Below are 72,089 nucleotides of genomic sequence, written 5' to 3'. Positions count from 1 at the left end.
CTTTGTTTTCCTGAATTTGTCTAGAGCGATTATTGAGAAGCGATTTTCGTTTCTAACAAACTTGGGGGCTCGTCCGATCAACACTCCGGCCGCGAGGGGGGGCTGAGGAAGGACATCGGAGAAGGTGCACCCTGCCGAGTTCAGCAGTCCCTGATTCCTTGCTTGTCGCCCCGCGCGGCTTGAGCGAGTGATATCCGGAAGGCTCAGGAGAACAAAGGAGGGGTGTGGCCGAGGCAGTGGGGACGGTTAACGATCGAGTAATTTCGGTGCACCGAACCCAGGTAAGAACGGGAACCGTCTTTCCGGAGGACTGGGGACCTGCGGAGTGCCTGTAGATTTTTCTACAGAGACGTGGGACTCAGGAATCTAGAGACCGGGGCTCGTCTGTGCGGGATTTTGCAGAGACCGTGTTTGCGGAGGAACGTGGACCTACGGGGTGCCTGTGATCTGTTTCACAGAGACGTAGGACACAGGAATCCAAAGACCGTGGGTGCCTGCAAAGGGACCTGGGCAATCACGGGACTGAAGGTCCGGGAATTGGCTAAATAGTGATAGATTATCACGGGATAATACAGGAATCTCCGATTTTACAAAGTCCTCGGCAATGGGAAGTAAGGGATCCAAGACGAATAAGGGAAAGGTAGGCTTGAGCGTAGACAATGAAAAATACCCCGGGGTACCTGACGATAGTCCGTTAGGAATAATGTTAAATAATTGGGAGAAAAGGAAAATCTAGAAAGAAGATGGTGAGATACTGTCAAACGTGGTCCCAAACACCTATTCAGGGAGACTCAGTGTGGTGGCCTAAATTCGGCACTGATGAAGACTGGGTCCGGCAAGCTCTAATTTTATATGTCAATTCGAAACCTAATGTTACTCGGGGGGAAAGTGATTACGCCCTTTGTTGGCTGCCAGTCACACTATCTTGCAAAATGAAGGTAACCAATGAAGACTCGAAAGGGCAGAAAGAATGGGAACCTTTAGATCACTTACCGCCGCCCTACGTGACCCCGTCGGCCCCGCAAAATGGTCCTTCGGGTGGCGACGATTCAGGGGAAGGGGAAGAAAGCGGGGAGGAACCACCAGGTGCCTCAGGAGTACAGACTAGATCTCAAGCTGAAAAGAGTCACAGATGGAACTCTGTCCCGATTGCAAGAATGAATCCACTCCGGGAAGTGCCCATGGGAGGCGCGGAAGGAGGGACGGGATATGTGAATGTCCCCTTAACGAGCACTGAAGTACGGAATTACAAGAGGGAGATGAAGGGCCTACTGGAGGACCCCATGGGCCTGGCTGAACAATTAGATCAGTTCCTGGGGCCAAATACTTATACGTGGGATGAGATGTATTCCATCATGGGAACATTGTTCTCTAGCCAGGAGCGACAGATGATACGACAAACTGCGCTGTTGGTCTGGGAGAGAGAGGGAGGAGCAGGAGCAGGAGAAATTTCCCCTCACCGACCCCGAGTGGGATAAGCAAACGGAAGAAGGAAGACGCAACATGAGGGATATGCGGGAATATTGGATAAAAGGAATAAGGCAGGCAGCCCCGAAGGGGCACAATTTTACCAAGGCCTTTGGGAATCATCAAAACCCGGAAGAAACCCCTACAGACTTCCTAGACAGGATTAGGAAGAACTTGCAGCAGTTCGCTGGGGTGGACCCTGAGACGGAAGTGGGACAGCAACTCATACGGGTAGAGTTTGTGTCAAAAGCCTGGCCGGACATACGAAAGAAGTTAGAGAAAATGGATGATTGGGATAGTAAACCTCTGAGTGAACTACTACGGGAGGCGCAAAAGGTGTTTGTGAGAAGGGACGATGAGAAGCAAAAGAAGGCGACAAAGATAATGATGCAGACAGTGCAACAAGTGACAGCTGGAAGGAGGGAAAAGGGGGAGCCGTGGCAGGAACCGGAAAGGGGAGAGTCGCGGCAAGAGCAGAGGAAAAGAGGACCGGGGCCGGAACAAAGGAAGGGTGGAGGAACTCGAGGCCGCGACAGGGAAACGAGGAGGATACTCAGATGTTACTACTATAATGAAGAGGGACATTTTAAGCGAGAGTGCCCCCGCTACAAGCGGGAAGTGCGGTCGTACGCCCTGATGGAGGAAGATTAGGGAGGTCGGGGGTTCCTACCCTTGGGGCAAAAGGACTATCGACAGGAACCCCTGGTAAACTTGAAAGTAGGGCCCCAAGGGTCGGAGATCACATTTATGGTGGACTCGGGAGCCGAAAGATCAAGTATAATCCAAATACCCCCTGGCGCCCGAGCAGGAAGAACAGTTATGGGGGTATCTGGCATTGGAGGAAAGACATTGCAAGTCCCAGTAGTGGAGGACGTGGAAATTGGGTATGAAATCAGAACTACTAAACGAGACCTCCTTCTACTGCCATCGGCGGGGTTTAATTTGTTAGGAAGAGACTTGCAGGTCAAACTAGGGATCGGAACGGTACCAAGTAACGGGGAAATGGTGGTACGGTTGTTCGCCCTCACCGAAGAAGATGATCAACAAATAGACCCGGGAGTTTGGTACCGGGAGGGGAACAGAGGGGGTCTAAACATCAAACCTCTCCAAATCACCATGTCACCAGGAAAAGGCCCGGTAAGAAGGAAACAGTATCCGATTGCTTTGGAAGGACGGGAAGGGTTACAACCTGTGATAGAAAGATTAATCACAGATGGACTACTGGAGGAATATATGTCCCCTTTCAATACTCCAATACTCCCTGTGAGAAAGCCGGATGGGACATATAGCCTGGTGCAAGACTTGCGGGGGTTGAATGAAGTAGTCCAGGCTAGATACCCGGTGGTACCCAATCCCTACACGTTAATGAGTAAAATTCCCCCCGAACATGAATGGTTCAGCGTAATAGATCTGAAGGATGCCTTCTGGAGTTGCCCCCTTGACGAAGAAAGTCGGAACCTTTTTGCATTTGAATGGGAGAATCCCTTCACAGGACGAAAGCGACAGGAAAGATGGACAGTCTTGCCGCAGGGATTCACGGAGTCACCCAACTTGTTTGGACAAATACTAGAGCAGATCTTAGGAGGATTTCGGTGTAACGCGGAGAATCAATTGCTCCAATATGTCGATGATCTCTTACTCTCAGGACCGAGAGAAGAGGAGGTACGAGCAGACACCGTTGCCCTGCTGAACTTCCTGGGGAAACAGGGCCTACGCGTCTCCAGGACAAAACTCCAGTTTGTGGAGCAAGAAGTAAGATATCTGGGCCATCAGGTTAGATTAGATTAGATTAGATTAGATTACTTACAGTGTGGAAACAGGCCCTTCGGCCCAACAAGTCCACACCGACCCGCCGAAGCGTAACCCACCCATTCCCGTACATTTACCCCTTTACCTAACACTACAGGCAATTTAGCATGGCCAATTCACCTGACCTGCACATCTTTGGACTGTGGGAGGAAACCGGAGCACCCGGAGGAAACCCACGCGGACACGGGGAGAATGTGCAAACTCCACACAGTCAGTCGCCTGAGTCGGGAATTGAACCCGGGTCTCTGGCGCTGTGAGGCAGCAGTGCTAACCACTGTGCCACCGTGCTGCCCATAAGGTTAGTAAGGGGCATCGCCGTATCACGCCAGAACGAATATCGGGGATTACGGGTATGCCAATACCCAGGACGAAGAAGGAAATCAGACAGTTCCTGGGGCTAGTAGGGTATTGCCGGATATGGATTGAAAGTTACACCACTCTAGTAAAGTTTTTGTACGACAAACTGGGACAAGAAGAACAAAAACTGGACTGGTCAGATGAGGAGGAGCAGCGATTTAATATTCTTAAAAATAAACTGATCCGAGCTCCGGTATTGGCTTTACCCACCCTGAAGGAACCGTTCCAGTTATATGTTAATAGCGCCGGCGGAATTGCCCAGGGTGTGCTTACCCAGCTGCGGGCAGGGAAACGTCAGCCGGTTGCATTTTTGTCAAAAATGTTAGACCCTGTGTCACGTGGATGGCCGACCTGTATCCAGGCAGCGGCAGCTACGGCAATGTTATTAGAAGAGGTCCGGAAACTTACCTTTGGAGGAAGAATCACAGTATACTCCCCACATTCAGTTAGTACCATACTGGCTCAAAAGGCTCACCGCTGGTTAACAGACTCTCGCATCCTGAAGTATGAGACGATTTTGATGACCGGAGACGATCTCAATTTTGCAAAAGATCTCAGTTGCAACCCTGTCCAGTTTCTATACGGACGTCCTGCAGATGGGGAACAGGAGCATGATTGTGTGGAATTTGTAGACTTACAGACCAAAAGCCGAGAGGACCTGCAAGAGGCCCCGCTGGGTGAAGGACAGGAACTGTACATCGACGGGTCCTCCCGGTGCATAAATGGGGTACGGTACAGTGGCTATGCGGTCGTAGATGGCGCAACGAAACGGACGATCGAGTCCGGACGATTGCCCGGGAAGTGGTCAGCCCAATCCTGTGAGTTGTACGCCCTCCAGAGGGCCCTGAAGTTGTTGGAGGGGAAAGTGGGGACCATATATACTGACTCAAAGTATGTATACGGAATTGTTCATACTTTCGAGAAAATCTGGAAAGAGCGAGGATTGATAACTTCCCGGGGAAAAGAATTAGCTCACGAACAAATGATCAGCCTAACGTTGGAAGCCCTGGCGTTGCCTACAGAACTCGCAGTAGTCCATGTACCCGGTCACCAGAAGGGGTCGACACCGGAAGCGGTGGGAAACCGGCTGGCAGATGAGGAAGCCAAGCGGGCAGCGGTCGAAAAATCCGTCCAATTATTAACATTAATACCGTTGAGGGAAGGGCTCGCTAAACAACCCGTCTTCACCCAGGGGGAGATTGATAAAATGGATCAATTGGGTGCCCGGCTAGAAACTAACGGGAAGTGGACGGTTCCTGATGGGAGACAAGTACTGAACAAACAGATCACCCGGAGTATTCTGCACCAATTACACCATCAGACCCACTGGGGGGTGCAAGCCATGTGTGACACGATCCTGAGAGACTATGTATGTAGGGGGATATACACGTTAGCCCAACAAGAAATAGTCGGATGCCCCACTTGCCAGCGAATTAACAAGAAAGCCATGCATTCTATGCCAGCTGGTGGTCAGCCCCTCGCAATTAGGCCATTCCAGAGGATCCAAATTGACTTTACCGACTTACCCCCAGTACAGAGATGGAAGTATCTGCTAGTAATAGTAGACCATTTCACTCACTGGGTAGAGGCTTTCCCAACCGCCAAAGCCGATGCGCCAACCGTGGCCCGTCTATTGTTAGAGAACATAATCCCGAGATATGGCATAATGGAATCTATCGACTCAGACTGCGGGACACATTTTGTTTCTAGGCTACACCATTTGATCTGTACTGCCCTGGGTATCCAATGGAAATTCCATGCACCCTGGCATCCTCAGAGCTCGGGTCGAGTTGAGAGAATGAATGGCACGCTCAAGACCCAATTGACTAAGCTGATGTTAGAAACTAAGTTACCATGGCCAAAGTGCCTTCCCATTGCCCTATTGAGGATACGTACAGCACCTCGCCGGGATATCGGGGTCTCCCCCTATGAGATGCTGTTCGGATTACCATATTGGAGTAAGGTTGATGGGTGTCCCACTCTACAAGGGGGAGATGTATTTGTCAGAGACTATTTACTGGCCTTATCCCGTTCTTTTGCAGAACTCTGGAGGAAGGGTCTCCTGGCTCAGACTCCGCCGCTCAACTTCCTCTTGCATAAGGTGGAGCCCGGAGATTGGGTACTTGTAAAGACCTGGAGGGCCGAAAAGCTCCAGCCGCAGTGGGAAGGACCGTTCCTGGTCCTGTTAACAACTGAAGCCGCTGTTCGGACGAAAGAAAAAGGGTGGGCCCACGCATCGAGGATAAAGGGGCCTGTTCCGCCAGAAGGAGAGAGCACTTGGACATGCGGGCCAGGGGACAAGCCATTGGTGGTAAAGCTGAAAAGACAGCGACAATGAACTCTACCTGGACTGTATTGGTGGGGATATTGATCGGTTTACTCCTGTATGTGGGGGAGGGCGAGGGGAGATGTGACAAATGTCGGACTACGGTGAGACTTGGGAGTCAGATCTACTCGGGATCATTTGTGTCTCACTCCCATGTGAACGATCGGTGTTACGATGTGAATGCACGGCAAGAATGTTGGGAGGATGGAAAACCCTATTATCAAGTGTATAATAAAGGGTACGGTGGCAAAGTCTGTGGGTGCCCTAAAAATGACCGCTGGGTGTGTGTTAACAAAGATGGGCAGTGGGGCCTACCCTCCGTGTTGCTCAGAGAGCAGGTTGACAGAGTCAAGGAGACCAGAGTTCAGAACACTGAACGGGAGTTAGAGAAAGAGAACGACCGTCAGAGAACGGTCGTTGTCTCTAAAGTGCCATCTATATACAAAGAGGTAGAAGAGCAGATTGAGCTCCCTGATGTAACACAAAACCTGTTTATTGATCTCACCTCTAGGATTGCCACTGTTTTAAATGTTAGCAATTGCTGGGTTTGTGGGGGGCCACATATGTCAGAACAATGGCCGTGGACTGGGCAAAGCTTAGACATATGGGAATTGCTTCAATACAATTGGACACATGTCAACGAAAGGAAAAGCCAGGGGTGGAGACTGACAAATAGCCCTGAGGGCCAGTTATGTATTGAAGGCAAGGGGACCGTGGAGGTAGGAATTAGTCCCTGTCAGAGTGTATTGAATGCCACCACACAAGTATGGTGGCCTGAGAATATTGCTTGGTACATTGCAAACCGAGATCATCAAAATTGCATTCGATTACGTTCTGATTCCTCCTCTTACGAGCTAAGTGCTGACCCTTCCGATGGCATGAAAAGAGTGTGGAGCGGTGGTTGTCAGGGGAATCAATGCTGGAATAATCCTGTCCAGACTCTGCCACGGGGCCAACAATCCGAATACTGGAATTGCAGTGGTCCTGGTCCTTATGAGGGCGTCCCTGGGGTAAAGGAGTTGTGGGATGACGTTGTGAGGCAGGGAGGGCCTGCTCCAGATGGCCTATTTTGGATATGCGGTAATCAGGCATATTCCAAACTGCCCATGGGATGGGCTGGAGTATGCTTCCTGGGTCTAATAAGACCTGAATTCTTCCTATTACCCCGGGAGGAAGGCGATGATTTGGGAGTTAAACTCTTTGACTCCCTGCGTAGGTCGCCAAGGGATATCCAAGTCGGTGATTGGGGGGATGAGTGGCCACCGGCCCATGATCCGTCCTGTGGGCACAGGACGGATCATGGGGATACTGTACTCCTATCTATATGTTAAACCGAATTATCAGGCTCCAAGCAGTCGTAGAGGTCATTACTAATCAGACCGCCCTGGCCCTGGAGCTGCTGGCTATGCAGCAGGATCAGATGAGGGCTGCTATATATCAAAACCGGCTTGCCTTGGATTATCTGTTGTCCTCGGAAGGGGGCGTGTGCGGGAAGTTTAACCTGACTAACTGCTGTCTGAAAATTGACGATAATGGTAAAGCGGTTTTGAAGATTTCCGATAAAATTCGGAAACTGGCACATGTGCCGGTTCAATCCTGGCACCCTCTTGGTGGCATCGGATGGTGGGATGGTCTCCTAGGTGGTAGTTGGTGGCGCACGGCGTTACTGGTGGCTGGGGGGGGCGTAATGCTTCTACTCATCTTACCCTGCCTGATCCCCTGTGTTCAATCTTTAATCCAGAAAAATATTTCCCAACTCCAGGCAGTGGCGGTACCCCAACATGGAACGCAGGAACTTAAGGTGCTGTTGCTGCGAAAGACCAAGGATTTCCCGGGCCCCTGATGGGAGGACGCTTGTCTTTGTCATGCACATCTTAAAAACAGAAAGGGTGGAATTGTGAGAGACGATTTCGGTACAAATAGTTAAGATGTGCATGACCTCGGAGTCTAAGGGGAATAGAGCCGTGGGGGTAGGGTAAAACATGCTTCTCTATAATAAAGGACGAGACAGAGTAGAAAAACAAGTCCTTGATTGATAAGACCACTAACTCTGACAGAGAAGAATAAGTCCTTGACTGATAAGACTGCAGGCTAGAAAAACAACTAGGGAGACATATACTGCAGACTTTGTGATAAGGGTCCAGAATGGAAAAATAATGAATGTTCAGAATGTGAACCTCGTGACTCTTTAGAGCTATAGAAGGGAGGAGCTTGAACTGTATTTAATCGAAAACTTTGTAAGCCTGGCGCGCTTTTCTCAGAAGAGTGCCCAACTCTGCAGACTTGCTAATAAAACTTTGTTTTCCTGAATTTGTCTAGAGCGATTATTGAGAAGCGATTTTCGTTTCTAACACAAGGTAAATGAACTCACACCAATGTATAATTGTTTCAACCAAGAGCTGAGTTAACAAGAATGAAAACTATGTGAAGGATATATATTAATGTTTTTGTATTAGCTAAAATGTGCATACAAGAATGAAATGCGCCTGCAAACAATGGTAGATGTTACAGACAAGGTGCTGTGAGGGGAGGGGATGTAGGTTAAGCTAGATATGCCTGTACAAGCAGTTACAAGCATCTGTTTCCCGCTTCTGCAAAAACAAAAAAAAGACAACAAGACATCATAAGGCTCAGTATGGGCAAAGAATGGAAGGAAATATTGCTTTAGCAGGCAAGGAAGCAGATGGCAGTGGAGGAAGATATATAACAATGGACCACGGAGTGATGTGGTGAAATGGCCAAACAGGACATACATTTTGTTATGCACAAGGCCGGATGAGACCAGAGATAAACAGCCGGGTTTAGAGTAGTGGGAGATGTAAACAGTGGAGGAGGGAAAGAGAAATGAATTGTATATAAGATATGTACTTGCTAAACTCTGTGTGTCTATTTTAGACACCACGCTTGCAAGCGTATAATGAACGATACGAGCTTGTCTCGGACTGAAATTATTGAGGTGAGTGGGTTCTACTTCCCACACAAGTGTATGCTGACAAATTTCTACACCTTGATTAGTCAACATATTTATCAATGACTTAGATACTGCAATGGTCATTTATCCAAGTCTACTAATGGCATATTGAATGGTGGTCCGACCAGTAATTTGAAGTGAGCATAAAGAAATATTGATAAAGTGAGTGGGGCAACCTGAAACAGGTGGTAAGTGTGAGATCATCCTTTTTCGATCAAAAAACGATAGATGCAAGAAATATTTAAATGGGAAAAGTTGAGAGTAGTAAAGCCCAGAACGATTTTAGGTCGATGTACATATACTACTAAAATCTAGTAATCAGATACAAATTATAATTGAAATGGTTAATGGGAAAATCATCTTTGAACAACTTTTCACAGCTAATGGAGTACAAGGCAAAACACATGCTTGTGTCTGTTTATGGCTAGTCTCTCCTCGAACAGAGAGCTAACCTGTGGCCGGTGGCTATAGCTTAAGGGATGTCACTGTCATCAAACTAATTGACCAAGAAATTTTTCCCCTCTTACTGTCTGTCAAAGTGCAATTGAAGAATTACATATTGATAATCAACCTGCCTCTCTGGCCACGTACTGTGTATAAACACATTTTCCTTTGCCAAAAAGTCCTGTAGTGGGACTCAAATCCAGAGCTTCTGGTTCAGAGGCAGGGACACTGCTCACTGCAAGACAACATAATCACAAGGACTGTGAGCAGCATATTACAAGATGTTTTTTTACAAGTGATGAAAAACTCCCAGGCTGACCCTGGCACATGACCATCCATGTTCTGGAGATCCTTTGGTCTGGCAAAGGCCTGAATAATGGGATACAACCTATACCTTATTCCTCCTGTTCACATTCTCAATTAGAATCTTCACTGCACTGTTTGAGAGATGGAGTTGGTGTGTTTACTGCAGATATTGCCATATTATCCTATTCTCGTAAACATAGCTAGTATCACATTTGGCCATTTTGAGGTCAGGAAACACTGAGAACACTGATTTTTGAAAAATTACATCAACAGTGCATTGAAACACATGACACACAATGTTTTATGTTCTAGATTCTAATTAGCTCAAGAATTGTCAGTTTGATATATATGACCTGATTACTTAAAATCCATGTGAACTCATTGAAAAGAACTATCCAGCAGCTCTTGCAGCATCTGTGGACAGAGAAACTGAATTAATGTTTTAGATTGAACAGCTTTCACCAGAACTGATGTGACAAAATCTTGTGTTGGAGGTGTTTTGCTGCAAAATTTGGGGTTGGATTTTCTGAGGATTGGCAATCTCATCAACTGGGCACTCCAGCCCTTTCTACTTTTACAAAGAAAGAGAAATCCTCAATTCTGCGAGGAGATTCTGCTCAAGATTACCTCAGAAATGCAGAAGCATAATTCCGTTCTGACCATTCTCCCATAGCCTAGGACTGTCAGAGGAAGGCAAACACCATCCCTTTTTCACAGCAGTCATTTGCCACATTCTGACGTTAGAAGGCCCTGACAGCCACTTTGACTGCTGCTGTTAGTGGGTACCAGCTGGGTCAAATACCATGGCAAGGAGCTGGGGTGTCAGGGTGCAAGGTTAATGAAGCAGTGCTTGTATGTGGAGGTGGTAAGAGAAATTGGGTCTGGCAGGAGAGGGACGGTCAGGATGAGTGGTGTTCAGTAGATCGGTGTGGGGTGGTATGTGTTAGACTGTGTCCTATAAGGGGGAAGGTGGCGGGTTCAGCATTGGCTCAACATGGATGGGGTGTATGTGGTCTGTGGCAGATAAAGTTGGAGGAATGTGCTGGATTTTCTTTGGTTGGCTTAATAGTTGGGAGTTAGAATGTGTATTTAATAGATCATTTCCTAACTTTTCACTTACTTCACAAGATTCCGATGAAATTCAGTGATTTAAGTGGAGACTTTGGAAGGGTTGCATGTGTAGAAGAATGGGCCAGCAGATTCTTCAATTTCCCAGGCAGTTCCTTTGGATTGTGCTATGACAGGGAATCCACAGCATGCCCTGTGTGCAAACCCCAGCTATATTATCTAGATTGTCTGGACCAACTATTTTAAAATGCAAAGGTCATAAAAGTTACAGTAATAATAAAAAAAGGAAATTAAATAAAACATAAAAGTGCTTGTCATATGACAGGATATAGGATGGTACTTTGTTTACTCAACTTAGATAAACAGCAGTGAGAAGGTTTTGCAACTCGTGGGAAATGTGGTAAGATTCTCGGTCAAAGATTAACAGAGTTTAGAAAAAGCTGACAGGATGAAACTTCTGTCTTCATAATGCTGCTGGAGTCAGTACAACAGATACTGCACTGACTCTAGGTCAGGTGGCAGCATCTCTGACCTGTACGGGCATTGCCCATGCACTCATACTGGGAAGGACAATTCTGATGAGGAAAGACAAAGATGGATGAACCATGGTTGTTATGTCAATAGTTACAATAAGCTTTGGGTTATGCCAGTAGACGGACATGTCTGCCCAATTCACCTCTGCCTATTCAAGTTTAATTATGTTCATACACATACACATGTAGGTAAGGAGGGAATGGTGGGCAGAATTCTCCAAACTTGGTGGAATCCCCACCTGCAATAAAAAGCAAAACGAGCAGCTGCAAAATGCCTAATTTGTCAACATCATAATCCCAGGAATAGAGTAAAGTGTCCACCAGGTGAAACGCCCTTGCCAGGTGCACCGTTTGATACCATCCAGTTAGATTTTATAGAGTTACCTAGATGTCATTGTTAAAAGTATTGCTTAGTGATAATCGATGTATTTAGGAATCGATTGAAGCTTATCCCTGTACTGACTGCACAGCAACAGCTACTTGTAAAATTCTGTAAAGGGAAATCATACCCAGATTTGGACCAGGAACGGTCTCTTCCGATAATGGCCCCCACTTCTGTGCAGAGCGAAACAAGGCACTACGTAATTGTTTGATTACGAATCAAAAATTCCATTGTGCCAATCATCCCTAAGCAGAGGGAATTGTAGAACAAACCAATGGTACCTTAAAGGTCAGCTCAGCAAATTGGCAGAAGTAACGGGCCTTAAATAGCTGCAAGTGCTCCCAATTGCCCTTTTTAATATGAGAACCATGACACAGAAAAAGACGGGATTCTCGGCAGCTGTACTGATATATGGAAAGCCCCTGAGGACTCTCTGGTCTGCACCATTAACTGCCCAACACTCTGTTGATGTGCATGTCATGGCAGAAGAGATGCACAGATACCTGATTAAACTAACCAAAGCATTCCAGTCAAAGAAGCCTATCAAATACCAGAGAAGGAAGAAGAAAGAGCTCCAACGTTTAAAAATATTAATCCTGGTGACTATGTACTATTGAAAATTGGGCCCTCTGCTGGAAGGGTCTATATCAAGTTCTTTTGACAACTGAAACCTCAGTAAAGGTAGAAGGACATTGAACACGGGTCTATAAAGGACATTGCAAGCATGTATCCCCCCCTCACAGTCTTGGTGTAAGTACCAATACAAGCATCCAATGAAAATCCAATCCAATTACGTGCGCCCGAATGTAACCAACCCATCTGTGATATCCCAGATCGGCTAAACTCCAATGTGACTGTATAATTGAAAACAGTATGAATACCTTGGAAGTTATGAATAAAGCTGCCCAGCTGAACCTCATTTAAACTACTCGCATTGTGTATCCAAACATCATTCTCAACCTTATTGTCATTCTTGCAACACTTCTATGCCAGTCATCATGAGATGGCACAATTCCATAACTTCATCCACTCCACCAACAGAAAACGGTTACTTTGAAATGTTTGTCTGATCCCCTCTCAAAATGAACTGCACAGATTGCAGTATTGAGCACATGGTACCGAAATCACCAAACCCTAAGGCACTTATTGCCATGAGACTGACCACTTATACTTTCTCGACGGAATCGTCTCTTATCCGATCTACTGACACTGACAGAAATACTTTTACACATTTCCTGTATTCAGTAACTACTGTATTTAACAGGACAAGCTGGAAAGATGAAGAAAGACCAAAAATCCGAAGCACTCCCAATTTTTTCTATTCAAGCTAAACCATCCCCACCCCAATCCATGTGTTATCTGTTCACTCTTCCATCATTCTGATGTACAGTGTATGAATAGGACTCACCCAGTTATGCAGTCCCTCAATTGTGATGGAAAAACCCATTCGGCCGAAGAAGCGCGTCGCTGTATGAAGTGCACTAACAAACCTGAAGGATTCAACGTTAATGTTGTTCTGCTGTTAGAATGGTGTTTTGAAAGACCTTCCGGTACCCACGACATGGGTCAGGTGAAACAAAAGCTATGCAAAAATATTATCAAAGACACTGGTCATACTCCTGCTCTCCACTGTTAATACACTTAGGCAACCAAACGTTTGATAGCACCCACTGTTCACAAGATTCAGCTCTCGCTCTGAGTGGGCTCGTCATTCGTTAACAGAAGTGCACCCTTGGAACTCCTTTTAGCCTTAATTGGCTATGCGAAAACAAGCCTACTCATATTTACCCAATGACTGGAATGGACGTTGTGGCCTAGTACACACCTTACCACTTTTTACCATCTACCATGAAGTACCTGAAGTAGATCTTGAATGGAACGCCCACCAACATATGAATCAGTACGGAACAAAACGTAGAGGAAAACCAAAACGGGACTGACACAACTTCTTCCATCAATAAACTTGGTGATCCAGCTTGCTGGCTGGGGTGTTGAGATGGCCGTAGATCAGATAAATGACATTGCGTATGACATCAATAAAATTGCCAACCCAACTGCCCACGCTTTGAAGCTGGTGAGCAAAGAGTTACAGGAGCCCCGGGTGATGACACTTCAGAATCGGCTAGTGCTCGACTTCCTCCTTGCTAAAGAAGGAGGCGCTTGTCAGTCATTGGCCCACAATATTGCACCTACATCGATGATTCCTCAAAAGACATTTCGGAGACACAAAACGGGTCAAGCCGCAGGGAAGATACCTGGCCCACCGTCGTCCAATTCATGTGGATGGAGTGTTATTTGCTGGCTAAGGTCACTGTGCGGATGGATCGTGTGGGATGTACTGATTAGTCCTTGGTCTCATCCTAGGAATATACATTGTCGTCAGCTTATTCATGAAATGGACCGTACATGGCTTTTCAGCTAAGCCAAAGAGGAATCTGATTAATCGACCCTTCTCTACCCCCGTACCTCCATGCCCGAGTTTCCATGTTGAAATTCAGTATCTTTTCAAGAAAGCCTGTTTGCGACAGTACAGCTTTTGTAAACCTGAAGCCAATTTGTGATAGTACATCAGAGTAGCCTGCCAGGGTTCTTGAAGAGCTGATATCCTACTCTCCTGGGTTATTAGAACCCAGTTAATTTAGCTTCTAGGTATCAGTGTTATGTTGTAACAGTGATGCTATTAGTAAATAAAGGGGATGACTCAAATTAAACGAAACTGTCTGCAAGAGGTTTGTTTTATTCCAGACTACCAAAGAGTATGATTTCTGGGATGAACCAAGGGAGGCTTACAGGTTGAGTCCACAAGGGATTCTGTGGGCCATCTCAAATCTGTACTTTATCACAACTAGGTGGGCAGACTATGCACCTTTTTGCAAGCTTCCCACTGGACAGATTATAATTCAGATTCATTGGAGGAGGGAGATCCATAAACATCTTTAGCCTTAGCAATGGGGAAGCCCCACAATTCTGTGCAAAAGACTAGCTGAAGTATTTGCATCCATCTTCGGCCAAAACTGCCAAGCAGATGATCCATCCCAAACTCTTCCTGAGATCCCCAACACCATAAATGCCAATTTTCAGTCAATTTGATTCACTTCATATGATATCAAGGAAATGCTGAATGCATGAATAGAGAAAGAGATATTTTCCTTAACATTCAAGCTGTCAGAATGGAGACACATACTCCAGTGAGATATTCCTCTAAGCCACTTGAGTATAGCTACAACACTGGCATGTGCCCAACAATATGTCCAGGTTATCTGTCCCACAGCCCTACTTCCTCCCCCAATCTGGCCAATTCTACTCTCACTAATCTATTTTTCAATAATCAGAAAATTGATAAACAATGTTATCAAATGGCACATACTTAACAATAACCTGCTTAGCAATGTTCAATTTGGGTTCCACCAGCGTCACACAATTCCCGAGTCTTTGTTGCAACCCTGAATAAAATAACTGAGCTTCAGAAATGAGGTTGTGTTTGTTTGGTTGTTGTTAGCTGCAATGTGTTTCTGAGGGTCACTTCCTAAACATGACCATCTCCAGCTGCTTCAAAGACCTCCTCTCTAATATGAGGTCAGAAGTGAAGGTATTAGCTGATGATTGTACAATGTTCAGTGCCATTTGTGATATCCCAGATGCTGAAACAGTCAGTGTCCATTGTGATGTAAAGTGTGTAATAAATGTAATTTACTTTAGCGTTTCTTTTAACTTGTGGTATGTGGGCTTTTTTTTCTGATTATCTCTCCATGTCCTTCCTACTAAATCAATCAGTTCTCATTTCTCCATATTGAACTTCATCTGCCACTTGTTTATCTATTCCACTAACTAGTTTGACCTTAAGAACATCTAAACTGACCTCCAGTTCATCTGCATACATTGAAATTGCACCTTGTACAGGAAGGGCTAGGTCATTAATAGATATTAGGAAAAGCAAGGAAAAGCAAATGCTGTCATCTTTTAACTCATCGCAAGTTTTTTTTTTAAAGTGCTATCCAGAACTGATAGCAACTATTCAGGTTGTTTTGACAGCTCTTTGAAAGTTATATTCACTCTGAGTTTTGGTATATTTAGTCATCACTGCCTTAATTGCTCATGGATTATTTTGGACTGTAATGGTTTGTAAAGATGCTTTCAGTTCTTTCTGACTTTTCTCTGTTTTTAATTTACTATTAGTAAAAGAATCTCTTCTGTCTGTGAGTTCTTCTTCAAGTTGGACTTAATAGAAGCACGAATTTCTATGTCTGTTTAACCCTCATAGTGGTTAGATTTATATAGACTGTGCTCTTCAAAATTTGAACAACATTACTGTGATCTGATTTTTGCTGTGTGGAGTGCGTTGAGATGCATGGACAAGGATGTCGTCTTTGGACTTGACTGGAGCTGCAGAATTCTCTTAGTCATAGAGATGTGCGGCACAGAAACAAACCCTTCAGTCCAAATCATCCGTGCCGACCAGATATCCTAACCTAATCTAGTCCCATTTGCCTGCATTTCACCCTTATCCCACTAACCCTTCCTATTCATATACCCATCCAGATGCCATTTAAATGCTGTAATTGTACCAGCCTCCATCACTTCCTCTGGCAGCTCATTCCAGTCACGCACCACCCTCTGCATGATAATGTTGCCCCTTAAGTGCCTTTTAAATTTTTCCCCTCCCATCCTGAACCTACGCCCTTTAGTTTGAGACATCCCTAACCCAGGGAAAAGATCTTATCTGTTTACCCTAACCATGCCCCTCATAATTTTATAAATCTCTATAAGGTCAACCCCCAGCCTCCAGGGAAAACAGCCCCAGCTTATTCAGTCTCTTCCTATCGCTCAAATCCTCCAACCCTGGCAACATCTTTGTAAGTCTTTTCTGAACCCTTTCAAGTTTCACAACATCCTTCTGACAGGAGGGAGACCAGAATTGCACACAATTTCCAGAAGTGGCCTAACCAATGTACTGTACAGCTACAACATGACCTCCCAACTCCTATACTCAATGCTCTGTCCAATAAAGGAAAGCATACCAAACATCATCTTCACTATCTTATATACCTGCAACTCCACTTATAAGAAATTCTGAACCTGCACTCCAAGGTCTCTTTGTTCAGCAACACTCCCCCCGACCATACCATGAAGTGTATATGTCCTTCTCTGATTTGCCTTTCCGAAATGCAGCACCTTACCTTTATCTAATTTAAACTCCATCTAAGTTATTTGCAGTTATTTCACTTCTGGGAAGATTGTTGCTCTGCTGGATAGCAAGGAGTTAGTTAAAGTTTCACTTTTGCTTGGTCAAATCTTCAAAGCTATGGTGCCACTATGTCTCTTTAACAGAACTGTATCAATCATGAGGATTGATGAAGCAATAATGTGGGATCTTTAGTTGAAGATAAGACTATATACAAATAGAGTTACCTGGAAGTCTACGGATAGTAAATGTAATTGCTACATCCACTACTTGTAGACTGAAATAATACATCATGTCCTGGTAAGGTGACTACAGCAGTTTAAGATGCACCTCTTAAAGGTGCATATACACAATAGGACAATATCTACTGCCACTTCTGAAAATTAGGACACTGTGCTACTTGTATAGCTCCTTGTCCTTGAAGGTGGAACATTTCTATAATTCTGTTGTTATCGGTGAATAGACATTTTTCAAATACCAATGACAATTGAATGTTCCATATCTTTTTTAAAAAATATGGTATATGGGCTCTTCTTGCAAAACCAGCAGTTACTTGGGGAAGGTAATAAAGTTTTTTAACTTAAGAGTCATTGAGCATGGAAACAAACACTTTGGCCCAACTCTCCAGGCCGACCAAGTTTTCTAAACTGAACTAATCCCATTTGCTTGCATTTGGCCCATATCCCTCAAAACCTTTCCTATCCATGTTCTTGTCTAAATGTCTATTGAATGTCATACTTACAATATACTTTCCTATCTTTGTGATATCTCTAAATTTAGTTAACATGTCTTTTATCTCCTCATCTACATCCATACTATAAATTTTAAACCCAGTTGAGGGTTCAAGTGCTGACACCTGTGGGACTCACTTGTCACATCTTGCCAATCTGAAAAAGATACTCTATGTTTTCTGTCAGCCAGCCAACCTTCTCTCCATGCTGTCATGCTACCCTTTACACTATGACCTCTTACTTTGTGCATCTATATGGATCCTTGTCAAATGCTTTCTGAAAGTCCAAGCACTGTACATCAAAGGGCTCCTCTTTGTTCACAGCATATGTTACTCTTTCAAAGAATTATAACAAATTTATTAAATGCAATTTCCATTTTGTAAATCCATGCTAAATCTTACCTGAGCCACTACATGCTCCAATGCTCTGCACACTGCAAACAGTACGCTAATTATGACATTAACGTCTGGCTCTGGAAATGACTGCTATGCACCAGCTTTGGAGGCCTACACAGCCAATAAGCAAATTCAAGGGAACACAAGATCTAACCAGAGTGCAATCATTATTAATGTAAATCACCGAATATTGTGTGATTGATAAATATAATGGTGAGAGTTAGGTGATAGGCACTGGAGGCTTTGCTGACCTCAAGTTTGCAAAGTGTATAACGTGGAAGGCTAGTCAGGCGTGCATTGGAATATTTAACTCTAGACAAGTAACAAAGTCATAGTTAAGGGTTTGCATGAACTGAGCCAGAAAAATCATTTCCAAGAATGTTACCAAGATTTGAATTATAAGGAGAGGCTGGATAAGGTGGGACGTTTCTCCCTGGAGCATTGGAGGCTGAGAGGTGACATTATTGAGGTGAATGAAAAGATGAGGGGCACGGATAGGGTGAAAAGCCACAGTGTTTTCTCCCCAAAGTAAAGTGGTCTGAAACTTGAGCACACTAGGTGAGATGAGAAAGATTTAAAAGGAACCTAACAGGCATCTTTTTCGTGCAGAGAATGGTGTATATATGGAGTGAGCTGCCAGAGGTTGTGGAATAGGTGATACAATGATACCATTCAATAGAATTTTGACAAGAACATGGATAGGAAAGGTTTTGAGGGATATGGGCCAAATGCAAGCAAATGGGATTAGTTCAGTTTAGAAAACTTGGTCGGCCTGGATGTTGGACCAAAGTGTTTGTTTCCATGCTCAATGACTCTTAAGTTAAAAAACTTTATTACCTTTCCCAAGTAACTGCTGGTTTTGCAAGAAGTGCCCATATACCATATTTTTTAAAAAAGATATGGAACATTCAATTGTCATTGGTATTTGAAAAATGTCTATTCACCGATAACAACAGAATTATAGAAATGTTCCACCTTCAAGGACAAGGAGCTATGCAAGTAGCACAGTGTCCTAATTTTCAGAAGTGGCAGTAGATATTGTCCTATTGTGTATATGCACCTTTAAGAGGTGCATCTTAAACTGCTGTAGTCACCTTACCAGGACATGATGTATTATTTCAGTCTACAAGTAGTGGATGTAGCAATTACATTTACTATCCGTAGACTTCCAGGTAACTCTATTTGTATATAGTCTTATCTTCAACTAAAGATCCCACATTATTGCTTCATCAATCCTCATGATTGATACAGTTCTGTTAAAGAGACATAGTGGCACCATAGCTTTGAAGATTTGACCAAGCAAAAGTGAAACTTTAACTAACTCCTTGCTATCCAGCAGAGCAACAATCTTCCCAGAAGTGAAATAACTGCAAATAACTTAGATGGAGTTTAAATTAGATAAAGGTAAGGTGCTGCATTTCGGAAAGGCAAATTAGAGAAGGACATATACACTTCATGGTATGGTCGGGGGGAGTGTTGCTGAACAAAGAGACCTTGGAGTGCAGGTTCAGAATTTCTTATAAGTGGAGTTGCAGGTATATAAGATAGTGAAGATGATGTTTGGTATGCTTTCCTTTATTGGACAGAGCATTGAGTATAGGAGTTGGGAGGTCATGTTGTAGCTGTACAGTACATTGGTTAGGCCACTTCTGGAAATTGTGTGCAATTCTGGTCTCCCTCCTGTCAGAAGGATGTTGTGAAACTTGAAAGGGTTCAGAAAAGACTTACAAAGATGTTGCCAGGGTTGGAGGATTTGAGCGATAGGAAGAGACTGAATAAGCTGGGGCTGTTTTCCCTGGAGGCTGGGGGTTGACCTTATAGAGATTTATAAAATTATGAGGGGCATGGTTAGGGTAAACAGATAAGATCTTTTCCCTGGGTTGGGGATGTCTCAAACTAAAGGGCGTAGGTTCAGGATGGGAGGGGAAAAATTTAAAAGGCACTTAAGGGGCAACATTATCATGCAGAGGGTGGTGCGTGACTGGAATGAGCTGCCAGAGGAAGTGATGGAGGCTGGTACAATTACAGCATTTAAATGGCATCTGGATGGGTATATGAATAGGAAGGGTTAGTGGGATAAGGGTGAAATGCAGGCAAATGGGACTAGATTAGGTTAGGATATCTGGTCGGCACGGATGATTTGGACTGAAGGGTTTGTTTCTGTGCCGCACATCTCTATGACTAAGAGAATTCTGCAGCTCCAGTCAAGTCCAAAGACGACATCCTTGTCCATGCATCTCAACGCACTCCACACAGCAAAAATCAGATCACAGTAATGTTGTTCAAATTTTGAAGAGCACAGTCTATATAAATCTAACCACTATGAGGGTTAAACAGACATAGAAATTCGTGCTTCTATTAAGTCCAACTTGAAGAAGAACTCACAGACAGAAGAGATTCTTTTACTAATAGTAAATTAAAAACAGAGAAAAGTCAGAAAGAACTGAAAGCATCTTTACAAACCATTACAGTCCAAAATAATCCATGAGCAATTAAGGCAGTGATGACTAAATATACCAAAACTCAGAGTGAATATAACTTTCAAAGAGCTGTCAAAACAACCTGAATAGTTGCTATCAGTTCTGGATAGCACTTTAAAAAAAAAACTTGCGATGAGTTAAAAGATGACAGCATTTGCTTTTCCTTGCTTTTCCTAATATCTATTAATGACCTAGCCCTTCCTGTTCAAGAAGCAATTTCAATGTATGCAGATGAAGCATTCTGAATTGCGTGGAGGTCAGTTTAGATGTTCTAAAGGTCAAACTAGTTAGTGGAATAGATAAACAAGTGGCAGATGAAGTTCAATATGGAGAAATGAGAACTGATTGATTTAGTAGGAAGGACATGGAGAGATAATCAGAAAAAAAAGCCCACATACCACAAGTTAAAAGAAACGCTAAAGTAAATTACATTTATTACACACTTTACATCACAATGGACACTGACTGTTTCAGCATCTGGGATATCACAAATGGCACTGAACATTGTACAATCATCAGCTAATACCTTCACTTCTGACCTCATGTTAGAGAGGAGGTCTTTGAAGCAGCTGGAGATGGTCATGTTTAGGAAGTGACCCTCAGAAACACATTGCAGCTAACAACAACCAAACAAACACAAAACCTCATTTCTGAAGCTCAGTTATTTTATTCAGGGTTGCAACAAAGACTCGGGAATTGTGTGACGCTGGTGGAACCCAAATTGAACATTGCTAAGTAGGTTATTGTTAAGTATGTGCCATTTGATAACATTGTTTATCAATTTTCTGATTATTGAAAAATAGATTAGTGAGAATAGAATTGGCCAGATTGGGGGGGGGGGGGGACGTGGGGCTGTGGGACAGATAACCTGGACACATTGTTGGGCACATGCCAGTGTTGTAGCTATACTCAAGTGGCTTAGAGGAATATCTCACTGGAGTATGTGTCTCCATTCTGACAGCTTGAATGTTAAGGAAAATATCTCTTTCTCTATTCATGCATTCAGCATTTCCTTGATATCATATGAAGTGAATCAAATTGACTGAAAATTGGCATTTATGGTGTTGGGGATCTCAGGAAGAGTTTGGGATGGATCATCTGCTTGGCAGTTTTGGCCGAAGATGGATGCAAATACTTCAGCTAGTCTTTTGCACAGAATTGTGGGGCTTCCCCATTGCTAAGGCTAAAGATGTTTGTGGATCTCCCTCCTCCAATGAGTCTGAATTATAATCTGCCCAGTGGGAAGCTTGCAAAAAGGTGCATAGTCTGCCCACCTAGTTGTGATAAAGTACAGATTTGAGATGGCCCACAGAATCCCTTGTGGACTCAACCTGTAAGCCTCCCTTGGTTCATCCCAGAAATCATACTCTTTGGTAGTCTGGAATAAAACAAACCTCTTGCAGACAGTTTCGTTTAATTTGAGTCATCCCCTTTATTTACTAATAGCATCACTGTTACAACATAACACTGATACCTAGAAGCTAAATTAACTGGGTTCTAATAACCCAGGAGAGTAGGATATCAGCTCTTCAAGAACCCTGGCAGGCTACTCTGATGTACTATCACAAATTGGCTTCAGGTTTACAAAAGCTGTACTGTCGCAAACAGGCTTTCTTGAAAAGATACTGAATTTCAACATGGAAACTCGGGCATGGAGGTACGGGGGTAGAGAAGGGTCGATTAATCAGATTCCTCTTTGGCTTAGCTGAAAAGCCATGTACGGTCCATTTCATGAATAAGCTGACGACAATGTATATTCCTAGGATGAGACCAAGGACTAATCAGTACATCCCACACGATCCATCCGCACAGTGACCTTAGCCAGCAAATAACACTCCATCCACATGAATTGGACGACGGTGGGCCAGGTATTTTCCCTGCGGCTTGACCCGTTTTGTGTCTCCGAAATGTCTTTTGAGGAATCATCGATGTAGGTGCAATATTGTGGGCCAATGACTGACAAGCGCCTCCTTCTTTAGCAAGGAGGAAGTCGAGCACTAGCCGATTCTGAAGTGTCATCACCCGGGGCTCCTGTAACTCTTTGCTCACCAGCTTCAAAGCGTGGGCAGTTGGGTTGGCAAGTTTATTGATGTCATACGCAAGGTCATTTATCTGATCTACGGCCATCTCAACACCCCAGCCAGCAAGCTGGATCACCAAGTTTATTGATGGAAGAAGTTGTGTCAGTCCCGTTTTGGTTTTCCTCTACGTTTTGTTCCGTACTGATTCAAATGTTGGTGGGCGTTCCATTCAAGATCTACTTCAGGTACTTCATGGTAGATGGTAAAAAGTGGTAAGGTGTGTACTAGGCCACAACGTCCATTCCAGTCATTGGGTAAATATGAGTAGGCTTGTTTTCGCATAGCCAATTAAGGCTAAAAGGAATTCCAAGGGTGCACTTCTGTTAACGAATGACGAGCCCACTCAGAGCGAGAGCTGAATCTTGTGAACAGTGGGTGCTATCAAACGTTTGGTTGCCTAAGTGTATTAACAGTGGAGAGCAGGAGTATGACCAGTGTCTTTGATAATATTTTTGCATAGCTTTTGTTTCACCTGACCCATGTCGTGGGTACCGGAAGGTCTTTCAAAACACCATTCTAACAGCAGAACAACATTAACGTTGAATCCTTCAGGTTTGTTAGTGCACTTCATACAGCGACGCGCTTCTTCGGCCGAATGGGTTTTTCCATCACAATTGAGGGACTGCATAACTGGGTGAGTCCTATTCATACACTGTACATCAGAATGATGGAAGAGTGAACAGATAACACATGGATTGGGGTGGGGATGGTTTAGCTTGAATAGAAAAAATTGGAAGTGCTTCGGATTTTTGGTCTTTCTTCATCTTTCCAGCTTGTCCTGTTAAATACAGTAGTTACTGAATACAGGAAATGTGTAAAAGTATTTCTGTCAGTGTCAGTAGGTCGGATAAGAGACGATTCCGTCGAGAAAGTATAAGTGGTCAGTCTCATGGCAATAAGTGCCTTAGGGTTTGGTGATTTCGGTACCATGTGCTCAATACTGCAATCTGTGCAGTTCATTTTGAGAGGGGATCAGACAAACATTTCAAAGTAACCGTTTTCTGTTGGTGGAGTGGATGAAGTTATGGAATTGTGCCATCTCATGATGACTGGCATAGAAGTGTTGCAAGAATGACAACAAGGTTGAGAATGATGTTTGGATACACAACGCGAGTAGTTTAAATGAGGTTCAGCTGGGCAGCTTTATTCATAACTTCCAAGGTATTCATACTGTTTTCAATTATACAGTCACATTGGAGTTTAGCCGATCTGGGATATCACAGATGGGTTGGTTACATTCGGGCGCACGTAATTGGATTGGATTTTCATTGGATGCTTGTATTGGTACTAACACCAAGACTGTGAGGGGGGGATACATGCTTGCAATGTCCTTTATAGACCCGTGTTCAATGTCCTTCTACCTTTACTGAGGTTTCAGTTGTCAAAAGAACTTGATATAGACCCTTCCAGTAGAGGGCCCAATTTTCAATAGTACATAGTCACCAGGATTAATATTTTTAAACGTTGGAGCTCTTTCTTCTTCCTTCTCTGGTATTTGATAGGCTTCTTTGACTGGAATGCTTTGGTTAGTTTAATCAGGTATCTGTGCATCTCTTCTGCCATGACATGCACATCAACAGGGTGTTGGGCAGTTAATGGTGCAGACCAGAGAGTCCTCAGGGGCTTTCCATATATCAGTACAGCTGCCGAGAATCCCGTCTTTTTCTGTGTCATGGTTCTCATATTAAAAAGGGCAATTGGGAGCACTTGCAGCTATTTAAGGCCCGTTACTTCTGCCAATTTGCTGAGCTGACCTTTAAGGTACCATTGGTTTGTTCTACAATTCCCTCTGCTTCGGGATGATTGGCACAATAGAATTTTTGATTCGTAATCAAACAATTACGTAGTGCCTTTAGATTAGATTAGATTACTTACAGATTAGATTAGATTACTTACAGTGTGCAGATTAGATTAGATTACTTACAGTGTGGAAACAGGCCCTTCGGCCCAACAAGTCCACACCGACCCGCCGAAGCGCAACCCACCCATACCCCTACATTTACCCCTTATTACCTAACACTAAGGGCAATTTAGCATGGCCAATTCACCTAACCTGCACATCTTTGGACTGTGGGAGGAAAGCGGAGCACCCGGAGGAAACCCACGCAGACACGGGGAGAACGTGCAAACTCCACACAGTCAGCCGCCTGAGTCGGGAATTGAACCCGGGTCTCTGGCGCTGTGAGGCAGCAGTGCTAACCACTGTGCCACCGTGCCGCCCACACGGTGCCTTGTTTCGCTCTGCACAGAAGTGGGGGCCATTATCGGAAGAGACCGTTCCTGGTCCAAATCTGGGTATGATTTCCCTTTACAGAATTTTACAAGTAGCTGTTGCTGTGCAGTCAGTACAGGGATAAGCTTCAATCGATTCCTAAATACATCGATTATCACTAAGCAATACTTTTAACAATGGCATCTAGATAACTCTATAAAATCTAACTGGATAGTATCAAACGGTGCATCTGGCAAGGGCGTTTCACCTGGTGGACACTTTACTCTATTCCTGGGATTATGATGTTGACAAATTAGGCATTTTGCAGCTGCTCGTTTTGCTTTTTATTGCAGGTGGGGATTCCACCAAGTTTGGAGAATTCTGCCCACCATTCCCTCCTTACCTACATGTGTATGTGTATGAACATAATTAAACTTGAATAGGCAGAGGTGAATTGGGCAGACATGTCCGTCTACTGGCATAACCCAAAGCTTATTGTAACTATTGACATAACAACCATGGTTCATCCATCTTTGTCTTTCCTCATCAGAATTGTCCTTCCCAGTATGAGTGCATGGGCAATGCCCGTACAGGTCAGAGATGCTGCCACCTGACCTAGAGTCAGTGCAGTATCTGTTGTACTGACTCCAGCAGCATTATGAAGACAGAAGTTTCATCCTGTCAGCTTTTTCTAAACTCTGTTAATCTTTGACCGAGAATCTTACCACATTTCCCACGAGTTGCAAAACCTTCTCACTGCTGTTTATCTAAGTTGAGTAAACAAAGTACCATCCTATATCCTGTCATATGACAAGCACTTTTATGTTTTATTTAATTTCCTTTTTTTATTACTACCTGTAACTTTTATGACCTTTGCATTTTAAAATAGTTGGTCCAGACAATCTAGATAATATAGCTGGGGTTTGCACACAGGGCATGCTGTGGATTCCCTGTCATAGCACAATCCAAAGGAACTGCCTGGGAAATTGAAGAATCTGCTGGCCCATTCTTCTACACATGCAACCCTTCCAAAGTCTCCACTTAAATCACTGAATTTCATCGGAATCTTGTGAAGTAAGTGAAAAGTTAGGAAATGATCTATTAAATACACATTCTAACTCCCAACTATTAAGCCAACCAAAAAAAATCCAGCACATTCCTCCAACTTTATCTGCCACAGACCACATACACCCCATCCATGTTGAGCCAATGCTGAACCCGCCACCTTCCCCCTTATAGGACACAGTCTAACACATACCACCCCACACCGATCTACTGAACACCACTCATCCTGACCGTCCCTCTCCTGCCAGACCCAATTTCTCTTACCACCTCCACATACAAGCACTGCTTCATTAACCTTGCACCCTGACACCCCAGCTCCTTGCCATGGTATTTGACCCAGCTGGTACCCACTAACAGCAGCAGTCAAAGTGGCTGTCAGGGCCTTCTAACGTCAGAATGTGGCAAATGACTGCTGTGAAAAAGGGATGGTGTTTGCCTTCCTCTGACAGTCCTAGGCTATGGGAGAATGGTCAGAACGGAATTATGCTTCTGCATTTCTGAGGTAATCTTGAGCAGAATCTCCTCGCAGAATTGAGGATTTCTCTTTCTTTGTAAAAGTAGAAAGGGCTGGAGTGCCCAGTTGATGAGATTGCCAATCCTCAGAAAATCCGACCCCAAATTTTGCAGCAAAACACCTCCAACACAAGATTTTGTCACATCAGTTCTGGTGAAAGCTGTTCAATCTAAAATATTAATTCAGTTTCTCTGTCCACAGATGCTGCAAGAGCTGCTGGGTAGTTCTTTTCAATGAGTTCACATGGATTTTAAGTAATCAGGTCATATATATCAAACTGACAATTCTTGAGCTAATTAGAATCTAGAACATAAAACATTGTGTGTCATGTGTTTCAATGCACCGTTGATGTAATTTTTTATGGTTTGTGTTTTATTAGGGGAGAAAGTGAGGTCTGCAGATGCTGGAGATCAGAGCTGAAAATGTGTTGCTGGAAAAGCGCAGCTAACCTTCACCTGGATGTCTCCTGAAATGACAACCTGCCTCTTAAATAGGGAGAAAATGCCCAGAGGCGGAAGTAGCCTTAACTGGCCATTTATGTGATTCAGTGGACTTCCCAGTGGATTGCTGAGCAGGTAGCTCTCTGGTACTGGTGACACAGTACAGCTGTGGAAAGACATTGAGCAAGCCTGCCTTTCTGTCCACCCCAATACTAGTCCATTCCTTATGACCAGCCTTCCCGCTTTCCAGTCCATCCTCAAAGGACTGAAGAATTTCCAGCCACTACTGTCAGTCTTAACAATGGAGTAAGGCGATAATATAGTTTACATTCCAAGGAACAGAAAATAAATCAAGAACTGAAACTGACTGAAGCCAATGTAAAACAGGAACACAGTAAAATAAAAATAATGGCACCAAACACTGACAAATCTCCAAGGTCTTGATGGTTCACAAGATTTAAAGAAAATTGTTGTGGAAAATTAAACCAGTTTTAACCATATCGTTCTAATGCACCTTCAATCATTGAGCAAGAAAGCAGAAAAGTATTGGATTTGTTGGTTTTACCTTTGTTATGGGAAGGTTATTGGAATCTATATTCAAGGACAGAATGACTAGGCAACAGAATCACAGAATCCCTAAAGTGTGGCAGCAGGCCATTTGGCTCAGGGAGTCCATATTGTCTGTCCAAATGAGAAAGTATATAAGGTATGAGCATGTAGGGAAAGATTTAAGTTTTGGGTTGTGTGAAACAAAGGCTCAGCTAGCATGACTTGGATCAGATAAGAACTTGCAGTAAACAATGAGGTGCTAGAGGCAAGACTAATGGGTTAATGAGGTGAGAAAAACATTCATTATGTGCAGTCAGTCAACAAGGTGAAAAGAATTATGTGAAGCTAGTTAACAAGGTTAAGAACATGCATTCATTCCTGATGAAGGGCTTTTGCCCAAAATGTCAATTTTCCTGTTCCTCAGATGCTGCCTGACCTGCTGTGCTTTTCCAATACTAATCTAATCTTGATTCTAATCTCCAGTATCTGCAGTATCCACTTTTGCCTAAGAAAATTCTTTGTATAACGTCAGATTTCTTAATCGTTACTGTTGATGCTCACTGATTGTAAGTCACCCAATCAATATAGATGAGGCCTTACTTGGATGTTCCTCTCTATAAGTGACTATATAATTCGTTAAGAATCTGCCGTGCGAGAGAAGACTGAGAACTCACGTCTCTGTGCACATGGGCGATCATTCTCTCTCCCTCCAGGGCCCGGAATAAAGATGAAGGAGGTAAAGCTATATTGTGTCTGAGTGTTTGCTTTGACTGATATGGGCATAGGGAATTGGGGCACCACAAAGACCACACCATCCAGATCTACCCCCCTACCCTATCCTTGCAACCCCACATATCTCTTGGTTAATCCACCTAGCATGCACATCCCTGGACACTGCAGAATTTAACTTGGTCAATCCACCTAACCTGCCCATCTTTGGACTGTGGGAGGAAACTTACGTGGGGAGAATGTGCCAACTGCACATGGACAGTCACCTGAGAATAGAATCAAACCCAGGTCCCTGGCACTGTCAGGCAGCAATTCTAACAACTAAGCACCATGCTACCCCATCATGTCCACTTTCATGTCTTTTCCCCATAACCCTTGATTCCCTTAAACTTAGTTTGGGTTAGAAATCGATTTTTTTCCATATGTTGACAAGTTATTCCACCTCATCCGCTTGATATAAACATACACTTCCCAGCAGCAGAAAAAGTCACAAAGACGACATTTAGAAAATAAAACGTTGCCGCCAACATCCCAGCGTCACAGAGGATAATTATTATATCAAACTACTATGTTAGCTAAAAACAACTAATTCATTAGAAATCAAGAATCAAACCTGTTTTACAACTACCCTGGGAAGGCTTTTACGCACTTTCAAACATATTACATTAAGAAATGCTGCATATATGATTGCTCATCTAGATGACTGCAGTTTTAACAAAAGAAATCTTTCTTTCCATTGCTTCATGTTTCTAGCTCAGTGGAAAGTTCATTGTTCTCTACCATTCCATCACTCACAGATCACGAGAAAATAAACTTGCTGCAGATGACAGAGGAAACTCCTTCTTATAGGACTGAGAGCCTACAGCAGATTTCACCTTGTGTGCAAAGTCAATATGTCACATTTAGGAGCCTTGAAAACACTACGGGCATTTAAAGGCCACCATATTAAAATGCAGTGATTTACCATTTATTTTGTCAAATAAGCTTCAGAGAAGAACAATCAAGTGGGATCCTACAACTAAGATACAATGGCGGAGTTATGAGTTGTAAATCTAAACTTATATGGGCTTCATTTTGATAAACATTAAGTTTGCTTTTATTCCTGTCAGCAGTAATAATAACCTAGTCAAATTTCCAATGCACGATATCATCCATTTTTAAATAAAACAATCACATCCATAAACTGTTCGATCTTGTTACAACACTTTATGATAAGCACATTGTAATCTTTAAGCGCCCCATTAATGTAACCAATACACATTATTGCAACATCTGTATTGTATGCGATTCCCTCTATGGCAAGGCAGGTCGATAACAAGCGCCTCGAAACAAATAAAACCACAGCATGAAGTACTATTTCATGAAAAAAAATGTCCAAACCCCACTGCAAATAAAATAACACTGCACCCTGGAAAAATATACCAACAATTTTTTTTTTAAATGACAGCCTCATGGCTTCCTTACGATTTCGGTTCATCTCTTCCTTCACACAAACGGACTAGATTTGGAGTTAAAAGAATTGCATCGACTGTGAGAGAAAACATGAAGTTGCAGCGACCATGCTGCCGTGATAAATCCCTTATTTCCGTCCAACTGGAAATGGCGCCTTTTTTTCACACCCAACCCCGCCGTTTCACACAGACTGTTCCTCAAGAGGAGAATAATAACTAAGCCCCAGGGGTATCGTTCGTGCCACACACACACCCGTGCCCTCTACATCTCAGTGAAGCCTCAGTGTTTCTTTTTCATTACCTCGTTGCCCCTCTTTCTATCACCCCAACTTTGTCCCTTTTCTGAGGTCGACTCCCAGTAACGGTCACCCCATTAAAACTCCCTCCTCACTAACCGCCACTTCCCTCGCGCGCACTTACCGCGTGAGTTTAAAGGCCCTCACGAGACCCGACCAGAAGCCAGAACCAACTAAAACGGACGAATAAAAGGTCGAATGAATTATATTTTTTTGAGTAAAGTACTGAAGTTGAGGACTTATGCCCGAAACGTCGATTCTCCTGTTCCCTGGGTGCTGCCTGACCTGCTGCGCTTTTCCAGCAACACATTTTCAGCTTTGTTTTTTATTACACCGTTGATATAATTTTTCAAAAGTCAATATTCTCAGTGTTTCCTACCCTCAAAATGGCCAAATGTGATACTAGCTATGTTTACGAGAATAGGAAAGTATGGCAATATCTGCAGTAAACACACCAACTCCATCTCTCAAACAGTGCAGTGGAGATTCTAATTGAGAATGTGAACAGGAGGAATAAGGTACAGGTTGTATCCCATTATTCAGGCCTTTGCCAGGCCAAAGAATCTCCAGAACATGGATGGTCATGTGCCAGGGTCAGCCTGGGAGTTTTTCATCGCTTTTAAAAAACATTGTGTAATATGCTGCTCACAGTCCTTGTGATTATGTTGTCTTGCAGTGAGCAGTGTCCCTGCCTCTGAACCAGAAGCTCTGGATTTGAGTCCCACTACAGGACTTTTTGGCAAAGGAAAATGTGTTTATTCACAGTACGTGGCCAGAGAGACAGGTTGGTTATCAATATGTTATTCTTCAATTGCACTTTGACAAACAGTAAGAGGGGAAGAATTTCCTGGTCAATTAGTTTGATGAGAGTGGCATCCCTTAAACTATAGCCACTGGCCACAGATTAGCTCTCTGTTCGAGGAGAGGCTAACCATAAACAGACACAAGCATGAGTTCTGCGTTGTACTCCATTAGCTGTGAAAAGTTGTTCAAAGATGATTTTCCCATTAACCATTTCAATTATGTTTTGTATCTGATTACTAGATTTTAGTAGTATATGTACATCGACCTAAAATCGTTCTGGGCTTTACTACTCTCAACTTTTCCCATTTAAATATTTCTTGCATCTATCGTTTTTTGATCGAAAAAGGATGATCTCACACTTACCACCTGTTTCAGGTTGCCCCACTCACTTTATCAATATTTCTTTATAACTTTATGCTCACTTCAAACTACTGGTCGGACCACCATTCAATATCCCATTAGTAAACTTGGATAAATTACCATTGCAGTAATTTAGTCATTGATAAATATGTTGAGTAATCAAGGTGTAGAAACTTGTGAGCATACACTTGTCAAGCACTTTCAAATTGAATATACATGCAGACCGTATCTCGTATCTGCCATAAACATTCTCGCGTCCTCAACTTCAGTACTTTACTCAAAAAAATATAATTCATTCGACCTTTTATTCGTCCGTATTAGTTGGTTCTGGCTTCTGGTCGGGTCTCGTGAGGGCCTTTAAACTCACGCGGTAAGTGCGCGCGAGGGAAGTGGCGGTTAGTGAGGAGGGAGTTTTAATGGGGTGACCGTTACTGGGAGTCGACCTCAGAAAAGGGACAAAGTTGGGGTGATAGAAAGAGGGGCAACGAGGTAATGAAAAAGAAACACTGAGGCTTCACTGAGATGTAGAGGGCACGGGTGTGTGTGTGGCACGAACGATACCCCTGGGGCTTAGTTATTATTCTCCTCTTGAGGAACAGTCTGTGTGAAACGGCGGGGTTGGGTGTGAAAAAAAGGCGCCATTTCCAGTTGGAGGGAAATAAGGGATTTATCACGGCAGCATGGTCGCTGCAACTTCATGTTTTCTCTCATAGTCGATGCAATTCTTTTAACTCCAAATCTAGTCCGTTTGTGTGAAGGAAGAGATGAACCGAAATCGTAAGGAAGCCATGAGGCTGTCATTTAAAAAAAAAAATTGTTGGTATATTTTTCCAGGGTGCAGCGTTATTTTATTTGCAGTGGGGTTTGGACATTTTTTTTCATGAAATAGTACTTCATGCTGTGGTTTTATTTGTTTCGAGGCGCTTGTTATCGACCTGCCTTGCCATAGAGGGAATCGCATACAATACAGATGTTGCAATAATGTGTATTGGTTACATTAATGGGGCGCTTAAAGATTACAATGTGCTTATCATAAAGTGTTGTAACAAGATCGAACAGTTTATGGATGTGATTGTTTTATTTAAAAATGGATGATATCGTGCATTGGAAATTTGACTAGGTTATTATTACTGCTGACAGGAATAAAAGCAAACTTAATGTTTATCAAAATGAAGCCCATATAAGTTTAGATTTACAACTCATAACTCCGCCATTGTATCTTAGTTGTAGGATCCCACTTGATTGTTCTTCTCTGAAGCTTATTTGACAAAATAAATGGTAAACCACTGCATTTTAATATGGTGGCCTTTAAATGCTCGTAGTGTTTTCAAGGCTCCTAAATGTGACATGTTGACTTTGCACACAAGGTGAAATCTGCTGTAGGCTCTCAGTCCTATAAGAAGGAGTTTCCTCTGTCATCTGCAGCAAGTTTATTTTCTGGTGATCTGTGAGTGATGGAATGGTAGAGAACAATGAACTTTCCACTGAGCTAGAAACATGAAGCAATGGAAAGAAAGACTTCTTTTGTTAAAACTGCAGAGTCATCTAGATGAGCAATCATATATGCAGCATTTCTTAATGTAATATGTTTGAAAGTGCGTAAAAGCCTTCCCAGGGTAGTTGTAAAACAGGTTTGATTCTTGATTTCTAATGAATTAGTTGTTTTTAGCTAACATAGTAGTTTGATATAATAATTATCCTCTGTGACGCTGGGATGTTGGCGGCAACGTTTTATTTTCTAAATGTCGTCTTTGTGACTTTTTCTGCTGCTGGGAAGTGTATGTTTATATCAAGCGGATGAGGTGGAATAACTTGTCAACATATGGAAAAAAATCGATTTCTAACCCAAACTAAGTTTAAGGGAATCAAGGGTTATGGGGAAAAGACATGAAAGTGGACATGATGGGGTAGCATGGTGCTTAGTTGTTAGAATTGCTGCCTGACAGTGCCAGGGACCTGGGTTTGATTCTATTCTCAGGTGACTGTCCATGTGCAGTTGGCACATTCTCCCCACGTAAGTTTCCTCCCACAGTCCAAAGATGGGCAGGTTAGGTGGATTGACCAAGTTAAATTCTGCAGTGTCCAGGGATGTGCATGCTAGGTGGATTAACCAAGAGATATGTGGGGTTGCAAGGATAGGGTAGGGGGGTATATCTGGATGGTGTGGTCTTTGTGGTGCCCCAATTCCCTATGCCCATATCAGTCAAAGCAAACACTCAGACACAATATAACTTTACCTCCTTCATCTTTATTCCGGGCCCTGGAGGGAGAGAGAACGATCGCCCATGTGCACAGAGACGTGAGTTCTCAGTCTTCTCTCGCACGGCAGATTCTTAACGAATAATATAGTCACTTATAGAGAGGAACATCCAAGTAAGGCCTCATCTATATTGATTGGGTGACTTACAATCAGTGAGCATCAACAGTAACGATTAAGCAATCTGACGTTATACAAAGAATTTTCTTAGGCAAAAGTGGATACTGCAGATACTGGAGATTAGAATCAAGATTAGATTAGTATTGGAAAAGCACAGCAGGTCAGGCAGCATCTGAGGAACAGGAAAATTGACATTTTGGGCAAAAGCCCTTCATCAGGAATGAATGCATGTTCTTAACCTTGTTAACTAGCTTCACATAATTCTTTTCACCTTGTTGACTGACTGCACATAATGAATGTTTTTCTCACCTCATTAACCCATTAGTCTTGCCTCTAGCACTTCATTGTTTACTGCAAGTTCTTATCTGATCCAAGTCATGCTAGCTGAGCCTTTGTTTCACACAACCCAAAACTTAAATCTTTCCCTCCATGCTCATACCTTATATACTTTCTCATTTGGACAGACAATATGGACTCCCTGAGCCAAATGGCCTGCTGCCACACTTTAGGGATTCTGTGATTCTGTTGCCTAGTCATTCTGTCCTTGAATATAGATTCCAATAACCTTCCCATAACAAAGGTAAAACCAACAAATCCAATACTTTTCTGCTTTCTTGCTCAATGATTGAAGGTGCATTAGAACAATATGGTTAAAACTGGTTTAATTTTCCACAACAATTTTCTTTAAATCTTGTGAACCATCAAGACCTTGGAGATTTGTCAGTGTTTGGTGCCATTATTTTTATTTTACTGTGTTCCTGTTTTACATTGGCTTCAGTCAGTTTCAGTTCTTGATTTATTTTCTGTTCCTTGGAATGTAAACTATATTATCGCCTTACTCCATTGTTAAGACTGACAGTAGTGGCTGGAAATTCTTCAGTCCTTTGAGGATGGACTGGAAAGCGGGAAGGCTGGTCATAAGGAATGGACTAGTATTGGGGTGGACAGAAAGGCAGGCTTGCTCAATGTCTTTCCACAGCTGTACTGTGTCACCAGTACCAGAGAGCTACCTGCTCAGCAATCCACTGGGAAGTCCACTGAATCACATAAATGGCCAGTTAAGGCTACTTCCGCCTCTGGGCATTTTCTCCCTATTTAAGAGGCAGGTTGTCATTTCAGGAGACATCCAGGTGAAGGTTAGCAGCCATCCTGGAGAGCAGGTTATCTCTGACTTGGGTATGAGCATTGGCTGTAGAGATAACAGTCTTTGAAGATGTCCGAAGGTAGTGCCCCTACACAAGTAGACTTGACCCTACAGTGTTCATAGTCAACTGATGAAATCAGCTTGACACTTGGGATTGCTGTTAGCCTATGAGTCAGGGAAAAGTGGAAGTTCTATGCAAAGAGCAAGCCAATGAACCTAGAAATCTCACCTGGGAGATCCAGTGGGATGAATATTCAATTGATGGGCCTCATTGACACATTACTGCTCAAATAGCAGTGTGCAAGAGGAGCTCATTAGCTTTCAACCCATAGGGATCAGTTGGACTAGAATAAACTAGGTCAAGTGTCAGGTAAGTCAGAGGAGGATACAGAAGATTTATTGTTAAACATAGGTAACATCATCAGTGGCGACCTCCAAGTGAAGCGAAGCTGTTGTCTCCTGCTTTCTATTTATATGTTTGTCCTGGATGGGGTTCCTGGGGTTTGTGGTGATGTCATTTCCTTTTCGTTTTCTGAGGGGTTGATAGATGGTATCTAGATCTATGTGTTTGTTTATGGCATTGTGGTTGGAGTGCCAGGCCTCTAGGAATTCTCTGGCATGTCTGTGCTTAGCCTGTCCCAGGATAGATGTGTTGTCCAAGTCGAAATGGTGGTTTATTTCATCCGTGTGTAGGGCTACGAGGGAGAGAGGGTCTTGTCTTTTTGTGGCTAGCTGGTGTTAGTGTATCTTGGTGGCTAACTTTCTTCCCGTTTGTCCTACGTAGTGTTTGTGGCAGTCCTTGCATGGAATTTTGTAGATGGGCTGTACTGGGTCTTTTAAGTTTGTTAGTTTTTGTTTGAGAGTGTTGGTGGGTTTGTGTGCTACTAGGATTCCAAGGGGTCTTAGTAGTCTGGCTGTCATTTCTGAAATTTCTTTGATGTATGGTAAGGTGGTTAGGGTTTCTCGCTGTGTTTGGTCTCTTTGTCATGGTTTGTTCTTGAGGAATCTGTGGACTGTATTTTTTGAGTATTCGTTCTTCTTGAATATGTTGTATCGGTCATTCTCCTCTGTTTTCCGAAGTTTGTCTGTGCTGCAGTGTGTGGTGGCTCGGTGGAATAGTGTTCTGATGCAGCTTCGTTTTTGTGTGTGTTGGGATGGTTGCTGGTGTAGTTAAGTATTTGGTCAGTGTTTGTAGGTTTTCTGTATACGCAGGTTTGTAGTTCTCTGTTGTATACAGAAATCCGAGGAGCAGGAAAATCAACGTTTCAGGCAAAAGCCCTTCATCAGGGCATTAAAAATGTGCCCCCTAGTCTTGAAATCCCCCATCCTAGGCAAAAGGGACACATACCATTAGCCTTATCTATACATCTTATGATTTTAGAAACTTTATAAGGTCATCCCGCAACCTCCTATGCTCTAGTGAAAGAAATCCTGACCTATCCAGCCTTTCTTTATGACTCAAACTTCCATGACTGACAACATCCTGGTAAATCTCTTCTGAGTCCTCTCCAACTTAATAATATCCTTCCTATAATTCAGTGACCAGAACTGGACACAGTCCTCCGAAGAGTTCACAACAGTGTCCTATACAACCACAACGTGACTTCCCAACTCTTATACTCAAAGGATTGAGCAATGAAGGTAAGTGTACTAAATACCTTTTCAACCACCCTATCTATATGTGATGCAAACTTCAAAGAATTATGTACCTGAATTCCTAGGTCCCTACCATTAATTCTATATGTCCTACCCCTGTTTGTTGTACCAAAATGCAATACTTCGCATTTATCCAGAGTGAACTCCATCTGCCATTTTTCAGTCCATTGACCCATTTGATCAAGATCCCTTTGTAATCTCAGAAAACCTTCACTATCCACTATGCCACAATATTGGGGTCATCTGCAAACTTACTAACAATGCCCTCTATATTCTCATCCAAATCATTGCTGTAAATGACAAACAAAAGAGCAATCAGAACTGATCCCTGTGGAAAACTGGTGACAGATCTCCAGAACAAAAAAAATCTTTCATCACCACTCTATCTCCTGCCGTTAAGCCAATTATGTATCCAATTGGCAAGCTCCCCTGAATCCCATGTTGCCTAACTTTACTAATTAGTCTACCATGTGGACCCTTGATAGATTAATTAGTAAAGTATTATTGATTAATTAAGGGAAAGTGCAAAAATATGCACTTTAGATCCAAGAAAGCCATAGAGTTATTTTTGTACTGGTGAAAAATAGAAACTGTGGAGGTGCAAAGTAATTTATATGTTGAGATGGACAGTTCTTTAAAAGCCATGCATAGACAATTGAATGTTAATAGAATGTTGGAAAAGTTGGAATGATAGGCTGAATGGTTTTTTTCTCAATTCAATGATTAGATTAGATTAGATCCCCTACAGTATGGAAACAGGCCCTTCGGCCCAACAAGTTCACACCGACCCTCCAAAGAGTAACCCACCCAGACCCATTCCCCTACCCTATATTTACCCCTGACTAATGTACCTGACACTATGGGCAATTTAGCATGGCCAATTCACCTAACCTCCACATCTTTGGATTGTGGGAGGAAACCGGAGCACTTGGATGAAACAGTAACTGGATCAGGATACAAAGGGGAGAAGTTACATTTCATATGGATGTTTGTGTTCAACTTTATATAGCATACTTCAGTAGGCTGTACATGAGCATCTGATCTCTTTCTGTTTGTCATTCTTAATGTACCAACTTGTGACCTGCCCATGATTGGCCTAATCCTTTGCTCCTCTATAAATATTATCTTGCAGATTCAAAACAAGTTGTTCATGGGTTTGTCAGTCAACTGCTGTAAAGCTCCACGCTTTAATTGTACTCCTTTGCTTCACTGAGACAAATCCTAATAAATTTGATTAATAGAGAGAAAACATTGTCCAATGACAAATAATTAACACCGATTTGCAGAACTACATTTTGTACACATCCTGTTCCAATTCAGAACAAAACAAAACTATCCAGAATCATAAACCATTGCCTGCCTTTAACCCATTGTCCTAATTTGCTTTCCTCCTCACTCAAAAACAATGGTGATTCCAGAAACAGCACATATTAGTGAAATAATTTACATTTATATCAGCCATGGACCAACTGCTATGACGGCAACCAAGTAATATCTCCAGGGCAGTAGTTCATTTACTTGTTGTCAAGTTTTGGGTTTGCATCTGAAATTGAGGCACAAGTAACAAAACTCAATAGGCCAATTGCAAGTTTATAATAAATATTGTAAAACTTAAAGAATTATTTAAATTTATAATGAGTGATAATTAAGTAAAAATTTTTTTTTTTAGCCCATGGAAAAATGCCAATTTTTTACAACACATCAATAATGTTGTCAAAGCATTCCCAACAAGGAAAAAAAGGGATGTTTCATGAAGAATAAATGAAATTATTTGTCATGTATTTGTTCCACTCTCTATTTTTGTAACTTGAGAGACTCCACAACTCTCAAGGAACATGTAAGTGTAAAATGGGATGACCAAACTTTAGAGGTCAACATTTTGGAAATCTTTCTTTCTCTAACCTTTACACAAATCAAGAACAGAGGTCTTCATGGGGAAAAAAACAGGTTTGTCCATGCAAACCAGTGGTATATTGAAAGATATTGTAAATATCCTTGTTAAACTAAGTCATGTTTTTACCACGGTGGGTTGCCACATAATATTACATGCCTCTACTACTTCTTGCTGAGACTTATCTCAAAAAAAGAGTACTGTATCAAACATTATATCCTACTTCCTCTTTATTCTATCTCTTTATCTGGTAAAGCTAATGTCATTTTTTCCTATTTATTTGTCATTTGGAGGCTTTTATAAGTTCTTAGAATAGAATAGAATAGAAGAATACAGCGCAGTACAGGCCCTTTGGCCCTCGATGTTGCGCCGATCCAAGCCCACCTAACCTATACTAACCCACTAACCTCCATATACCTATCCAATGCCCGCTTAAATGCCCATAAAGAGGGAGAGTCCACCACTGCTGCTGGCAGGGCATTCCATGAACTTACGACTCGCTGAGTGAAGAACCTACCCCTAACATCAGTCCTATATCTACCCCCCCTTAATTTAAAGCTATGCCCCCTTGTAATACCCGACTCCATACGCGGGAAAAGGTTCACACTGTCAACCCTATCTAACCCCCTAATCATCTTGTAAATCTTAGAAATCTTTTTTTCCAGCAAACCCTCCAAACTTATTGCATTTCTTACTGAAATAGTATTTTCTTTAATGAAATATTGAAACATTTTATTCTTCTCAAAAATAGAGAATTCACAATTTTCGCAGAACGCACCAACTTAGATGTGGAAGAATGATAAGTCATTTCCCTGAAAACTGTTAACCTTGGATCTGATCCAAGTATCATTTCTCCACTTGATCTAACTCTTGAATATCCTTCAAGGGCAGCATTCCTTCTACAACTTGTTGTCCATTCCTTTATTTGGAAGACTCTAAATCTCCTGATTTCTCTTTAGGACAATAACACTCACTCCTGTAGCAAACATAAAATTGACAGTAAACAGAAATTGCTGGAGAAACTCAGCAGGTCTGCTAGCTTCTGTGAAGAGAAAGGCGAGTTAATATTTTGAATTCAGTGACCCTTCTCCACAGATCATCTGGAAGTGACTTACAGTTCAACAAATGTAACATTTTGTTGTCAAGATGGAATATTGTGTGTGCCTATGAGGCTTTGTTATTCCACAGTGCAGACATTTGGTTCTTAGCATCTTGTGTTTGGCTTCATCATTGTATTGACTCGTCAAGCGCTTCCTTAGCATGTCTGCACTTTATAAAGTGAGATTAGATAGATCATCAGAGATGAAGAACTGTCTGTGATTCTTTCTGGTTAATACTTCCTATACAATCTGAATAGTTTTCTCCAAAGTTAATTCCTACTTGAACTCTGCGAAATCTGATAAAGTTTGATCAATACTTCCAACAATTTTCTCTTTAATGAATGATGATTTCAAAGCTCCATAGTCAGCTTTCTTTAATCCGTAGAGGCCATTGATGAAATTGTTTACTGATTTCCCTGGAAACTTAAGTCTTCTGTTCAATTTTGCTCTTTCAAGGATTTTGCTGGTTCTTGAATAACAATCAGAAGCTTTTAAGACATCTTCAAAAGTACCTATACCCTCTTTAATATTATGTTGATTCTGACAATACTGTCCAGTTTCTCTTGAAGAGAGGTGTTCTCATCGTGATGTTGAAATACGTCCTTCAGATAGGCAGTTTTGACTTCTACCTGTTTTCTTTTAAAGTAAAACAAAAGAATCATGAGTGGGGTCAGACTCACACACACCAAAAGGATTTTGGTTTTGCGTTTCAGTTAGTTGGAGGATTTTGCTGGAGCTGAAGGATTGAGTTCTCTGTTGCTAAAGTGAAGTCTTAGACAGCGAAGCTTCGTCTTAAAAATCAAAAAGGGCAGATTATTTGAATCTGCTGGATGGACAGAGATAGCATGAGAATAATTACTGAGTTGTTGAATTGGCTTTGCCAAAGAGGTGTTCTTTAAATGATGGCTGCCTCTTTTGGAACAGTAATTAAATTAATACATTACCTTTGTTATGTATTTCAACAGAATAAAGATATGCCAATTCTTCTCTTGTTGTAAGAATAGAGTGTGTTTTGACTAAAGCTTAGCGGTGGACCAATCTAATTATGTCTGGGTCATAGTGCCTTGCAGCTGATTTTTAAAAAATCAAGGTTAAAAATCACACAACACCGGGTGGTAGTCCAACAGGTTTCTTTGGAAGCACTAGCTTTCAAGGCGCTGCCTCTGATGGACCTGTTGGATTAAACTTGGTGTTGTGTGATTTTTAACTTTGTCCACCCCAGTCCAACACCAGCACCTCCAGATCTTAAAAAATTCAAAACAGGGTCTATGCTAGGTCTTGTCTGGTCCACAATATGATTAAAAACATAATTCACAATCAGACCCATTGAATATGGTAGTTTATTAATCTGCTTAGCTTCAGAAATAGTGTTTAATTTTAAGGCAATGATGTACTTTCAGCAGTGATGTCTAATTTTGAATTCTTTATGGTGTTTCTCTGACGCTAGATCTCTGTGAAAGTGTTACGTCTTTTTCTATTTCTTCTCAATGTTTTTCTTAACTCTTATAACTGTGAAGTTGTTTTAATTCTGTATCATCTCAATAATGCTTGCAATCTGCTGTTCCTGAAGCTTGTATGCCTGTATTCATTATTACTGTTTTAAATTTAATGACTGTAGAATGTGCACAGCTCCATGTAGTAGTTTCTTTATTTGTTGGTCTTTTAAAACTGTTTTGCAGTAATACAGTGGTAAATTCTTCAATAAACCTTTAGATTCTGTTACCTGTTCAGTATTGATATTTGACATTTACACTTCTACTTCATTGTAATACTGCATCTTTGTATTGCTTGTTGGGTTTTCCCATCTTATTTAATTACCTACATGGTGGTTGACCAACTCTTCCAAGGATGTCCCAGCTGCAGCAGTGATAGCATTTTTGGCTTCTTTCGAGGCAAAATTGATGTTTTCCTCCTTTCACTGTCTAAAACATCAAGCACATATTTCCACACTGCAATTTTTTTTTCTGGCTGGGACCCTTTATAATTCTGAATTAAATAACACCAAATCTAAATACTTCTGAAGGGTAATTGGATTTGAAACATTAACTCTGCTTTCTTTCACAGATGCTGCCAGACCTGCTAAGTTTCTTCAGAAATTTGTTTCTGTTTCAGACTTGTAGAATTCTCCCTGTTGAAATTATAGTTTAATTACTGAATACCAGTCTATTTAAATCTTTAGTTTATCTTAAAAATTTGTTTTTTTTCCATTGTAAACAAAATTCTAAAACCTACTGATTCATCAGCACCAATCCAATTGTGTTGTGTTTATTTTCTTGCCATTTTACTGTCTTTTGTAACTATACCTCCTAGAGCTTGTTTTCAGTAATGGCAACACTCATGTGAAAGGTGAAACTCACTTTTACAAGCTCTTCCCTTCCTTTTCTGGTTCTTGAAATTATTTTGTGAAGTTTTTATCCACTTTTCCTTAGCAATACCTAAAGTTACTGCTGAAGGCTACTCCCTATGGACCATTCTTTGCTGAGGTCTCTGTCTTTTCTAAATGTAACTGGCTATTTCTCTCTTTTTCTAGATTATGTTCATCTCACTATCTCTTACCAGCTTCTAGATGATGGTTTGTCTTTGGAGTACCTGGCTTTCCTGTAGCTGTTTCCATGGCTGCTACAATTTATCTCTATCTGTAATCAAATTTGAGTTGTTGACTGCCTGTTTATTATTAAAGTGGTAACCTCACTATCTTCCAAAGTGTTTTTTTGGATGCTCTTCTCCTTGTGTTCCTGTTCTCTGCATGGAGTTTGGATCCTTCTATTTCTCACCATTGTTATGGTCCTACATGCCACTACTGTTGCTTCTTGCTACCTGCCATCTCAGCAGGTATGTGATTCTGGCGAAAGGTTTGAGACAAACACCGAAAATGCTGGAGAAACTCTGGCAGCATCTTTTAAGAGAGAAACCGTTAATGGTTCATGTCTAATATGACTCTTGTTCAATCTCAAAATATTAATACTGTTTCTGTCGCCACAGATGCTTCCAGATCTGCAACATTTCCCTGGCATTTTCTGTATTTGTTTCAGGTTTCTTGCATCCACAGTATTTTACTTTCATTTAAGGCTTGTTTGAGGTAGCTCACAGCCACTGATCTTCCTTTGTTCACACTTTTTGTGTTGGATCTACCTATGATCAGTGGTAGAGAATAAACTAGCATACAGCCTTTAAGAAGGGACACTGTCCTTCATTGATTTGTTGAACGAGATAGTTTCTTGTACAATAGCAATAATTGCAACTACATTATAAGTCAGACATAATTACTCAAACCTTCACACACTGTACCATTTACATCTGCACCCTATGAATGCTATGTGTTAATTTCAGCAGAATGGATAAAGCTAAAGCAATTTCAACATTAATGGTTTCATACTCATTACTTTGTGACAGAGAGCTTGCCTGCTGATTCCCCTCAATTTCAATTTTGCTAGAGTCCTTAAATTTGGTCAGATGCTGCTTTGATGTAAAGGTTGACTCTCTCACCTCAGCAGAATTCAGTTCATTCGTCCATGACTGGATCACGATTCAGTTGAGTTCTAGAGCGGAATCGCCTTGGCTGAACCAAACTGAGGATCTGTGAGCAGGTTATTGCTAAGCAAGTACTGCTTGATAACACTGTTGACAACTCTTACCATCACTTTACTGTTGATTGAGAGTTGGCTGAGGGAATGGTAACATACTGTAATGATTGTTGAATATAGGGGTATGTGCATTCATACTTGTGTGTAGTTATTACAAGTCCATTACTGTGTTATGTGATGCATGAATCACCTTCTATTCTCAAGCATGCTTATTCATGCCATTGTTCATCTGACGTTTTCTAGAAGTGAGGGAGTGTGCTCTTCATTGATAGCCTTATCTCCTTTAGATACAGATTCCTGAAGAAGGGCTCATGCCCGAAACGTTGATTCTCCTGCTCCTTGGATGCTGCCTGACCTGCGCTTTTCCAGCAACACATTTTCAGCTCTGATCTCCAGCATCTGCAGTCCTCACTTTCTCCTTTAGATACATATTACCAGAGCAATGGTTATTTATATAGAACATTTAACATAAAACATTATGGAGGAAGACTATATGGAACTACATTGATGGCTTTAGGGGAGATAGTCAAAAGCTTTGTCAAAGAGAGAGGTTTTGAGGGGTGTCTTAAAGGGAAATCATTGAACACAGCTTATTTAGAACAGCCATTATAAATGTTTGCAGATAGATCCAGATACAACTGAAGCAGAAATACAAGTAGGGAAGATTAGGAAAGTAATTTCAAATCTGGGATGCTCAAGAGGCAGAATTAGAGGAAAGTGGATAATTCTTGAGCTGGACAGGAATACAAAGATAAGGTTGGGAAAAAAATTGGAACGGTTTGAAAACAAGAATAATTTTAAAACCAAGATGTTGCTTGGCCAAGAGCCGGTGTTGGTCAATATCGTGAATAGGATTTGGTGTGAAAAGGTCACAGTAACCCATGTTTTGGATATCGTCATGTTTACGAATGATTTAATTTTAAATAATTCTTGAGCGGGAAAGGATAAGAAGTTGGATTGATTTGCAAACAAGGATAAGAATTTTAAAATCAAGGTTTTGCTTGGCCAAGACCCAATGTCAGTCAGTAAAGTGAATAGGACTTGGAGTGAGAAAGGTCACAGGAACTTGTGTTTGGATGCCCTTGAGTTTACAAATGATTTGAATTTGAGACACCATCCAGGAGTGTATTGGCATTATCAAGTGTAAATGTAACAAAGGGCTGATGAGAGTTTAGCAGCAAATTAACTGAGGCAGGGATAGAATGAGGCATTTTATGGAAGTGGGAATAGGCAGTTATAATGATAGGATGAAGATGTTGTCCAAAGTTCTCACCTTGAGATCAACTTTGACAGCAAGGCTTCAAGAAAGCTAGTTTGCTGTCAAACAAAAGTCAAGGGGAAGAGATGAATTCAGTAGCTGTAGGAAATGGTGTGTAATGGTGACTGAACACAATGACTTTAGCCTTAACTTATTTAGTTGCAGGAATTTTATGCTCATCCAGTGAAAGTTGTTAGAAAAGCAGCCTGATAATTGAGCAACAATCACTATTTGTGGTCGTGAAGTAGAGTGGATGCTGTGTGGTGAATCAAATTGTGTGATCCATTGAGTGTGGAATTGTTTAGCCCTGCATTTCACTTGCTACTTATGCTGTGTGGCATGTAAATAGTCCTGTTTGGTAGCCTCATTAGGTTTACACCTCAGTTTTAGATATGCCTGGTGCTGCTCCTAGCATGTCCTCCTGCAATCTTCATTGAACCATGGGTGAAACATAGGCTTGATGGTGAGAAAGTCTATAGCCTTAAAGCTTGTCGTTAAACATTTAGACTAAAATGTAATGTTGAATTATAGAAACATTTGCTGCACAGTAGAAAATAGACAGGCAAGGGTAAGGCAATTAAGAACATTTGCCTTAACATCAGTGAATCTGTAAACAGGACACCAAGTGATAACGTTCACAGCTGTTCCTTTGTGAAATTAATAAGTGTTTGATTCTGACCTCAAAATGAAACTCTGTATCAATTAATTTCTCTCCTGAATTATTGTCCTTCACTGTTATTTATCTAGTTCAGAACATGCACTGCTTTTGAAAAAGAAAGCCTGTTTTGTGACAGTACATTTTTTGTAAACTTTTTGTATAAAGGACGCCAGGTTGTGATCGTACAATAGAGTAGCCTGCCAGGACTCTTGAAGAGCTGATGTCCTACTCTCCTGGATTATTAGAATCCAGTTAACGCTGATACCTATAAGCCAGGCTATGTTGTAACAGTGATGCTATTAGTAAATAGAAGGAATGACTAAAATTAAACTAAACTGTAAGAGATTTTTTATTCCAGACTACCAAAAGTACGATCTCTGGGATGAACCAAGAGAGCTTGCAAGTTGAGTCCTCAGGGGATTTCCTTGGGCTGTCTCAAATCTGTACTTTAACAACTATGGTAATGATAGAGTTGGGACATGTCATGTCATGACGTTACAGATTGTGTGAAGTACATTTTATTGCTGCTGCTGGCCCACGATGGTCATGGTGTCAAATGGTAAGTTGCTAAATCCCTATCCAGAGTATCTTGTGCATCCCCCAGTGCTTCCTCAAGTGGTGTTCAACATGGAGGAGGACTGCTTTATCAGCCTGGAATGAGTGAGGCTCTATTAGGTGCTAATTAACAGAAAGTTTCCTTGTCCATATTTGGCCTGATGCCAATAAAGTAAATGGAGTCGAGCTTTTATTGAGAAATCCCAGGGCAACTCCTTCCTGATAGTGTTGCCATCCCTGCTGCGTCTGTCTTGGCAGTGGCACAGGATTTATCCAGGGTAAACGATGGTCTTATCTGTATTTGTCTCTACCTGAGCTACAAAGATTTGTTTTTCGTAAATAGCGATGCTTGTTCACTACCACTTCCATGCATGCCCCTCACGCCTCATCCAACGGTTCCCACAGAACAGCTCAGACCATGGTCTGCTTCAAGTTGCAGGTAAATCTCGGATCCTGTGCCATCAATGCTGCTGGTACCCCTTCCCAGCAATTGCGCAATGCTTTGTTCTTCTCAGCAGTGCCAAACCCACCGTTTATTGGCCAACAATTTCACAGTAAAGTGCAGATAAGCTAAATACTACTGATGCTAGAAATCTGAAACAATCTCCGAGGACGCTGGTGAAACTCAGTAAGTCTGGCCGCATCTGTGGAGAGAGTAAAGTTTTTGATTCGTTTGAATTGACAGCTTTAGCTCCCCGGCCAATCCGATAAACTAGGACGTGTCGCACTGAACATAGTGAGTATACTGTGCACTAACTATTCACATTCGCAGCAGCAGTATCGCTGTTGCGTGTCCTTAACCATCCGTACAATACACTAGAGGTCAGAACAAGCGGCATTATCCCAATATTTCCTCCAATTACTTTTCAGTTTCCCTATAATTGTTTCTTTGATTTTTACAAGAACCTAGCTCCTTGTGGAGCTAAACACTTCATTATTGAAAATCCCTAGTCACTGTTGCAAAGTAAACATTGCAAGGTTTCAGCACATGGATAACTTGATTTTGAAAAACATTTTATTTTACCCTTATTCACCAGAAGCACAGACTAACTGCTTTTACAATATCAAAAAAACAAGTAATCTTAATATTTTGCAACAATGAAGACACAAACAAGCAAATTATTAACGGCTGGTCATGCAGACAAAGTAGACACAGACCGGGATGGTTCATAATTATGACAGACCGCTGTCCTTTTTAAATTACCCATATCTATTTGTCCCGTGGATTCTTTTGGTTGCATCGCACTATCAGTTTCTGACTTGGAACAGTTTAGATTCAGAGAAGTAACTGCTTTCATTAAAGCATTTTTGAATGTCGAACTTGAAAAGTAGTAAATAACTGGATCCAGGACACTGTTCAGATATGTCATAAATAGTGTATTATAAAAGACATGAACAGCTGTCTCATATGATTTACAGCCTTTAGCGCCTCTTAGTTTCGTGATTAACACAGCAATAACAGCAATGTTTGTGGGTAAGAAACAAAGCACAAACACTGCAGCCACAGCGATCACAAGCTTCATCGCTCGTTTATATTTACTCCTCAACTCAATTTTCATTTGTTTTAACTTCCAGATGATGCAGGACGTGGAGAAGAGGATAATTGAAGCTGGTAGAGCAAACTTGAAAAGAATAAAAATAATATCGGTCCAAATTGCTGTCGGGCGTAGTGGCCGCGATATGTCAAAGGGTTCACAGTATGTCCGGTTGTCGTGTTTGAAAGACCGATGTTCTGCTAAAAGATGTGAACACATTGCCACGGCCAGAATCCACAAGCTGCCGGCTACCTTCACTGCACACCTTGTAGACATCGTATTCACCCTGTGGTGAGGGTGGACCACTTTAAAATACCGATCGATCGCCATCGCTGTGAGGAACATGATGCTTCCTACCCGGTTTAGGGAAATCAAAAATACATTCAGACGACAAGGAGCATCACTATAAATCCAGTTCTTCCCCCGGATAAAATAGTCTGCTCGAAACGGTAAACAGCAGATTAACATAGTGTCTGCAATCGCCAGGTTCAGTGAATAAACTGTGTTTGGTTTCCAAATTTTTGCGTGAAAACCGAAGATCCACAAAGCAATGACATTTCCAATAAATCCGAGGACGAAGGTTATAATTATTAAAGGTGGATTATAGGAAGAATTAACGTCTCCCACACGACTACATTGTTGGGTCCCGTTGTCCATTGTAGGTGATGTTGCAGTGAACGCCGTCATACAGCCACAGAAACGAGTTAGCAAGCTGAAGGAAGCCCACCCGTATATATCGGACTTCTCCAAGTTTCATCATGGATTGTGGGTGGAGCCCTTTTAAAATCAGTTGTATTCGTTGAGTTGTATAGTACTTAAAAATGTTTTTAGAAAATCTTCGACATGTATTTACAGAAGTTATTCAGTATCAATTAGAATTTGTTGGTTTTGCTAAGGCTGTTAAAATATTGAACTTTCAGAACCCCTATCTATTTTCCACTGAAGTTCGCAAAGCTCTTTATGGTTATTCATCTCCTACAACACTGCTGTTTTAACGGTAATGTTTGTTTTAAGTGCTTCAGGCAATCCTATGTAAAAGAAAAAAAAATTGGCTGCTGTGAAGTATGCTACCAATTCACTAGAAACTTAACTCGCTCTACGATCATCGAGCATTTCCAGCTTTGTGTTTCCGTTGATTTTATGAGGAGGAGATTCACACCTTTGGAGAAGTGTTGAGTCATACAGCATGGAAACAGACCTTTCGCTCTAACCAGTCCATGCCGACCATAATCCCAAACTAAACTAGTCCTACCTGCCTGCTCATGCCCACATCCCTCTAAACTTTTCCTATGCATGGCCTTATTCAAATGTCTTTTAAATGTTGTGATTGGATGAGTATCCACCACTTCCTCAGGAAGTTCATTCCACACGCGAATCATCTTCTGTCTAAACCATTTGCCTCATGTCTTCACTGTGAAGATTTAACCTAATTTGTTAGACACTTGCATTTCATGTTCGCTGTCAAATTTTATCTCCATGAATTAGGAAAGTGACCCTCGAAAGGAGCTGATGAGAACGAACATGGAAATGCGTTTGAGCTAACAGTTGGATGTAACTTGCTTCTGAACACACAAAGTTCTTGTAAGGTGTACAAACGTGAGTTCTTTGTGAGTTGAATCTGACTGGGGGAAAGAGGGGGAAAAAATGAAAGAAGTAATTTGCCCAAATAGATTTTCAAGGAAGCAACTCAACAGAATTGAAACCCTACGGTGCAGGAAGAGACGATACGGGCCATTGGGTTTTCCCCATAGCCCCTCGCATTTACAATGGTTAATCCACCTAACACATACATAATTTAGCATACTTGAACATCTTCAGCCTGAGGAATGAAACCGCAGCAGCCAGCGGAAATCTACAGAAACATAGGAAGAACGTGCGAACTCCACACAGATAGTCACCCACTGTTGGGACTGAACCTGGATGACCAGTATTATGAGTCACAAGTGCTAAGTACTGAACCACTATGCCGCCGGCCAAAGGCTCAGTAAAGTCTTTTATGCAAACTATGTTTTCTACGGACTGTTGGTTCATGTACGTATTGATTAACGTCTATAACCCAAGGGAAATTTCCAGAATTACTGACCCACTTCCACAAAGGTTCACTTAACCAAACCCCATTCCTCAAATCAAAATAATTTTTTTTATTCTAATTAACTGTAGACAATAGCAGCAAAAGTAAACATTACCCAAGCATTATTTAAAGCATAGCAAAGAGAAACCGAATAGGCTCCCGGTTCTGATTGCTGTGCACCATATTAGGCCCAATACGTGTTATCGATCAAGTTGACTTCATATTTTCTGTAACTAAACTTCAGTTGGTATAAAACGCAAAAATATGAAGTCAGGTTATCTCAAAACATTTACTAGAACTTGACATAATCAAGTCCAAGAATTAATTCACCTGGTTTACTACTCTGGAACTTACTGTAGATAAAAAGATTGGGATGTAATACCTCAGCCTGTGAGAGGGTGGCGTTGGCAGGCACCAAGTACGCCCAGAAGAGCAAACTATTGCAGAGTGTTAGAAGGGATTGTGGGAAAATTGAATGAAGTGAGACAAGAAGTTAGCTATGGTCTGTAGTTTCTTCTGTGGGTGCAACCTGGACGTTACACCTCAAAATGCATTCAATGTCTTGTTCAAGTATGCTCCCGGTTTCATAGGGATACATCCAAACTCAAAACGACTGCATATCAGTGTAAATGTCAGGGTCACAAATCGCATCAAACTCATCCTTTCTTTTGTTCTTATCAAAGCAAATGCCTTAAACTGACATTCTTGTGAATAGCCCAGAGGAGTGCAAGACAAAAAAATTCGACAAAGTATATTTTTGCGAGGAGAAAGTGAGGACTGCAGATGCTGGAGATCAGAGCTGAAAAATGTGTTGCTGGAAAAGCGCAGCAGATCAGGCAGCATCCAAGGAGCAGGAGAATCGACGATTCGGGCATAAGCCCTTCTTCAGGAATTCAGAAAGTATCTTTTTGCTATCCCGGCTCCGATTATCCTCTTCTCCACGTCCTGCATCATCTGGAAGTTAAAACAGATAAAAACTAAATCAAGGAGTAAATATAAAAGAGCGATGAAGCTTGTGATCGCTGTGGCTGCAGTGTTTGTGCTTTGTTTCTTACCCACAAACATTGCTGTTATTGCTGTGTTAATCACGAAACTAAGAGGCGCTAAAGGCTGTAAATCATATGAGACAGCTGTTCATGTCTTTTATAATACACTATTTATGACATATCTGAACAGTGTCCTGGATCCAGTTATTTACCACTTCTCAAGTTCGACATTCAAAAATGCTTTAATGAAAGCAGTTACTTCTCTGAACAGTATAATTAACTCTTTGCTCCACAAACACGAGTCCCCTTCTCCCTGCCATCACCAATGTTAAAGCTAAACTTTTCTGATTTTGGCAACCACTTTTTTTTCATCTTGCAATTAAGATGTCCAAGTCACATCTACTAACAAATGAACATGACCATCCTTTTGAGAGTCTCCCTCACTACACAAAATCTGCCTCCTTACTATATTATTCTGTAGGTGCTATCTGACCAAACACAGAGCTTTGTTGGCTCACTCTCAATCACTCCATCACTTTATACAATCGAAAGCATGATTTTGCTGGTACATAACTTGACTTCAAAAAGTAAGGGTCGCCTTAACAAGTATTAGTTTTAACTGTTTAACACCGTAAAATGCCAAAACAAAATCCACATACTTCGAATGTTTTGCACCTAAAGGCTAGACTTTAGTGACACAAGCTGGTAATTAGCAGCTCGGAGATACAGTCAGGAAAAAAACTCTAGGACTGCTCACAGGTGTTACAGCCTGCATTACAGGTTTTCCTTGGGCTCTGTCGGTTGCATACCACTACCACTTTCTGATTTGGAACAGTTTATGTTCAGAGAAGTAACTGCTTTCATTAAAGCATTTTTGAATGTCGAACTTGAGAAGTGGTAAATAACTGGATCCAGGACACTGTTCAGATATGTCATAAATAGTGTATTATAAAAGACATGAACAGCTGTCTCATATGATTTACAGCCTTTAGCGCCTCTTAGTTTCGTGATTAACACAGCAATAACAGCAATGTTTGTGGGTAAGAAACAAAGCACAAACACTGCAGCCACAGCGATCACAAGCTTCATCGCTCTTTTATATTTACTCCTTGATTTAGTTTTTATCTGTTTTAACTTCCAGATGATGCAGGACGTGGAGAAGAGGATAATCGGAGCCGGGATAGCAAACTTGAAAAGAATAAAAACAGTATCGGTCCAAATTGCTGTCGGGCGTAGTGGCTGCGATATGTCAAATGGTTCACAGTATGTCAGGTCGTCGTGCTCGAAGGAGCGAGGTTCTGCTAAAAGATGAGAGCAGATTGCCACGGCCAGAATCTACAAGCTGCCGGCTACCTTCACTGCACACCTTGTAGACATCGTATTCACCCTGTAGTGAGGGTGGACCACTTTAAAATACCGATCGATCGCCATCGCTGTGAGGAACATGATGCTTCCTACCCGGTTTAGGTAAATCAAAAATACTTTCAGATGACAAAGAATATCACCATAAATCCAATTCTTCCCCCGGATAAAGTAATCTGCTCGAAACGGTAAACAGCAGATTAATAGAGTGTCTGCAATCGCCAGATTCAGTAAATAAACTGTGTTTGGTTTCCAGGATTTCACATGAAAACTGAAGATCCATAAAGCAACGACGTTTCCAACAAATCCGAGGACGAAGGTTATAATAATTATAGGTGGATTGTAGGATGCATTAACATCTTTGACTAAATCACACGTCGAATTCCAGTTGTCCATTGCAGGTAGTATTGCGGTCAACTCAAGTCACACTGAGTTAACGAGTCACAACGAGTTAACGAATCGAATGATGACCAACCTTACATATAGTACCTTTCCGTGTTACATCACTAATTGAAGGTGACGGCCCAATTCAGGCAGAATATAAGGATTCTGAGGAAGAGACTGGACTCGAAACGTTAATTCTGATTTCTCTCTAATCTGCCAGGGTTGCTGAGTTTTTTTCCAGCAATTTCTGTTTTTGCTTCATGGTATAAATGAGTCGCATTTTCAAATTACCAGCAATACTTCTTGAAAACCATAAACATGCATTTACAGCTAAGTTGTCCAGACCCATTAAAGTATATTTAGGTTTTACAAATGACTGTCAAGTACTGAATGATGAGAAGTTTGAACATTATACTGAATGGGAGTGGAAGTAGTCCACGTGAAAATGCTTCATGTAGAATTTGACAATGGACTTTTACACTTTGCTCATCGCCGTGATTACACACCTCCAGGACAGGTGAGACTTGAACACAGGATCACCTGGTACAGAAGTAGGGACACAACCACTGCCCCACAAGAGCCCCTGATGTTTGACTGTTCTCTCTTCCTATTCTCTTTGCCACTGAATTTGACAGAATGCTCATTGATTTTTAGTTTTGGAAACTTGTTTTCTGTCAGCTGCATGTGGAGTAAAATTTAAAAAGAAGTAACGTTTTCAAATTCAATGGAAAGTAAAGACTGATTGCCAATTCACTGAAAATTTGTATCACACTGCAAGCATTGACCTATCCCAATTCCCATGTAGAAAAAAACATCTCTGTCCTAAATGGCCTTCCCTTTATTCAGCGTGAGTGTCTCCTGATTCTGGGCTCCAGGTCATTTGAAGCCTTATCCACGCACAGTGTGTGACAGTTTCTTCCCCCATCAATGGTGGGTTTTGGTTCCATGTTTAAAATTTAATGATATTCAGGTTACAATAAATTGGCTGACTCTGTCAGATCTGGATGGGATATTTGGTTTGACTGCCTCACCTGCAGATCATTCACTTTTAACATCACACCAATATTAATAATATTCAAATCCTGATGAACCAGCTGAGAGTGTGAGACCTTGATGTGATGATTGGTTTGGATTTTTCATCTGCAAAGCCTCCACATGTTGCTGGATTGGAATCATTTCTCTGCAACTCCAGCACAAAGCCAAACACAGACTGGACCACAGGATGGAGCTGCCTCTCTAAGTCTGCCTGGTAGAATGGGCAGTGCCACCACAGAAAAGTAGATCTAGCAGAACAATGAGTATCTGCTGGAAATACATGGACCCTCACTCCATCACTAAACAAGCATTGGATGCATTCATTCAAGGGGATTGAGGGGCTTTGATCTCCCTCATTCATCCACTCAAGGGGTGAGGGAGGTGCAAATGTGCACCAACAGGGAGGAGCAGAGACAACTAGGCATCCAGGAATTCCAATCCCACCATAGCCTTGCCATGCTATCTCTGCCAGTGACTGCATCATCTACAGCAGGTCAGGAGCAGAAATTGGTGCAGGTGATCATCTGGGCCCTCTAGACCCCAGACCACCAGAGGATGTCCATCAATGTTTCTCGAACAACCCAACACAATAGTCAGCAGGTTTCTGCCAGATCAGCACTGGGTAGAGCACTAGGATATATACTTATAGGACAAGAAAGATTAAAGAACATTGAAACCCATTTTGGATACACATACATGTGTATCAGTGTAATGCCAATCAGACTGTTTTAGGAACAAATAACATTTTTACTACATTAATGCTGTGTGATTCTAACTCATAGAATGTCTCATAGTACCTGTTTCTTTTAAGCCAACACTGAAGGTTGTTGATCCTTCAAAGGGGATTACATGTGCATCATGTGGAACTGTGCCCAGGGCACTTAAAGGATCTTGGAGGAACATGATTTCTGGAAACTGCAACCTTTATTTACATTTGTGAGTATGGAGCAAAATGAGCACAGAATAGTGCCTCCTATATTCTGCAATAGATTAATGCCACTTATAAACTGCTAATTGAGGAATGTATGTGCAGCATCTATGTATTCCTGCATAACTGCCTCATAGCCCAGAAACAGAGTTGGAAGTCCCTGACATAAGGCTAAAAAGAAAATCACCTCTATTGATTAGAAAAAAAAGAAACACAGAAAATAGGAACAGGAGGAGGCCTTTTGGTTCTTAGAACCTACTTTGCCATTCGATTTTATCACACCTGATCATTCTTTACAGTACCCTGTTCCCACTTTCACCTCATAATCTTTGAGCCCTTTAGCCTTAAGAACTATATCTAACTCCTTTTTAGATTCAAACTAATGACCATTATGGATAAGCACTAGTACCACCTCTCAGCCATTATGGGTTCATAGCTCCAAGTGTTTTCATGTATTTCTGAAAAGTTATTCTGCCTTGAGTCTAACCAAGTGTTTTTCTGGACCTCGTCCATCATGGTGGCACTGTCCATTCCATGGAGGCAACCAAGATTTAACACTAGAGAGACTTTAAACATCCACTCCTGGCCTTCATTTCAGTCTGCACATGGGATACTGCTACTGGATCTGATAACTGTGTCTCACTACTGCCTTGGTTTCATCAACAGCATCTCCATCAAACTTTCCTCCATCCTCATCTGTGGAGATATGTAGCTGGTCCATCTCAGTCTCTTGTATAGTCATCATTCCATTGTTGTACCTCAAAGCACATGCAAATAATTACATTTCTGGAGATATGGACTGGCCAGTATTGATATGCTCGATCGATCTAGATAACAGAAACTCATCTTCAGTAGATCACCTGTTTATTAAGTGATGGTCCTTGCTATTGCAAGGATAGAACTGTATAGCTATTTAGCATTTAATTTGTGGGTTCCAGATGAGGCTCCTTAGACACATTTTCTAGGGATATACTTGCTACCCACAAGCCAGCCCTAGGGATGATATGGAGGAGTGAATATTCATCAAACCTAGGCGTTGTACAGAATGTAAGAGTTGTGACAACTCCCTGGACACCATGTGCAAACATGCAAGAATTGTCACTTGTGAGCAGACATGAGTTGGACAGCGAGAGTGCAATGCCTTTCTGGAAGTGAATCTGGCTGGATGACGCTCTGAACACTAGATGTTGACTCTTGGACCTGAGGGAACCCGACAAAGGCCACAAATTCTGCAGCTTGGCTCTCTGGGTCCATGGTGCACTGCATTTACAAATTCAAAAATGGACTTGAGGGTGGCTGATTGAGAGTCACCTTAGTCTCCAGTTGTGCCTTAAATTATGTTAGTCATGAGGATGTTTAATGCTGCAGTGATCTATTCTACCACAGGCACAGTGTTGCCTCCCATTACATGCAGCTCATCTTCAACAGGTCATGGCAGATGGAAGTGGTGGTGTCCTCAGTCATCTGAACTATCTCTGCCATTGCCTTTGGCTTATTAGTAACATGTTCAATTGACCACTTCTTGCACTTGGGCCTCTCTTTGGGTCAATGAGCCTGAGGAACAGAAGCCAACAAGTTGACCTGGCCAAACATTTTGAATGAAAAGATGGATTTGTGAACAGATACCTGTGAAGATATTTTATTAGAGACTGCTATCCTTTATATCTTCCTCCTCATCGTTATATCCTTTGGGCTGCTCCTACCAATCTGTTCATATCTTGAGTTAAATCCTGTCCTGCACCCAACCCCACCATGGTGAGGCCCATCCTGCCTGAACCATATCCTCTCTAGTCATGTGCAAGGAACCTGTATCCTTGAGCATTACACTGCAACCTATGCATGTGACTGAGCTCACTCTTACTCTTGGTGGTCTACATTGTTCCCCGTGAGACCCCTGTATACAGCATTTATATTGCCTCTATTTCCATTTCATTCAGTTTCAGCCACCCAGGGCAGTGAAAATTACTGTCCAGTTTTTCATGACTAACACCACCGTTGTCACCCCCCACTACCTCACTCCGAATGTTGCTGAGTGAAAGATACCCTTTAGCTCACCGCTCAATGGTCACCTAACCCATTTGGGATCTCTGTGAGGGGTCAGAATATGGGAAACTTTGAGCTGTCCTGAACACCTTATTACAGCATTCAGTCGTTAAGCAAGTGTGAGTGTATTGCCTTTTCTTGGTTTCTACCAACCTTCACGCTCCCCCTGTCATGGTGAACCCATTTGCCCTTTCCTTGATCTGCCTGCCCTTTTTCTTGAGCCCACATTTTCATGATCCCCATTCCCAGCCTAACCTGACAACACCCCTTACCCATTTTACCTGTTTCTTTTCCCTCATTTCCTGCTGTTAATATGTGACTCCTGTCACTGTAATCAGCTCTTTAGCCTTCCAATTGCTGTGTCCATTCCACCTGAACCTCTTGTTGACCCAAATTATCATGACCTTTAGTCCCAAGGCCTGCCTGAAACCACGTTTAGCTCCATCATTGCAGCCCACCTGCTTCAAACATCATTCTTGTTGTCAGCCCATCTCTCTGCCTTCTTTGGACAGTCTCCTTTTCCTGGACAGGCTGCCTCCATTACACATTAAACAAACACTGGTACACCCATGCTGAATCATTGTCTATCAATTGAAATGCCTCACTAAGAAGCATAAGTTCCCTGTACTTATAGAACAGGGAACAGTACAGCACAGTACAGGCCCTTTGGCCCTGAGGTTGTGTAGGCCTTTTATCCTACGCCAAGATCAGACTAACCTATCTTCCATGTGCCTATTCCAAGAGTTGCTTAAATGTCCCTAATGTATCTGACACTACTGCCACTACTGGCCGTGCATTCCACACACACACACCATTCTCTGTGTAAAGAATCCACCTCTGACATCTCTCCTAAACCTTCTTCCAATTACCTTTACATTATGTCCCCTTGTGATAAACATTTCCAATAGAAAAAGTCTCTGGCCATCCACTCTATGCCTCTCATCATCTTCCATACCTCTATCAAGTCACCTCTCATCCTTCTTCGCTTCAGAGAGAAAATCCCTGGCTCCCTCTTTCTTCATAAGACATGCCCTCCAGTCCAAGCAGCATCCTGGTAAATCTCCTCTGCACCTTCTCTAAAGTTTCCACATCTTTTCTATAATGAGGCAAGCAGAACTGAACACAATATTCCAAGTGTCGTTCAACCAGGGCTTTATAGAGCTGCAGCATAACCTCGCGGCTCTTAAACTCAATCCCCCTGCTAATGAAAGCCAACACACCATACATCTTCTTAACAACCCTATCAACTTGGGTGGCAACTTTGAGGAATCTTTGGACATGGACCCCAAGATCCCTCTGTTCCTTCACACTGCCAAGAATCCTGCCTTATCTCTATTCCCTTTCTTAAACAAGAGAATAACATTTGCCACCCTCCAATCATCTAGCACTACTCCAGTGGACAGTGAGATCACAAAGATCATTGCCAAAGATGAAGCAAATTCTTCCCTTGCTTCTTATAACTTTCAGCATATTCTCCTTCCTAACATCAACTTGTTCTAGCATATCAGTCTATTTCATGCTGTCCTGAGAAATGTCAAAATCCCTTTCAGTAGTGAATATGGAAGCAAAGCGTTCATTAAGGACTACTTCCTCCAACTCCAGATGCAAGTTCCCTCCACCATCCCAGATCGGCCTTACCCTCACTCTGGTCATCCTTTTGATCCTTACTTGAGTGTAGAACACCTTAGGGTTTTCCTCAGTCCATTCTTCAGTTTCTTCCTAGCTACACTGTAACCCTCTAAAGCCCTCCTCAACCTTAAGTAAGCTTCCTTACTCTTGACTAAATGTTCTACATCTCTTGTTACCCAAGATTCTTTCAACCTACTATCCCTTCCTTGCCTCAATAGGACAAACCTATCCTGCACTATCAGCAAGTGCTTCCTAAACAACCTCCAAATTTCTGTTGTGCATTTCCCTGAGAACATCTGTTCCCAATTTAGGTGCCCCAGTTCCTGTGCAATAGCATTGTAATTCCCCCTCTCCCAATTAAATACTTTCCCATACTGTTTGTTCCTATCCCTGTCTGTGACTACAGTAAAGGTCAGGGAGTTGTGATCACTATAACCAAAAGGCTCTCCCACTGAGAGATCTGACACCTGGCATGGTTCATTGACAAGCACCAAATTCAATATGGCGTTCCTTCTAGTCAGCCTATTTACATTTTGTGTCAGGAACCCTTCCAGGACACACTTGATGAAAACTGCTCCATCCAAACTATTTGAACTAAAGAGGTTCCAATCAATATTAGGAAAATTAAAGTCACCCATGACAATTACCCTGTTACTTCTGCACCTTTCCAAAATCTGCATCCCAATCTGCTTCTCCATGTCTCTGCTGCTTTTGGGGGGCCTGTAGACAACTTCCAATAAAGTGACTCCTCCTTTCCTGTTTCTGACTTACACCCATATTGATAAACCCTCCTCAACAATCTCCCTTCCTACAGCTGTGATACTATCCCTGATTAGCAATGCCACACTTTCACCTTTTTTACTCTCCCTCCCCCCATACCTTTCGAAACATCTAAACCCTGGAAAATCCAACAACCATTTCTGCCTCTTGTGATATCCAAGTCTCTGTGATGGCCACATCATCCATTTGCCACCCTCCACATCAAGTGCTGATCCATGCTCTAAGTTCATCACCCTTATTCCTGATACTTCTTGCATTAAAATAGACACACTTCAACCCATCACATTGACTGCACCTTTGCCCTACCAACTGTCTATCCTTCCTCCCTCACAGACTCTCTGCATGCTGTATCTGGCTGTTCACTACTTATTCCATCATCTGATTCAAAGCTCAGGTTCCCAACCCCTGCCAAACTAGTTTAAACCCTCTTGAAGGGATCTAGCAAACCTCCTGCCCAAAACATTGGTGCCCCTTCAGTTCAGATGCAACCCGTCCCTCTTGTACAGGTGTCACATTCCCCAGAAGATATCGCTATGATCTAAATAATTGCAGCCCTCTCTCCTACACCAGCCCTGCAGCCATGTATTCATTTGTACTCCCTCTCTATTCCTAGCTTCATTAGCATGTGGCACCAGTAGCAACCCTGAGATTACTACTCTGTTCATCTTGCCTTCTCGCTTCCAACCTACCTCCCTATTTTCTCTTTTCATGTCCACCTCCTTTCCCTACCTATGTCATTGGTTCTAATGTGTCCCACGACGTCTGGCTACTCTCTCTCTTCCCCTTAAGGATCCTGTAGTTATATCTCATATCTAAGAAATTAAGAACTAGGAGCAGGAAGAGGTGTTTCAACCCCTCCAACCTGCTCCATCATTTGATATCATTTTGAATGATTTCATCTTAAACCACAACTCCACTTTCCTGCCTGCTCTTCAACCCTTCAAAACTCTGTATAACTATGTCTTTAAATTTATTCAATGTCCCAGCATCAATGCACTCTGAGGTTGTGAATTCCATGCATTCAATACCTTTTGAGAGTTGTAATTTTACCCCAGCTCTGCTTTATATCTTATATCCCCTTATCATGAAACAGTCAGCTCTCTGCGGGCATACAGTTCTCACTCATTACTAGCAATATTGCGATTGAGAATGGCAACCTGGGCTTTTAATGAGAATTCATGGCAGGCTAATGAATACAAAAGAGCTGCCTGACTATCACTGTCAGAAACATCCCACCCAAAACCTTGTTCTAATATCATACCAAACTTTAATTCACCATTAGGAATCTGAATTTGGGCTCTCACACAATGAGGGCCCCCCTCACAATATTCTTCCCACTCCACTTGGACCCAGAAAGTCCACATTTGTACTTCTTTTCCAAGTTTGCAAAATAGAATTTGAAGTCCTTTCAACAATTATTCATCGGCATTGGTCATAATATATTCAAGAATTTGCAATGGAAGAAGTTGATCAATTTTTAATGTGACTTATGTTATGTTTTAATATGATTAAGTTACATACAATCCATGATGAATTGGTAAGTTGGATACAAAACTGACTTGGTCATAGAAGATAGAGGGTAGTAGTGGAGCGGTAATTTTCTGACTGAGGATCTATGATACATGGTGTTCTACAAGGATTAGTGCTGGGACCTCTGTAGCTCTTTAGTTTGTAATGCATGTAAATGATTTGGATCAAAATGTAAGTGGCCTAATTAGTAAAATTTGTAAGATGGCAGACAACATGAAATTGGTGGACTTGGATAGTGAGGAAAGTTGTGAAAGATACGGCAGGACATAGATCAGTTGGAAAATTGGACTGAGAAATGGCAGATGGAGTTTAATCTGGACAAGTGTGAGGTGATGAATTGTGATCAAGTGCAAGAGGAAAATATACAGTGAATGGCAGGACCATTAAGAGTATGATATACAGAGGGATCTTGGGAATGCAAGTCCATAGTTCCCTGAAAATGACAACATAAGTGGATAAGGTGGTAAAGAAGGCATAAGACATGCTTGCCTTCACCAATTGGGGCACTGAGTGGAACGTCATGTTGCAGCGGCATAAAATTTCAGTTAGCCCACATTTTGGAGTACTGTGTTCAGTTCTGGTCCCCACATTATAGGAAGAATGTAGAGGCTTTGGAGAAGTTGGATAAACTTGAATTGTGACCTGATAGAAGTATATAGCATTATGAGAGACATGGATAGGATGGATAGTCAGAGTCTCTTTCCTAGGGTGAAAATGTCTAACAACAAGGGGAGAAGTTTAAGATAAGAGGGGAAAATTTTTAAAGGAGATATGCAAAGCAAGTTTTTATATACAGAAGTACTTAGACTACATTGCCAGTGGAGATGGTAAATGCAGAAATTATTGCAAGGTGTAAGAGGCATTTAGATAGACCAATAAGCAGCCAAGGAATAGAGGGATACAGACCATGTTTGTGGATGAGATTAATTTAGAATGGCACCCTGGTTGGCACAGACCTGGTAGGCCAAAGGACCAGTTCTTGTGCTGTACTGTTCTATGTTCTATACAGATTGTCATATGAATCCTTGCAAAAGAAACGTAACATATAGAGTAGGTCCAAGATTTTCATTTGGTTTGACTAGATTAAAATGGATTTAGGCATACACAATCTTTAAAAAAATCATGCTTCAAGTATTACATTTTTGCCCACAGAGTGAACTTGTCAATTGTCACGTTGTCAAGAGATAGTCATCACTAGTTTGATACCAATTGCAAAGACTGTATTTGCACAATACCTGATAAGATTGAAACATATATTTGTGCTATTTCAAAGGATCAGATTAGTCAGTGTGGTTGTGTGTTACACTTTATTCAGAGAGACAGAGTTGCTGTGGCAACATGCACGTTTTACATAGATGTCATAGCCTCAAGTTGTAGAAGGTGATGATGAAGGCTCCAATTTTCTTTGTAGCACATGGCTGACCAGGAATTTCTCTTGCTTTTACCCCCAGTCACTGTGTATGTTGGGAAGATTTACAGGGTGATATTTATTCTCTTTGGTTGTTTTACAAACATACCTTCCCTAGCCACAAGACCTGGCCTGAGACTTGAAAGTGGAGCTTCTCATTCAGTGACAGTCACTCTACCCATTGTGCCACACAACCTACTTGAGTCAATCGATAAGATCACAATGTAAGTTAATGCTATTTATATTTTTCACTAATTTTCTCTGCCTCCTTTACCTCCCTTTGTGATGCAGTTGCACAGACAATTTATCCAATACGCTGTGCATTAAAGTCAAACAAATTTTATCCTCATAAGACAGTAGGAGTTTCTAGTTATTGAATGAAAACCCTACTCAATTTTTTCCTATCAACCTAGGGGAAAGAAGACAATTAAAGCACAAAATACACATACTAACAAAAGTTAGGAATTCTAAACACCAAGTGAAATGGGTTGACCAGGTTGATAACCAAATAAAATCACTAAGTCTGGTTTTCATGTTGAACATGAGGTCACAAACAGTTAATATTCAGGGACAGCAAGTCATTAAGAAAGTTAATGAAATGTTATCCTTTATTATGAGAGATATTACATATAAAAGTGTTGAATATTGGTGCCCTTAAAAACAAACTTTTTCCTAGTATTTACTGTGTGGCAACAGATTTCATTTAACAGCTATTACAGCAGAATTTAACTTGCCAAAATCCTAGCATATGAAAACAAACATAAGAATTATGAAAAATATAGAAGTCACACTGCCCATTGAACTAATGCCAATAATTTGTCTGGTGCCAAATGCACCCTATTATCAGTGTGTTGATTTCAAAAATACAAAGTATTTGTTCTTAAAAAGAATAGTAAACTAACCCTCAGATGAAGGTGGGCAAGGGGACAATGGCCATCCAATGTAATGAGACCCATGGCCGTCAGTAAAAGGGGTTAGGGAATTGATTGACATGGTGTAACTTCCCTGCCCAAGAAATATGATACAACAATAAGTGCCAGGGGCAGAAAGGTGTCTTCTTGAGGAGTTCTCATCAAGCAGACCAGGTAGGCAGTAGCTCTCATTGGGCAGTCCCCAGAGGGAAGTTTTCATCAAGAAGTCCTGACTAAGCAGATGGTAGATAGAGCAGGGGAGGAGAAAGAAAACCAGAGAAAATTTCCCCAACACTTCAACTAGAGATCAGGATGCTGCCCCCACCTTTTTAATAAGACCAAAATATTCTGCACCAAGTTAGTTTCTCCTCTGATATCAGTGATCCAGCCCAGTTGTCACAATTGTATACTTTCTTCATGTAATTAACTAATATATCATCTGTAAACTGTTGCTGCTTCTTAAACTCAATAAACTATCAATAAATTGTCAACTATCTATATTTAGTAACTGTCATCATAAAAGTCAAGATGTTATGCTTCAGTTATGTAGGGTATTAGTGGGACTGTGTGCAGTTTTGGTCTCCTTATTTAAGAAAGGATGTATTTGCAATGGAGGCAGTTCAGAAGAGGTTTACTAAAGTGATACCTGAAAGGAATGAACTGTCATGAGGAAAGGTTGGACAGACTGGGCTTGTCTTCCCTGGGGTTTGGAAGAGTGAGGTAAGTAAGATCCTGAATGGCATTGAAAATTGAATGTAGAAAGGATGTTTCTGCATGTGGGCCAGTCCTGAAATAGAGAATACTGTTTAAAAAATTAGGAGGAGAAATGAGGAAAAAAAATTTCTTTCAGAGGGTTGTGCAACTTTGGAACTCAGCCTCAGAAGGTAATGGAGGTGGGGTCATTGATTATTTTGAAGGTGAAGGTAGATAGACTCTTGTTAGGCAAGCAAATCAAAAGTTATTGGGGTTAGATGGGAATGTGGAATCCAAAATACAAACAGATCAGCCATGTTCCTCCTTCTGCTGTGTTCATCTTCCCAGCGTACAAGCAGAAGCTGAAACGGGAGAACCCTTCACAAAAAGTACAATGCTGGTCTGAGGCAGCAGACGACTGTCTCAGGGATTGTTTTGAATTGGTGGACTGGACCATATTCAAATAATCAGTGGCAAACTAGACAAGTACACCACCACCATCACAGACTTCATTAGCAAATGTGTGGAGGACTGTGTACCAAAGAAGTCAATCTGGGTGTTCCCCAGCCAGAAACCTCCAATGAACCAGGAAAATCACTCCCTACTGAAAACCAGACATGCAGCATTCAAGTCGGATGACACAGATCTATACAGAAAATCCAGATGTGACCTCTGCAAAGCCATTAGGGACGCCAAGAGGCAGTACCAGATCAGGCTGAAACCAACCATACAGACTCCCAGTGCCAGTGGCAAGGCCCAAACAACATTACGGGATTCAAAATGAAGCAGAGCAAGATAGCGTGCAAAGACACACCCATCTCTGATGCGCTCAATTCTTTCTATGCTTGGTTTGAGCAGAATGCCAGCGGCATGGTGTCACTTGCCCTGACAGCCCTGGATGTACCTGTGCCCACTCTCATCACTGCAGATGTCAGATCGGTCTTCCCGGGAATCAACCCAAGGAAAACAATAGGCCCAGACTGAATCCCGGCCGAGCACTTAGGTCCTGCGCGGACCAACTGGCAGAGGTATTCACTGAAATCTTCAATCCCTCCTTTCAACAAGTCGACATCCCCACCTGCTTCAAGAAAACCATCATCATCTCAGTACCAAAGAAAGCACACGCAACATGCCTTAATGACTACCTCCCAGTGGCTCTGACCTCCATATCATGAAGTGTTTTGAGACATTAGTCATGGCCCACATCAACTCTAGTCTCATGGTCTTTCTCGATCCTCTGCAATTGGCCTACTGATGTAACAGCTCCAAGGCGGATACCATTTCCCTACCCCTGGAACATCTGGACAACAAGGACACCTACATCAGATTCCTGCTCATCAACTACAGCTCTGCCTTCAACATCATTATCCCCCCCAGACTGACCTCAAAGCTCCGAAACCTAGGTCTCGGCTCCACCCTCTGCAACTGGATCCTCAGCTTTTTGACTCATAGACCTCAATCAACAAAGATAGACAACTTCACCTCCTCCATGATAATACTCAACACCGGAGACCCCAAGGAGACATTCTCAGCTCCCAACCATACTCCCGGTATACCTATGATTGTGTTGCCAAATTCTGAACTATTCTGCCATCTACAAGTTTGTTGACAATGTCACTATGGTAGGATAGATATCAAACAACGATGAGTCAGAATACAGAAAGGAGATAGAGGGCTTGCTGACGTGGTGCAATGAGAACAACCTCTCCCTCAACATTGGCAATACTAAAGAACTGATCGTTGACTTCAGCAAGAAAGGAGGAGAACACACCCCATCTACATCAGCGGAGCGGAGGTCGAGAGCATGGAGAGTGTCAAGTTCCTAGGAGTGACGACAACCTGTCCTGGACTTCCCATTTAGATGCAGCAGTCAAGAAGGCACAATAACGTCTCTTCTTTCTCAGGTGGCTCAGGAAATTTGTTATGTCTGCAAGGTCATTCTACAAATGCACCATTAACAGCGTACTGTCTGGGTGCATAACAACCTGGCATGGCAACTGCTCTGCCCAGGACCATAAGGAACTACAGAAGGTTGTGTGCACAGCCCAGACTATCATGGAATCCAAGCTTCCATCCATGGACTCCATTTTCATGGCTCATTACATAATCAAAGATCCATTGCACCCAGCAATGCTCTCCTACAACCTCTTCCATCGGGCAGAAGATACAGAAGCTTGAACACACGCATCAGCAGATTCAAGAGCAGCTTCTTCCCTGCTGTCATCAGACTGATGAATAGACTCTCTAACTTCAAATAATGTTGATCTTGTTAATGTTCATCTTGCGTAGTTCACGTACCATGTGGTGTAACCTGTATGTCTCTGACCAAGTCGTTTTTTTGCCCAATGATCGCTATGTCCTTGCTTTCTATGATATGCCTGTACTGCTCGTAAGCAAAGCTTTTCACTGTACTTAGGTACACTTGACAATAAATAATTTCAACTAATTATCTCACTGAATGTTGGAGCAGGCTGAAGTGGCTGAATGGCCTGCTTCTGTTCCTAATTTGTATATTTATATCATCAACAGGCTATGTATAAAGTCAAAGAGATTTAATCTTCTTTGTATTGCATTTACAGAAATCTGATGATGGTCTGAAGATAAGAACAATTTAGATCAAAAGGCAAATGCTCAGCATTGTTGGTCAATATTTCCACTATTTGAGAGAGAATCAATCTTCATTTTAAGAAATGACATCTAAACAGTAATTTCACATGTAAAAATAATAGGTACGTTTTTGGTACTAAATGGTATGTGAATGAGTTTGCCCATTGTTGGGCAGGAAGTTTCATATGCCTCTAGACATTTCAAACAACCCACACCTCTGGAGGCAGAGGGAGTTGAACCCAGGTCTCTGAGCTGACAGGTAGGAACACCACCAATTGCCATCAGAGCCTTTTTATTTACCAAGCAGATTAGAGTATTCTTTAAGAAAAAAGCATTGAGTGGAATCTTCCAAGGTGCTGAATGGCTCAGACTGTGGTAAGAAATTTGGGATAATTGCTAGAAAAGACAAATGAGACCTTTCTCACAGTTGAGACTGACAAGTTTCAGTTTCCAAATAAGTTCCAAACCCTGAGATTCAGGTTTAATTGTTGGACTATAACCTGGTGTTATGTGATTTTTAACGTTATACACCCTAGTCCAACACCAGTATCTCCAAATCACAACTCCAACTCATTGATATATACTCTCCTATTCTACCACCTGCTGGTGGGAAACTGAAAAGTTCCTCATATGAAAGTCTGAGTCGTTACCCACTCCTTGCTCCTCTGGACTTTCATCTTGGACACCCAGCACCAACATCTCAGGAAGCACTCCATGGGCAGCAACTACATACATCCCATCTCCCTGGACGCTGGCATTTGATCATCTTGACACGTCTCTAATCCACCTAATGTTTCTGGACTTCAATGCTGGACTTTTGTGGGTGTGGTGCCATTCAAGTGTCTGCTTTGTTCTGGATTGTGTCAAGCTTCTTGAGTTTCGGATCTGCACTCGAGTGGTATGTATTTCATTGCACGGTGTGCACATTTGTCTTGTACGTGGCTAGTACATGGTGCAGGTGTGAGATTGAAGAGCATTGTATCATTCACAGCATGTCCACCCCCTTGTCTTCTAACTGCTGACAACCTTGACAAGCTTCCTGGCTTTGTGTCAAGGTGGTAAGGGAGATTAGCATGTGTCAAATGCCAGTGTCCAGGGGGATGGGATGTTGCAGTTGCGGTCCATGGAGTGGGTCCTGAGATGTTGGTACTGAGTATCCAAGATGGAAGTCCAGAGGAGCAAGGAGCAGGTAACTACTTCCTCCATCACCACCATTCAGTAGCAGCTGTGTACACCAATCTTAAAGACGCACTGCAGAAATTCAATGATGCTCTTTATCGGGCATATAGAAACATAGAAAATAGGAGCAGAAGTCAGTCATTTAGCCCTTCAAGTGGCTCTGACATTCAATCTGATCATGGCTGATCATCTAACTCAGTCCCCTTTTCTGCTTTCTCCCCATCCCCTTTGATCCCCGTGGTCCTAACTCTTTCTTGAAAATATTCAATGTTTTAGCCTGAACTGCTTTCTGTGGCCGAGAATTCCACGGACTCACCATTTTCAGGTGAAAAAAATATTCCTCATTTCAGTCCTAAATGGCCTACACTGTATTCTCGGACTGTCGCTGGTGGTGACCTGGACTCCCACTTCATTGGTAACATTCTTCCTGTGTTTACTCTGTGTAGTCCTATTGGAAACTTATGAACTCATTCTTCTAAACTCCAGTGAAGACAGTCCCAACCGATATTCACTCTCAGCAGTACTCCGAATCAGCATTAAGTTCGGTTTGAAGTCTCTGCCTTATATGGTCCTCAAGGGCTCACATACCTACTAATGGAATTAGAGAGAACACTAGTCCTAACCATCATACATACAACCTATCTTCATACATCAGTCCTGCCATCCCAGGAATCAGTTGGGCAAATCTTTGTTGCATACCCTTCATATCCAGAACATCCTTCCTCAGTTAAGGAGTCCAAAACAGCACACAATACCCTCTAGGTGTGCTCTCATCCAGGCCCTGTAAAGTTATATCCTGCTTCTCTACTCAAATCTTCATGCAATGGAGGCCAACATACAAACTTTCTTCCTCACGACCTGCTGCATCTGCATGCTAATTTTGAATGACTGGTGTACAAAGACTCAAGGACACATTGAATCTCCCATTTTCCCAATCTATTACCATTCCACCTTCCAAATCCACGACACTAACATCTGAAGGAGAAAGGCAGCAGATACATGGGACTACCATCCCCTACAAGGTCCCCTCCAAGCCACTCACTATCCAGACTTTGCAACATATCACCATTCCTTCACTGGGTTAAAATTCTGGAATTTGCTCCATAACAGCTCTGGGGTATATCTACATCAAATGAACTGAAGTGTTGAAGAAGGCCACTCATCACATTTCCATGGTCAACTAGGAATGTGCAATAAATGTTGACCCAGCCAAGAATGCTCACGTCCATAAGTAAACAAGCAAAAAAATACATTAGGAGAAAGTGAGGAGTGCAGATACTGGAAAATCAGAGTCGAAAAAGATGGCACTAGAAATGCACTGCAGGTCAGGCAGCATCCAAAGAGCAGGAAAGTTGTCTTTTCAAGCATCATCCCTTCATTGACAATGTGGAGTTGGAAGAGGGATGAGAGATAAATGGGGGTGGGGATGGTGGGGGTGGTGGGGTAGAGCTGGGGGAAGTAGGTGGGAAGGCGTTAGGTGAATGGAGATGGGGGGGTAACTGTGATAGTTTGGTGCAGAGGCGGAGGAGGAGGCATTCTTCCTCCAATTGGCGGGTAGCTTTCATTTGGCGGTGGAGGAGGCCAAGAACTTGAATGTCCTTGGAGGAGTGGGAGGGGGAGTTGAAGTAGTTGGCCACAGGGTGGTGGTGTTGTTTGGTGTGTGTCCCAGAGATGTTCCCTGAAATGCTCCTGTCTCACTGATGTAGAGGAACCCACATCAAGATTCAGTCAAGTCCAGGGAGACACCCTTCAGGCAAGAGTCCTGGCTCAATAAGTCAAGGGCAGCCTCCAATATCAGTGCAGGGGATTGGGCATGGCCAGTTGACCAGACAATGCAGTCAGGGTCAGGAGGTTCATATGTCTGCAATCTGTGGAGTTGGTCATGTTCAGATCTATGGGTTAAGTGCCACCAGTCCAAGGAATTGAGGAAGCACAGTCTGGGAGCTGTACAGATACTCAGGGTTTTGATCACTCATCATTTGAAGCTGTCTGGTTAAGTCATTGAAGGAGGTGGGCTAGAATAAATCCTGAGGTCTGTCAAGAGGATTTACCAGTGGTCAGTACTGCAGGATGGAGGCTGGAAATGCAATTGCATAGATTGGAGTTCAAATATTGGAACACAGAAGAGATGACAATAATGAAGGGAGGCAACTCAATATGCAAGGAGGTGGGGAGACGATAGAGCATGGGAAGGCCAGGGCTAATGTGGGAAGGGGAGCTTGTCAATAGTAGGAAGTACCCTGGCATCCATAGAGGTAAGGGTCAATATAAGATTCTGGCTTGCTTACTCAATGCATCTCGAACTGGGCATGGGGTGAGAGTAAAGTAGACGGATGAAGATTGAGATGGACAGCTTGGCTGGGGAGTTGAGGAGATGCAACACCTATGAGATTGATGCGGAGGGTCAATATGAAGGGAATATTTATGTTTAGGGGATTCACCAAAAAGGAAGGCAGAACCTGAGACTCATTATTTGCAGAATGACTCCTGTTGTCTTCCATCATGCTGTAAATAATAATGCCGCTGAAAATGGCAGCAGGCACAGCCAGAGTGAATTTTGTTCTTTGAGAAGGGGTTTCAAATTCCAGGGAACTGAGGATCTTCAATGGGCAGCCCCATATACACAGACGCATGATGCTGAAACACACTGATATCTAGGTAAGTTTCTGAAAATTAGCACAAAATTATTTCCACTGCTGGACCTATCCTGGGTTTCCACAGAAATTCCCTTAAATCTTCAAAAGCAGTTTCATTTTGAGAGGACCTGAAAATGGGTGGTTTTGAGTCAGATGAAAGATGTAAATCCCTGATTGTGGATAAGCAATTTCAATATAGCAATGTACCTCTACTTTATACTCAACTCTAGAATGCTGGCTTTTTCGAAATTCCTCCTCCACCATTTCCACTAAAATGTGCTTTCTTGACCATCACATCAACATGGGTGGACCAGGATAGAATGTTGATAACCATCTCTCCTTGACGGTCTCAATCATCTCCATCTCAGCACCATTGACTTAGACAGGGGCATGCCCTCCATCTTGCTTCCTGAAGTCAATGACCAGCTCTTTTATTTTGCTGACATTGAAGAGGAGATTGTTATCTTTACACCATGCCACCGAGCACTCTATCGCTTTCCTGTATTCTGTGTCATCACAGTCTCATCACTGTTTGAGATCCAGCCGACAATGGTAGTGCCATCAGTAAACTTGTAGATGGACTTAGGATGAAATTTAGCCACATAGTCACAAATGTATAGGGAGTATAGTAAGGGACTAAGTATGCAGCCTTATAGGATGCCAGTGTTGAAGGTGCCTAGCCAGGCATCCAAACTTTGCCCACCAGAAATCTTTGATCCTCCCTCTTCTCATTCCCCCACCCACATCCCCATATCCCCTCATATCCTCCATGTCCCCTCATGGCATCAAGCCATTGCCATAATTGCTCCCCCACTATCCATGATTGACATACTTTAGGAGCCCTGTGAAGGTAAAAAGCAATTTTCTAACATTACAATACAAACGTATCTTCACTTTGCTAGGTGACATCATCAGTGCATCTTTGATAAGGTATTGGTGGTCTGTACCGCCTGGTATTTATGTGTCTCTGCTAGTATTTCCAGTTCTACATCTGAGTGTATACGGGGTCCAGTTCAATGTGTCTATTCATTGAGTTCCAGTTGAAGTGCCAAGCTTGAAGGACTTCTTTGGTGTATCTCTGTTTTGCCTGTGCTAGGATGGTTACATCATCCCAGTTGAATTTGAGTCCTGCGTTGTCTGTGTGGTTAGAAATGAGAGAGTGCTGGTCATGTTTGGCAGTGGTGAACTGATGTTTGTACGCTCGTATGGTCAACTTTCTTCCTGTTTGTCCTACATAATGTTTATCACAGTCCTTACAGGGTATTTTGTAGATCATGTTCATCCTGTTGAATGTGGGTATTGGGTCTTTAACTTTTGTGAGGAGCTGGTGGAAGGTGTTTCCTGGTTTGTGGGGCACTAAGATTCCCAGGGGTCTGAGTAGTTGGGTGGTTATGTCCGATATGTCTTTGATGTATGGTATGGTCGCCAATGTGTCTGGTCGTGTAGTGTATTCGTTTTTGGGTTTGTCCCATAAGTACGGGAGCATAGTGCTCTTGGGGTATCAATTTTGTTTAAATCCTTTGAATAGGTGTTGCTGTTCTGCCTTCTGGAGTTCTGGGTTGCTGCAATGTGTCCTTGCTCATTTAAATAATGTTTTAATGCATTTCTGTTTGTGGGTGCTGGGTGGTTATTATTATAATTCAATATCTGGTCGATATGGGTGTTCTTCCTGTACACACTGGTCTGGGTTCCCCAGTTAGGTGTGCTTTTCCACTAATATGCCCAGGAAGGGGAATCTGCTGTGATTTTCCTCTTCTTTAGTGAACTTTATTCTGGTGAGGATGTTATTGATGTGGTGGTGGGTTTCTTCCAGTTGTGTAATCTACATACCAGATCCAGAGTTTGGGTTGAATAGTTGGGTGGGCTGTCCATTCTAAGCGATGCATTACTGCTTCTGCTATCAGTCCATATCGGGCACCCCATCGGTGTACTGTTGATTTATCTGCATACTTGTTCATTGAATGTCAAGTAAGTTGTGAGGAAGAGGTCTAATAGTTTTAGTATGTTGTTCTTGTTGATGCTGCTGGTGTCATTGGGTGTCCTAGTAACCGCTTCGTCCAATAATGTGGCAATGGTATCCTTGGCTAAGTTGATGTCTAGAGATGTGAAGAGTGCTGTTACATCAAATGAAATCCCAGAACAGGAACACCTATTCAAAGGATTTAAACGAAATTGATATCCCAAAAGCACTATCCTCTGGTACTTATGCGACAAACCCAAAAAAGGAAATACTACACGACCAGACACAATTGCAACCATACCATACATCAAAGATAGATCAGAGATAACCACCCAACTACTCAGACTCCTGGGAATCTTAGTGGTCCATAAACCAGAAAACACCTTCCACCAGTTCCTCACAAAAGTTAAAGACCCGACACCCACATCTAACAGGACAAACGTTATCCACAAGATACCCTGTGAGGAGTGTGAAAAACACTGCATAGGACGAACAGGAAGAAAACTGGCCATAAGATCAAATGAACATCAGCTCACCACTGCCAGACACCAGCACTCTCTCAGTTCCAACCACATAGACAATAAAGGACACAAATTCAACTGAGATGATATAAACCATCCTAGCATAGGCAAAACAGAGACACACCAGAGAATTCCTTCAAGCCTGACACTCCAACCAGAATTCAATCAACAGACATATGGAACTGGACCCCGTATGCAAACCACTCAGATACAGAACCGGAAATACCAACAAACAGAGACATAATACTACCAGGTGGAACAGACCACCAACACCTTATCAAAGATGCAATGATGATGTCACTCAGTGAGGCGACAAAACGTTTGCAGAAAAACATACTGTCTCGGCGAACAAATCCATGACTTTATCCACAACCCAAGCTACAAATCTTGTCAAGAACTCAAAATGTAATACAGTTCACCCTGAATACACTTGATAGTGAAAAATCACTCCTATTCAATGCTTCTAAACCTTAAGTGTTCAATTTATTATAAAAGCACAAACTTCTGTTCAATCTACACATTAAAGACAGCTAATGATTTTATGGCCTCTTTAAACTGTCAATGAAACTATGAACTCAGATTTGCCTGCACCATCATTGAGTCAAGCAAGCCATGAGATTTGGCAAGAATTAACTCCCCCAGCAATGCAGAGAGTATCACTAAATGTTTTATTTTAAATCTACACCAGATGAGTTGTCAATTGAAGGCGTTATATG

General features: G+C 42.1%; 2 protein-coding genes across 2 annotated transcripts; both read right to left on the bottom strand.

The window, feature by feature from the left end:
- Nucleotides 1-46,308: 46,308 nt before the first annotated feature.
- Nucleotides 46,309-47,381, bottom strand: LOC122562414 (hydroxycarboxylic acid receptor 2-like). The gene has a single exon (XM_043715271.2). It carries the CDS (start codon nt 47,365-47,367, stop codon nt 46,309-46,311), a length of 1,059 nt encoding a protein of 352 aa, XP_043571206.2. The 5' UTR covers nt 47,368-47,381.
- Nucleotides 47,382-50,541: 3,160 nt separating this feature from the next.
- Nucleotides 50,542-51,525, bottom strand: LOC122562413 (hydroxycarboxylic acid receptor 3-like). Its single transcript, XM_087999796.1, is given in 1 exon segment — nt 50,542-51,525. A coding segment is annotated over 1 exon segment (984 nt).
- Nucleotides 51,526-72,089: the final 20,564 nt, after the last annotated feature.

The sequence above is a fragment of the Chiloscyllium plagiosum genome, unplaced genomic scaffold (genome assembly GCF_037043375.1).
Source record: "Chiloscyllium plagiosum isolate Xiang-an unplaced genomic scaffold, Cpla_swu_hap1 HiC_scaffold_24, whole genome shotgun sequence".
NCBI classification, from domain to species: Eukaryota; Metazoa; Chordata; class Chondrichthyes; order Orectolobiformes; family Hemiscylliidae; genus Chiloscyllium; species Chiloscyllium plagiosum.
Note: the sequence above shows the minus strand (reverse complement) of the source record. Positions and strands in the feature narration are given on the sequence as shown.

Coding starts and splice junctions, on each gene's coding strand:
- LOC122562414 (XM_043715271.2), bottom strand. CDS start 47,367: ATGGACAACGGGACCCAACAATGTAGTCGTGTGGGAGACGTTAATTCT.